This window comes from Vipera ursinii (assembly GCF_947247035.1).
Source record: "Vipera ursinii genome assembly, chromosome: Z".
NCBI lineage: Eukaryota > Metazoa > Chordata > Lepidosauria > Squamata > Viperidae > Vipera > Vipera ursinii.
Window position 1 is genome coordinate 67,042,257 of NC_139517.1, and position 72,089 is coordinate 67,114,345.

Consider the following 72,089-nt stretch of genomic DNA (forward strand, 5'->3'; position numbering starts at 1 on the left):
TTAACAATCCCCCCTCCCCCACCCCCCTAACCCTCCCTATCCCTCTCACCCATTCCCCCCTCCCCCCCGACTTCCCAGAGCTAAATACAGGGTATAAAAACAAAGAACAAACATAGGCATCCATATACTAACAACAATAAAGTATTAATTCTATCACCCTCTAGCTCATATAAAATGATTACAAGCAATATTAATATTACAAATAAAAAGAAAAGAAAACAGAAAAGGAAAATCCTTATTCATATTAATTTCAAAAAAATCCTTCATCTGCTGTTTACATTCTTCCACATTTCTCTAATTTCTAAACACATTCTCAATTACACGCCAAGAGCGCCTATCTCTATTGACCTTATTAATCTCTAACCAAAGTGGACTATAGTCAGAAATAGGTCTTGCACAAATCTTTATCTTCTTCATCCTAGAAAAAAAAGTCATTAGTCAGTAATATAAAGTCAATTCTAGAAAAAAAATTAATGTCTATCAAAAAAAGAGTATAATCCTTTTCATATAAATGTGTATCGTGCCAAATGTCTCGCAGTTCCAAATCATCCTTCAGTTCAAAAAAAAAAGATTTAGGCAATTTAGCATGACTCAGGGCACGCTTAAAAAAACCAGCTTTGTCCATCTGTACCATTCCAATCTCTCATAAAAATAATAGATTTATAATCCAATTGGGTAACCTTTATGTGTAGTAAGTTAAAAAAGTCAGCTTGTTGTTGATTACTTAACGTAGACAACCACTCCATTTTTCTTGTTCATTGCAGAAGCAACAAATTGCGTACCCAATCTTAAGTTCGATAAGTACTTTTGGTCCATAACCCTAATATGCATTTCTTGCAAACAAATAACCTCAGTCTTAAATTGTTTTAAATATTGACGATCTTTTTTTCCCCTCTTCTATGGTAAATTTAATCCATTGACATTCCAAATTAGAAATTTAGTCACCATTCTTGGCATCCCAAAGCTTTTGGAGCACGTCCCACAGCTGCACTATAAGTACGCTTTGGAGGTTCCATACCTTTCTGCTGGTCTTGCTCTTGCTCTTGTCTCGCTCGTCTTAGGGCGGCACGGGTCATCCTCTGCTCGCCAGCAGCAGCCGATGAAACTGTAACTTGATCCCCTCCAGCACCAATCTCCTCTGTCTGTCTACCTTCAACGTCTTGAGGCTTTCCCTCGCCATATCCCTTTGCAGCTTTCAGAAGTAATAGGGGGGTTGCTAATAGTAATAGGGGGGTTGCCTGTTTCTCATCCCAGCTTCTGCCAACCTAGCAGTTCAAAAGCACGTAAAAATGCAAGTAGAAAAATAGGTACCACTACAGTGGGAAGGTAACAGCATTCCGTGCGCCTTTGGCGTCTAGTCATGCCGGCCACATGACCACAGAGACGTCCTCAGACAAGCGCTGGCTCTTCGGCTTTGAAAAGGAGATGAGCACCGGCCCCTAGAGTTGGAAACGACTAGCACACATGTGCGGGGGAACCTTTACCTTTACCTTTTTAACACATTGCTGTAAAAATCATGTGCCTGAGTCACAGTAACCAGACGATGTCTTTTACCTTCGTGCATCACCACCATTCCGACTGGAATCTCCCATCTAAACTTAATATCACATTTCTTAAGTTCCTGTACAAGGAATGCAAAATCTTTCCTTCTCCTTAAAATCTTTGGAGGAATCTTTTTTAAAACCAGGACTTCTTGCTCAGCAACCACAAATTTAGTATCATAAGCAGCTTGAATGACTTCATCTCTAATTGCTCTCTTTGTAAAATAGACCACCACATCTCTGGGTAACTTCCTCTGTCTTGCAATCCATGAATTTACATGAAATATTTTATCCATACTTCCTTCAATTTCAGATGCTGGCTGGCCCAATACCACTTCCAAAGCCTCAGAGATCAGCTGCTTTAAATCTTCTTTAGGATTCTCTTTTAAGCCCCTGATTCTAATAGCATACTGCATCTGATGGTACTGAACAAGGCTCAATTCTCCGTCCATTTTCTCCCTTATATTTTCATTCTCTAATACCTTTACTTCTAATATAGAGTTCTTTTGACTGAGATCCTCCACTTTTTGATCCAATTGTTGCACACATTCAGCCACACTTTCAATTGTAGACAAAATGTCTACCCTCATTGCTCTAAGCTTCTCTTCCATCTTCTCCTCCAATTTCTCCTCCAGCTTTTCCAACTTTTCATCCATCATATCTGACATTAATTGTGAATGCTTTTCAAAGGCATCTTGTAAATCCTTAAGCGTCAATGCCGGAGGAGGTGCAGGAGGAAGCAAAGCTTGCAACAAGGTCTGTTGCACCGGGGAAGCCCCTGCACTCCGAAGAACTTTAGAAGTTTTAGCCGCCATCTTCCACCACTTTCACTTGTTGCGCACTTTCACTTTAAAACTATAAAATCCATTGAGCTAGAGAGTAAAAATAAAAGTCCACTTCACCTTGACCTCCTGTACCCCTCTGCCTGCATCTTAATACTCAAGAGTCTTTCCTTCTGGCAGGGGTGGTTGCTAACGCCTGGCTCTGCTCCAAAAATCACGGAGCAGAGACGCTGCACAGCTCGGAGCAAACCCAGGCTTCAGGGGGGCTCGATCCTTCAGCCGCCCAAACTTTCAGCTCATGCGGCCCCGGAGAGCTCAACCCCTACCTGGGGCCTCACCCCCTCCTCTTCTCCTGAGGAGGGGGCTTCAGATCCATCTAAACAGCTGATCGGCGCTGTTTACGATGAAAAAAACACAGCTGCGGAGCGGACAGCCCAGAGACGGCTGTCTTCGGCGTCGCCTCGCCACCGGAAGTCCTCTACACTCACATAGATTGACAGACAGCTTATGGAAATATGACAAGACTATATATAGTTAAACATTCTGGAAGATTTTTTTGAACTAGATCAGACAATATATAATTTCTTAAAGCTTTTTCAAAATTGATTTGTACAGTTTTCAGATTTGTTATGACAGTCTAGAACTGAAATAATAATAGCATTGACTCAATACTTGGATAAAAATGTCAAATCCAGTCTAAACACTTGGCTATGTGTTGAACTATAAGCATAATTACATCCTGTGATGATACCTTTAACACGATCAAACAACTTCTGCCTATCAATTTTAACCATAGTTGAAAAGAAAAAAAATGTGGATAATTGTGGATTACTAGGGAATAGTAGAATGTGGACAAAGAACTGGAGAAGATAATAAAGTATCAAGATCTAAAAATCAGGATAAAAGTTGTAAGGACCTCGCAGTTCTTCTAGTCTAAGCCCCTGTTCATGCAGTATATATATCAATCCTTTGGTTTTTCTTCCCTAAATGTAAAACCTTATATTGCTCACCACTGAATTTCATTTTGTTAGAAAGGGCTCAGTGTTCAAATCTGTCAAGATCTTTTCTGGAGTGTTGACTATTCCCCCAGCTTGAAGTTGTCTGCAAATTTGATGAGATCCCATTCTATCCCCTCATTCTAAATAATTTATGAATTTATCACTGCCTCCATTTCTTCCCCTTGTATTTGCCTTATATTTGCTAGGAAGTGATGAAATCAGATGCCATAATCTTAGTTTTTTTAATTTTCAGTTTCAAGCCAACTGTTGCACTCTCCTCTTTCCTACTCATTAAGGGGCTCTTTCGTTCCTCTTCACTTCCTGCCATTAGAAAGGTACTGTCTGCATATCTGAGGTTGTTGATATTTCTCCTAGCAATCTTAATTCCGGTTTGTGATTCATCCAGCCTGGTATTTTCCATGATATGATGATTTACAATTATTAAAATATTTTAAAACAATACAACCCTCCATCCTTGCCTCCCCACACAAAAAACCTAATAATAATAATAATAATAAGAATAAGAATAATAAGAATAAGAAGAAGAAGAAGAAGAAGAAGAAGAAGAAGAAGAAGAAGAAGAAGAAGAAGAAGAAGAAGAAGAAGAAGAAGAAGAAGAAGAAGAAGAAGAAGAAGAAGAAGAAGAAGAAGTTGGAAGGGACCTTGGAGGTCATCTAGTCCAACCCCCTGCTCAGGCAGGAAACCTTATACCATGTCAGGCAATGGCTGTCCAGTCTCTTCTTAAAAACCTCCAGTGTTGGAGCATTCACCACCTCTGGAGGCAGGTTGTTCCACTGGTTAATTGTTCTAACTGTCAGGAAGTTTCTCCTTAGTTCTAGGTTGCTTCTCTCCTTGACTAGTTTCCATCCGTTGCTTCTTGTCCTGCTTTCAGGTGCTTTGGAGAATAGCTTGACTCCCTCTTCTTTGTGGTAGCCCCTGAGATATTGGAACACTGCTATCATGTCACCCCTCACTCTTCTCTTCTTTAAACTACACATACCCAATTCCAGCAACCGTTCCCTATATGTTTTGGCCTCCAGCCCCCTAATCATCTTTGTTGCTCTTCTCTGTACCCTTTCTAGAGTCTCGACATCTTTTTTACATCGTGGTGACCAAAACTGGATGCAGTATTCCAGGTGTGGCCTTACCAAGGCATTGTAAAGTGGTATTAGTACTTCACTTGATCTTGATTCTATCCCTCTGTTAATGCAGCCTAGCACTGTGTTGGCTTTTTTGGCAGCTGCAGCACACTGCTGGCTCATATTTAAGTGATTGTGTACTAGGACTCCGAGATCCCTCTCACAGTTACTACTATTGAGCAAAGTACCACCTATACTATACCTGTGCGTTTGATTTTTCCTGCCTAAATGTAGAACCTTACTTTTTTCACCATTGAATTTCATTTTGTTAGATAGTGCCCAGTGTTCGAGTCTGTCCAGATCCTTCTGTATCTTAAGCCTATCTTCTGGAGTATTGGCTATTCCTGCCAGCTTGGTGTTGTCTGCAAATTTGATGAGTTCCCCATCTATCCCCTCATCCAAGTCGTTAATGAAGATATTGAAGAGCACTGGGCCCAGAACAGAGCCCTGGGGCACCCCACTACTCACTTCCTTCCATGTAGATGCAGTTCCATTGAGGACCACACACTGAGTACGGCCTGTCAGCCAGCTACGAATCCATCCGGTGGTGATGCTGTCTAACCCACATTTTTCTATCTTATCAAGTAGTAGGTTGTGATCTACTTTATCAAATGCCTTACTGAAGTCCAAGTAAATTATATCTACATCATTCCTCTGGTCCACTAATTTTGTCACTTGGTCAAAGAATGTAATAAGATTTGTCTGGCATGATCTGTTTTTGACAAACCCATGTTGACTTTTAGTGATGACTTTGTTTGCATCAAGGTGTTCGCTGATTTGTTGTTTGATTATCTTTTCCAGAATCTTCCCAGGTATTGAGGTCAGGCTGATAGTTCTTTAGTTTCCTGGATCTATTTTTTTTCCTTTTTTGAATATGGGAACTATATCAGCTCTCTTCCAGTCCTCTGGTAGTTCCCCAGTGCTCCAGGATCTATGAAAAATATAGTTCAGTGGTTCTGAGATCACGTCTGCCAGTTCCTTGAGAACTTTGGGATGTAATCCATCTGGCCCTGGTGATTTGAACTCGTCTAGGCTTGACAGGTGTTCCCTTACCATTTTTTTGCCTATCTTAACTTGCGTTTCTATTCTGTTTTTTATGGCACTGGTTTTGGTAGGTTGGACTGTTTTTTCCCTTTGTGTAAAGATGGATGCAAAAAACGAGTTAAATAGTTCTGCTTTCTCCCTATTGCTTGTCACCTTCTTGCCACTTTCCCCCACTAATGGACCAATCATTTCCTTAACTTTTTTCTTGTTTTTTATATGTTGAAAGAAGCATTTTTTGTTATTTTTGACTTTGGTGGCAAGCCTTAGTTCATTTTGAGCCTTAGCTTTCCTCACTTCATCTTTGCAGGCACAGGCTGTTTGCTGATATTCTGACTTAGTTATGTGCCCCCTTTTCCACTTCTTATACTTGTCCTTTTTATCTTTCAATTTATCAGAGAGTTCTTTATGCAGCCATGCTGGTTTCTTTTGAGAGCTGTTATTTTTCTTCTTTGTTGGTATTGTACTAGACTGGGCCTTTATTATCTCACTTTTCAAAATTTCCCAAGCTTCTTGAGTTGTTTTCCCCTTTAGGATTCTCATCCATGGAATTCTTCCCATGGTCTCTCTAAGTTTATTGAAATTAGCTCTTTTAAAGTCCAAGACTCTAGTTTGGCTGTGTTCTATTGCTTGTGCCTCCAGAATGTTGAATTCCAATATTGCATGATCACTTCCCCCCCAAGGTTCCTGTGGCTTCGACACCTTCTATCATTTCATCTCTGTTTGTGAGAATTAAATCCAATATGGCTAATCTCCTAGTTCCCTTCTCTACTTTTTGGGAGAGAAAGTTGTCTGCTAGGTTTGACAGGAATCTGTTTGATCTTCCACTTGGTGCAGAGTTTGTTTCCCAGTTGATATCAGGGTAATTAAAGTCCCCCATTACTATCGTGATGTGCTTCTTACATACCTTAGTTAGCTGACTAGCAAAAAGTTTATCTATTTCCTCTGCTTGGTTGGGCGGCCTATAGTATACACCTATGGCAATGTCATTTCCCCCCCCTTTTATATTGACCCAAATGCAATCAAGTTTACAGTTTTCATCATTGTTGTGCTCTATTTCTGTAGAGATAAAGTTATTTCTTATATATAGAGCAACTCCACCTCCTCTTTTGTTTAGTCTGTTTCTTTTAAATAGTTTAAATCCCTCTAGCTGTGTGTTCCATTGGTAGGTTTCATCCCACCATGTTTCTGTAATGGCAACAATATCATATCTGCCCTCATGTACCTGAATTTCTAGTTCACCCTGCTTACTGTTCATACTCTGTGCATTAGTGTATAGACATTTGAGTCCTTTGTGACTGACCCTGTGTTTACTTGCTGCATAACTTGTGTGGTGCCTGGCTTCCCCTATTTTCTTAGATTGCCGGGGACAGTGATGTTCTGTATCAATTAACTCACTATCCCCATTATTTAGTTTAAATGTTCCTCCCAAAAAGCTGTGATTTTATTGCCAAGTAACTCAGTCCCTTTCTTGGATGGATGCAGATGATCTCTTTTATACATTTTTTCATTGGACCAGCTACAGACATCGTGACTAATATAACCAAAGCCTTCTCCTTTACACCACTCCTTTAACCACATATTAAATTCTGCTATACGCTGGCCTTTTCCATTTTGCTCCTTATACACTGGTAAAACCTCTGAAAAAGTAAGCCTACAGCCTATTCTGTTAAGTTCCTGCCCCAAGCTCTGGAAATCATTCTGCACAGAGAGTACATCTTTTTGGGACAGATCGTTAGTGCCAAGATGTACAATAGCCTCCACATCACAGTCTTTGCTGGCATTCTTGATTATTTTAGAAATACACTTCTTGTCCCTACTGGCAGTAGCACCTGGAAGACACCTGACCTCTTTCAAAACCTCTGTGTCCTTTCCTAAATTTACATCCCTTACAAATGAATCACCAACCAGAAGGTGGCTTCTCTTTTTGGATGCCTTTCTGTTCTTGCATGACTAGTGTGTAATACCAGATTCACACTTCTCCCTGTCGAAAACAAGTTTTTCATCTTGGACCACGATCCCCTGCTTATTTGAGTTGTTATCACAGATACCTTTACCTGTCTACTTAATGTCCCTATTAAGGTCAGAAAGGGCACTGTATCTGTTGTGCAGGGACACAGCAAAAGCTTTGTGTTTATGGTTCACAGATCTCACCCTGCCAGATCCCATGGTTGTCCACACTGCCCTTCTCCTGCAGGATCTTTGTGGTAGAGGGGGCTGATAGCACGGAGGCTCAATAGGGTAGAAGGGCTGAACTGGACACCTAATTTCTGCCTGAAGAGCACAGATTACAGACCCTAGATAAATAATCTGTCCTTGTAGATGAGTAAAACACAACTAATCTAATAAAAATAACTCACTAAGAGAAGTTTCAACTTATTTTGGTATTTGGTTAAAAATCCTTGGAGACAATTTTTAATAACATTTTAAGCATTCATTTCCCTACACATACCTGCTATATGCACTCGTGTGTGCGTGCGCATGCACACACACACACATACATTGATGCACACCCCCACATTTCCACACAAATACATCTCTTATTCTAGCAGGATGATCACCCCTTAAATAGCAAAAACAAAGTTAGGATATTTCTGTTTTCTCTATTTGAAGAATTACTTTTTTAAATGTAGCATGTCTGAGCAAAAATGCCATTGACAAAAGTCAAAAAACTAAAAAAAATAATAACACCCCTCAAACCATTAAACATATAAAATATTTATAATAATATTAATATTAATATAACTAATATAATATAACCCAACAAAGCAATAAAATTGCAGATTCCTTAAAAAACTTAAGGTTTTGTGAGTCATGTCAGATGATATATAAAACAGCAACAGTTCTTCTAGTTGTCAGGTCCCCCAAAAAACTCATTGGTTCCCTTTGCCTATTCCTGAATCTGTAACCTTTCTTTGTGCCCTGCCATTCTGTTGGGAGGGGGATGCCTTGGGGATGCTTGCTATTGTGCCCTTCCCCCAGGGGATGGAATGTATCATCCTTACCTGAGAGATGGTTGCACTTGGAGCCAGAAGGAAACAAAAGCAAGAGAGATCTTGAAAGAACACACCAAAGAATCCAGTTACCAAAACACTATGACCACCTGTTGATTGGCTTGAATTCAAAGGAACACTGGGATTCTGAAGGGAGGAGTATTGAATATTGCTTTTATTATAATGCTTTTGTGGGTTTTTCCTCAGATCTTGCCTTGTTTTCCCTGCTATCACTAGCCCCTAATAAAAGTTCCTTTTGAGACAATGCCTGTTTCAAGAGTCCTGCTTTCTTGGGTGGCTTAGCTGAGGTAGGTCCTTACATAAAGCAAGGTCTGCATAGTGTTCAGTCCAGAAAGGCAGCTGCCCTACTGAGGTGGGTTGCAACTGATGTGCCCCTTCCTAATGGCAAAATGGAAGAAGGTGAAATGGAGAGCTGGAGCAGAGATATTGCTCTGGCACACCCCAGGGAAAGCACTTCCAGGGACCTGGGAGTAGCAAAACACCTGGCAGAAGATGATCGAGCTAAGTGGTCACTCAGGGTCAGAAAGAAGGAAGACTGGGAAGAAAAGGCTCAGAAAGTAACTCTCACACAATGCAGAGGAAAGAAGAAAACAAAGAAGAAGAATCCAGAGCCTATCCCTCCCGAAAAGGAACTAGTGGATCCAAATTCAGAAATGATGAAAGCAGTCTTAAAGCATGTGATGGAATATGTGCAAGAGTCCTTCAAGAAACTAAAAGCCTAATTGAAAGAGCAATCGGAATCAGAGGAATAAGCAGAGAAGAAAGCTGGCGAACAAGAGCTAACAGTGCTTGAGGCGGCAGCAATGGCTCCCCCCCCCTGCAGCAGTGGCAGGATAGGCATAACCACCCCAAAGATCCAGAGGGGCTATACCCCAACCAGCAGAGGTGAAGTCAATTCCATTGGGATGAAATTTGACGGGAATCCCAAGAGATTGGAGTTCTTCGTAGCCCAGATATTCACCTACATGTAGATATATGGGAGAATGAGAAAGTCTGAGTGGTCACCCTAGTGCCGGAAGACACTGCTGCTGACTGGATGATGACCCTTTACAACTGCAACACCCCAGAACTAAGAAATTTTAACTAGTTTATGGCAGATGTTGCTTCAAAGATCACCTGGCAGACTGGAAAGACCATGACCACATAAAAATGGTAAAGCAAGGGCGATGACCAATAGTTGAGTACATGGAGGAATTCCGAGAGTTGGCCAGCTGCTTAAACTGTCTAGAAGACATCCTGGTAAGCTGTTTCCAGGATGGCCTGAACAAAGACATGTACTATGCCTGTGGAGCCCACAAAGCTCCAGAGTGACTGTAGGATTGGTGTCTCCTGGCAGAGGAGGTGGAAATAGATCAGTGCAAACATCAACACCACCTGGTGAGAACCAGCTTCAAGCCAACACCTGAGAGAAAAGCTAAGACCGTATGAGCGATGCTGACCCCACCCCGCTCCACAGTGTGCTTTAAATGTGGAAAGTAGGAGTACCGAGCAGTCCACTGCAGAGGGTCAGCAAAGAAAAGTGACTGTCAACTGGCAGGGAGACCCATGAGAACCACACTGCATCCACTGTGATGGTGTTCAAGGAGTTCATATAGCTCCCCTGGGCTTGCAAAGCAGAGGGTGGAGCTCCAACTCCACCAAATGACAACTGGGGACAGAAGAGAGTGACTACGAAAATGACCCCTTGGTAAGTGGGCCAATCAATCCCATAACCATACCCTTAGAACTGCTCATATTGTGCATCGTTAAGAGAGTAAAGTTAGCAGATTTACTGGACTCGGGATGCACCCGCTGCTTAATCAGCCCAAAGCTGGTAAGGAAGTTGGGAATAGCCCTCAGGAGACTCAAGACCCTGATTACCTTTTGCCAAACCAATGGATCAGTCATGGGGTGGGGCTGCCAGTTTTGCCACCAGATCCTTGCAAATCTCCATGGGAGACTCAGACACTTTAGCATTTGTGGTGGCCTCCTGGCATGGAGTGGCCATTAATACTGGGTCTAACGTGGCTAAAGAAATGAAAACCCATGGTAAATTGGAGGGAGGGGTGCCTAAAATTCCTGAAGAAGAGGGCCCCTCCCCCATTCAGAGAAAAGATCAGGAGGTGTAGACTACAATATGAGTTAGCCTCCACCCTCAGTGAGCAGGAACTGCAGAGCCTTCCTCTGGAATACAGCGACTTAGCTGAAGTGTTCAGCAAGCAAAAATCTGCTGAGTGACCGTCCCACTGACCCATAAACTGTGCCAAGGAAATTGTCCCAGGGATAAAACTCCTAAAGCCAAAAATGTAATCCATGACCTGTAGGGAACTGAACGAACTTTGCAAATTCATTGACAAAAATTTGTCACAGAGGTTTATCTAATCTGTCAGACCCCAGGTGGCTGCCCCTGTGCTATTCAGAGAAAAGAAGGATGGGTTGCTTCATCTCTGCATTGATTATAGGGTCTGAACAGAGTGTGCATAGAAAATATGTACCCCCTCCCCTAATGCAGACGTGTCAAACTTGTGACATCACATGATGTCGCACAACATATCAGGACAGTTTTGCCATTGCCTTCAATGGGAGTGGGCATGGCTTCCACATGATGTGTCTGGCCCATGAGCCAGCAGTTTGACACCCTTGCCCTAATGAGAGACATGCTAGCGCACCTGTTGAAAGAGAAAATTTTCTCTAAACTAGATTTGCAGGAAGCATACTATCGAATAAGGATAAATGGGATGATTGGAAGTCCCAAAGGGCTATTTCCAATTCAAGATGCTACCTTTTGGACTACAGGAGGCACCTGCTATGTTTAAGCAACTAATCAACAAGGTTCTTAATGAGCAGCTCTATAAGGATGTTTTGATTTATCTTGATGACATCTTAATCTATACTGAGACTAAGGCAGAGCACATTAAACTAGTCAGAGCAGTTTTAAATAAATTGGGCTTTGCTAAATTATATGCCATGCTCTCAAAGTGTGAATTTCACAATGACCACATTGATTATTTGGGTTATCACAACTCAAACGAAGGGGTGGACATGGACCCAGAGAAAGTGCAAGCTGTGGTGGAGTGGGGTCCCTCTTGCACTAGGAAGTGATTACAGAGCTTCTTAGACTTTGCAATTTTTTACTGGCAGTTTATTCATTCATTCACACAAATTGCACTCCCCATCACAAACCTCCTAAAAACCAGAGGTGGGGATAAACCCAAACCCAGCCAGCTGCTGAAATGGATGGGGGAGTGTCAAGCGGTGTTTGAAAAACTAAAAAGGCTTTTCTCAGTAGAGCTGATACTGAAGCACCTGGACCCATAGAAAGTTTTGTTATTTAGGCTGATGCTAGCGATGTGGCCATGGGAGTGGTTTTCTTCCAGAGAAATGAAGAGGGCCAACTGCAGCCCTTTGTTTACACCTCTAGAAAATTGTCTGAGACTGAGCAGCGGTGGACAGCCTGGGAGAAGAAAGTTTGTGCTGTGCGATGGGCCCTCCTGAACTGGAGGCATTTTCTAGAGGGGAGTAAAATACCATTTCAGGTGTGGACTGATCACAACAATCTCAAAGCTATGAAAACCCCTAGGAAGCTGTCCCCTAAGCAAGCATAAAACAGACCCAGGAAACTACAGACCAATCAGTATAACATCAATATCTGGGAAAATCCTAGAAAAGATTATCAAAAAAACAGATCTTCAAATAACTAGAAGCCAACAAAGTCATAACTCGTAGCCAGCATGGGCTTGTCAAAAATAGATCATGCCAAACCAATCTCATCTCATTCTTCGATAAAGTGACTAAACTAGTAGACCAGCGAAACTCAGTGAACATAGTATACTTGGACTTCAGCAAAGCTCAGGCCATTAAAAAGAGGGTAGAGCAGAAACCTTTTGTGATTGGAGATAAGATGTATCTCTCTACTAGATACTTGCAATCTTTACAACCTTCTAAAAAAATGGGTCCTAGGTTTGTTGGACCTTTCCCTATCAAATGCATTATTAATCCAATGACTGTTGAATTACAGCTCCCTAAGAGCCTAAGACAAATTCATCCTGTCTTTCTTTGTAGCCTACTCAAACCCGAGATCATCTCCAATCTTAGGGCCCCTACTCCTCCAGTTCCTATGCCCATATTGGCCGAGGGCAAACAGCAGTTCCAAGTGCGAGATATTCTAGACTCCCATAAACATTATGGGTCAGTAGCTTGGAAAAATCTCCCATCCTCTCAAAATGAGTGGGTATACAAAAACATATTAATGCTTCTAGGTTACTTAAATGTTTTCACTCTAAGTATCCTGATAAGCCTTATTAATGCTATTGTTTTGCTTGTTTTCTTCCCCTTCCCTAACCCTAACCCTAACCCTTGCAATTGTCTCCTTCCCCAAGGGGATGGAATGTATTATCCATATCTGAGAAACGGTTGTGCTTGGAGCCAGAAGGAAAAAAAAGCAAGAGACATCTTGAAAGAGTACACAAAAGAACCCAGTTACCAAAACACTAAGCCACCTGTGGATTGGCTGGAATTCAAATGAACACTGGGACTCTGTATTGAATATTGCTTTTATTATAATGCTTTTGTGGGTTTTTCCTCAGACCTCGCCTTGTTTTCCCTGCTATCACTAGTCCCTAATAAAAGTTCCTTTTGAGAGAATGCCTATTTCAAGAGTTCTGCTTTCTTGGGTGGCTTAGCTGAGGTAGGTCCTTACACTAGTGAAGTTATTCCAATACACCACTCTGAAGCAGAAGAAAAAGGAGAATCACATCTGGCCAATTTGCAGATAGTCCTCAGCATACCACCATTCATTTAGCAGCTGTTTAAAATAGCACTCAAAAATGTGACTTGTGATTATTTTTCACACTTATGACTGCTGCAGTATCTGCATGATGTGATCAAAATACTGCCATAGCAACTGGCATATATTTATAATGATTGCAGTGTCCTGGGGTCATGTGATTTTGATTTTGCAACCTTCTGAAAAGCAAAGTCAAGGGGAGAGCCGGATTAACTTAACAACCTTGTTACTAGCTTAACAACTGCAGTGATTCATTTTTATTTTTTAATTTTATATGGTATAACAGAATACTGCATTAAGCATTATTTTTTTTTATTTTTGATATTCATGCTGCTGCTTCTTGCTGGGAGATCCTTGTGAGGTCCAGCAATTAGAATGTGTAAACTATTTAGCTGTGATAAAGTCACATAGTTTGGGATGTACCAGAAAGCCTAGTCTACACCACACCCTAGTGATCAGTGTGCAGGAAAGGATGTAAAATAGGGCAAAACTCACTTAACAACTGTCTTGCTAAGCAATGGAAAATGGGCTCAGTTGTGTTTATAAGTCAAGGGCTACTTATATTCTACAACCATATTTTCTTCATAATGAAATAATCAACAGTTTTTCCTTGCATCTTTCAGAATGCTAATGTTACTATTGTCTTTTTTTCCTATTTCTTGGTATGTTTGTAATACTACTACAGGAAAATAGTTGTTAACAGTTCCTGTAGGCACAACCATTATTTAAAATATTCTTTTCATAATAATCCATTGTAAGTGAGATATGGAAGCTTGTTTTTCTTATGAACAAACCAGAAACTTTACTTAAATATATTTTACTGCTCAACCAAGCCACTGAGTTTGAGAGTTCCAATCTCAGTCATTAGAAGAAGTTTGCCTTTTAGTTTTAGCAAAGGCTTAGTTATTAGATGTTGGGTATTTAGGAGTGACTACTTGTAATTTTATTTTGCATTATTTAAAGCCAGATTTAATTCTCTTCTGTTGTCCCAAATGGAATTGTAGATGCAAATGACACTATACCTATAGAGAAGTTGCCAGTGAATATCCATTGATTTGTTCCTCCTTGGCCAAGTATCCTTGAAGAATGTTTGATAGGGGGATTTTTGTTGTTGTTTGTAGAGTTTAGCAAATATTGTGATTGTTGATTACCAATACTTTGGTAACAACTTCCTTCCTTCCTTCCTTCCTTCCTTCCTTCCTTCCTTCCTTCCTTCCTTCCTTCCTTCCTTCCTTCCTTCCTCCCTCCCTCCCTCCCTCCCTCCCATATATGCTTTTAATGGAAATTTAGTCCATGATCCCCATATTCTTTTGCTACTTGGGAAATTTAGCATCTTTTAGTGTGAATATATCCACCAATCTTTTGCCATTGTAAATTGTAATTGTAAATCTGTATGAATTTATGCATTATAAATTTCCAGATTCTTACAGTATATGTTATAATTTTTTAAACGCTTGAAAGCATTGCATGAGTTGCAGTAAAATAAACAGTAGTCCTTGCTCTAGCAGCTGAAAGAATATTATCTCTGCAAGGAAGATGGAGTCAACTGATAGTTGTTTGCTAGTACAATCCTTAACCCAAGTAATTACAGACAGACAGCAGGCAGAATGGCAGATAGCAGACAGAATGGCAATCCTCAAATGAAAGCCTGCTGTGGCCCAATTTTCCCCATATTTGCTGTTTCTTGTCATTATAAACAACTATCCTTGCCAAGGAAAATGAGAAATGAAACCATACTAATGATACTTGATACTGCTAGGCCTGTAAAGACATGCATTTTGTTATCATTACTTTCCTTTGTCTCGCATATGAGTTCCTCGCACAGATTTGACTATTGAATCTGAACCTTCTATCTGTCTGAGTCTGTCTTCTTAAATGACCAAATTTATCAACCAGGATTAGGCTGCCCCTGACAGTGATCAAAGTGAAGCAGCTGGCATAAAAAAGCAGCAAGTTGTTTGTCATTTTAATTTACTGTTGCATTTTTACACCCAGGAATGGAAATGGGTATAAAATAACATGGCTGGATTTAGATACTTTGCTCTTTTATTTTGTGGCTGTGTAGATTGGCTGTGTGCATCTGGCAGAAGAATGGCTTGAGCTGGTATAGGCCAAACCAAAATAATAAGGAGTCCAGTTTTTATATGTAAAAAGCTCATTATTTTACATAATTGATTAAATATCCATTCAACTGTAGTTGAACTGTAGAGTTCATATTGGATTCAGGCAGTTTAGGATTAGCCTAAACTGAGGGCACTGGAAAAATATTGCAAAAGTAATTCCTTACTATTAGTTGCAAGTACACTCTTCTCTTCTAAAGAAGAACTGCATTCATTTCCTAAATTGGTCATTTCATTTACTCCAACCACATTAATTTATGTAATAATTATTGAGGGTTCTTTTTTGTGATGTGTTGCCTGTGTGGTTGGTCATCCTTGACATATTGCCTACTTAACAGCCTCTCAGCTTTTACTCTTATCATTGCAGATGAATCATTTCCTTAATATCTCATGTTTTTAGAGCTTCTGTTCCCAAAACAATGATTTTCCCAGTAAATGTATGCAGAGATCTGTGTTTGTTTCTGTGTATCTAAAAGGCATAATTAAAGTATTCAAACTATTAGTATTTGGAAATATTACAGCTAGCTGTAGTGTCCTGAAAAGTTTAAATGTAGTTAATTCTTATTTCTAGAACTTAGACTAAAAATATTGCCAATATATTATGGTTTCATTGCTATAAAAATTAGGCTTCTGAGAATTCACTGAAATCAGTGAGATTTAAATGAGTAAAATATGTGATGGATTGCAGTCACATATATTTTAACTTTAGGAAAAGCCTATTTGATTAGAATCATGATAGGAACTTCTGGGATTAAATTTATGTTGCTAAAAAGTCCCTGTTTGCAGACTAATATTAGAATTACAAGATTTGAAGACCACTGAAAAAAGGTACAGATAAAGATGTCCTCTTTCTCTTCTATTTTCTCAAGGCTATAGAATTTTTAGTGGTAGGATGTGTATATTGAATGCTTAGCAAAATACACTGCTCATGTTGAAAAGTCTCAGTTTGTGCTGTGCCCAAATTTTATAGCATTGTTTTAGTACTTTAACCACATAATTCATGTAACACAACTCTGTTGGTTCCTAGAATCCTCTAATTCCATCCTTTATCTTGGAGACAGAAGTCTCACTTTATAGAATGGAAAGTCATGTTAGTTTTGATTCCTATCCTGCTGGCTTCCAAAGCTATTTTTCCAATCTCTTTAAAGAATTACTCTAGAGGAAACTTTTAGCATAAAATAGAAGTATAGACACAGTGAAAAAGAATGGGAATACATATATGACAGTAGAATGGCTTGTATTCAGAAGTTGTGAGTGCTCCATCACTGGAGGTTTTTAAGAAGAGATAGAACAACCATTTGTTCAGAATAATATAGAGTCTTCTGCTTGAGCAGAGGGTTGGACTAGAAGACCTCCAAGGTCCCTTCAATACTGCTATTCTGTTATATTAGAGTTGGGAATGTTACAAATGGATGAATAGGAACACTTATAAAAGCAAGCTTAGTTAAGAATACAGAGGATGAGCAAGACTGTCCTGATATCCTTCAGTGATCTGGTTATGAGCAGAATGTACTCAAAGTGTATATTAATTGTTCACTATGGACCATTACCTCCTTGCCCTTCTTGCATCTCCTAATAGCTACAGAGAAAAGAATCACAGTGAATGGTATGAAAGTGGTATGCCTCTTAATATTATTTTCATTCATTTATCTTGATGACATTTTTTGCTTTTCATTTGCTCCCTTTCCCCTAGAAAGTTTGGCATTCTGAATACCCCTTGGACTGTACTTAAAGGAATTGAGGATACTTTCATAATAAGTAGTTTAGCTATAATCTACTGTAGAATATGATTCCCAATGTTTCATGGGAAATAAATTATATATATATATATATATATATATATATATATATATATATATATATATATCCTGACTTGACAGAGAAGCATTAAATTGAATGTCTATGTTTGGTCAGAAAGGCCATCCGAGAAGTAGTAAACAAGTTTATGTGTCATAAAAGAAATACTTTCACAAAACTGACTAAAGCCAGTTTCCCAACCCCTTAAGAATGATTTCACCCATTCTGCTTCCTTTTAATCATTAATAAAATAGGGGATTATTTCAGGAACTTATATTGAGTAGGCAGAGTGACATCAACAACAGCTGAGCAAACTGACTGAGTCTGAATGTAAATGCGTACATTTTTCCCCTAACAAGACAGTAACAATAGTTGATAAAGCAAAGGCTCTTGGAATTAGAATTAGAAAAGAAAATGAGAGATCACAATTCTAATTCTTATGCTTTATTTTCTAATCAAGTGATGTTTTGTTTAACAAAAGGATCTTCCACATTGCCATCATCTTATTCTGATATATTACCAGATGGGATATGAATTCCTTTTCATTTGTTTATATTTTCCTTTCCTTCTTGCTAATTTCCATTTGTCTTTACTAAAAAAACTAAATGAATGTTTGGAGCATGGGGAATTATAATAAGCCTAAATAAAAGTTAAACCCAAGAACGCGGAATGACTCCAAATTAATCTGCAAAAGAAAGCTGGTTTTAAAACCTTTTCCAGATTGATAGGGTCATAAAAATCCTGGTTGCTATTTAACTTTTGGAAACTTAACTTACTCAAAAAGGGATCTGGCCAATAAGAAATATTTATCATTGAATTAAAATGCACTTATGGAAATACTGCCAGCACGAATGAATAAAGGGTGGTTTTTGTCCTGTTGAGAAACAAGACTTCCATTGTAGTGGTGACCATAGCATAGAGGTGTCTGACATGACTGTAAGTAGTTGTTGTCAGGTTAATCTTCTATAGGCTATTGATATGCAGCAACCATGATTGCAATGAAAACACAGATAATTGCTTCTACTGAAAATATTATTTCCATGTTTCTATAAAGCAGTCAGGTAGATTTGAGAATGTGACAATAAATTAAAAAGTCACTTCCATAACAAATTCACTTTTACAATAGTTTCTTTTCAGTAGCATAAGGAACTAAATAAGGTCCTTCTTATTTTGGTTTTTCAGATTACTGATAATTTCTATAAATATGTTAGTTATATTCTGTGCAGACTCCAAAACAAAATCAGTTATTACCCAGCATGGTGCAAATTCTGACAATAGGAAAATTTCAAGTATTTCTGAAAAAAATAGTAATAATCAATAGTATTTCATGCCAGACTTAATCAATATGTCAGCCAGCATTAACCAATAAACCATGTATGGATTAATAGATACCCACTAGTACTGTGGCTGTGGCTTACCACTGCTCACAATATCTGTATTATAAGCCTCTCACCTACTATAATATGTGTTTCTACATTCTGGGTTAATTGCAGCCTCAAAGTAATCTCTATTTATGTAGAACATATTACTATAGTATAGTATAAGGGCTTGAACTTCTGTTGACTGGCCTTCAACTTGGAATGGGATAACCAGAGGGGCTTCTTTCTTTCTTTCTTTCTTTCTTTCTTTCTTTCTTTCTTTCTTTCTTTCTTTCTTTCTTTCTTTCTTTCTTTCTTTCTTTCTTTCTTTCTTTCCATACATAGGTTATTCCAGGCAGCTTACAACATTTTAAAAATCCATCATAAAAAACCTGTTAGAAAAACCACACTCTACAACCCATAGCAGAAACAAGAAAATTTAATTAGGCCTTTCACAAAAGCACAGGATGGGAGGCAATCATACCTTGGGAAGAATGATACTTCATAAACAAGGGACCACCATCAAAAAGGCCCTTTTTCCTGGTACCATCAGATGTACATCCCTAATTGATGGGACCCGTAACATGCTTGCCTTTTCATTCTTGTGAGCTGGGAGGATATAATAGGGAGAAATTGTCTGGCCCAAAATTTTATAGAGGTTTACAGATAATAACCACCTTGAATTGTACCTGAAAATATATTGGCAACCAGTGCAGCTACAAACTTTTTACGAAATTGGAAGAAAAATGTGGTTTAATTTTTCAATTTCATTTTTATTAACTTTAAATATCAAAAGCATTAAGAACATGAAAAAAGCCTGGATCTTCAATAATTATAGTGAGGTTCTCATGAAGATGACATGAGCACTGTGGCACTATCAGACCACATGGGAGTGTCCTATTGCCCTTGAATAGTTGAAATTATACTGGTTAACATGTCTAGCATCATTGTTAACTAATCTCATCTCCTTTTTAATGGCCAAATGGATACTATTACACATCCAGTGGGAATCTATAAACATTATTTCAATGCCAAAAGCATCAGCATTCTAGTGCCAAGACATACACTACCCTGATGTAGTGCCAGAAGGCACTTATGTATATATATAAAAAATCCATAGTTATGGAATATATAGTTCAGTTAAATTTCTATTTATTTGCTATTATATTTTTGGCTGGACTGTTAAAAAATGACTTTCAAGTTATAATATTGAAATGATTCCTTAATGCAATAGGGAACAAACATTATAATATTTGTTTGAAGTCTGATTTTTTTGTGTCAGTATAGATAACTTTGCAATTGCTATATAGATTTGCATTTGCCATTTTGAGGTGCATTCTTCCAGTTAGAGCTCTTTTACACTCTTTACAATCCTTATACATTTCCTGCTCTGAACAGCATTATGTTAGTAAGTGTAGTTATCTCACTCCTCAATCTAAATCCAGATTTTTTTATAAATAAATTCAAAAGTACTTTTTCCTCAAGAGACTATAGTCAAAATATCTTTCCAACTTCAAATACTCCCTTGGGTGTAGAACTTTTTTAAAGATCATTTAAAAGTTCAAATAAATAGGTTCTGAAGCAATTCAGAAATAACTCAGAAACTACCTAGACAAAACATGTTCACTAGTTTGTAGATATGAGTTTATTTCTGATTTAGCAGTAGTTCATTTGAAATTAACGCAAACATATTTTCCCCTTTGCAAGGCTGCAGCCCAATGGTGCCTTTGGTCATTTTCACATTGACAATTTTTCTTGCCTGATCTAGGTCCTGGACTTGTGCTATTGTGCTTGAAATTCACTCCAGACAAAATAAAGTCTGGTTTGTAATCCCAGATTTCACTGATTATTCTAGCTGAATAGATTTCTTCTCCTAAAGATGGATTATACTCTCTCGTGCTTCAGAATCTTTGTCATTGGAAATATAGATTGCCATACTTCAGAACACTGTTTAGAAAGTATCACAGCTGTGAGGCTGTTAACCAAGATAAAAAATTCTGATTGTGTAATTCTTGTGCACGAGCAACTCTACCTGTTTATTTCCAAGACCACTCAATTCCCATTGCCAATTTTGATTTTAAAATTTTTAAATATTCTTCAGAGGTTAAGAACAGTAAACAGAAGGACTACTTATTTTTTGTTGGAAGGCCTTCATCAAAGGCTATATAAAGTTGGGTGGTTGAAAAAGATCTTTCCATGATGAGAAAGCTCTCTTTAAAGATGATAACTTAGTGCTTACTTTGACATCATTTAAGTGCAAGGGAAAAACACCATATATTTTTCTGTATTTCTAAATGTGACCTGTTTTATATCTAGCCCAGACTGTTTTTCTGATGTTTTCAAGCCACATTTTGTATTCATGAAACTAGTAAGATGACAAATTCATTATGTTTACATTAATGAACATCCTGAATTAGTCCTGCACTTTTCTTGGCAAGATTTTATTTCCTTCCTAGGGCTGTGAGACAAGGACTAGCTCACGGTCATCCAGCTGGGTTTCTGCCTAAGGCAGTACTAGAACTCACAGTTTCCTGGTTTCTAACCTGATGCCTTAACCATTACACCAAATTGGCAATGGATAGAGGAAAAGAAGTATTTTCATGCTGTAAAATGGAGGTGTAGCATAGAGTTAATAATATGCATATAATAATTTTATTTTATAATATAGTGTGTAGCCTGTATAAGACATTAAACAAGATTTTTTTGGCTTCTGAACTATATTATTAATAACTGCTCTAGACTACAGCTACCCTTTTTTGCTTATTTCTTTAAACTCCAGTTATAGGTATATATGTTTGCCAAGTTTTCATTTAGCTAACCACGAATCTGGTTATGAATTTGGCTGAAAAAACAAATAAATGTTGCATATTTCTGTGAATAAATAGATTTCTGAATATAATTTGAGAGCATAAACATTTTATATGACATTTTATATTTCATATGACATTTTGTTTCCTATAGTACTGTATTTCTATTTGCATTTTCCTATGATTTATCTATTCATTTGTATTCCACATCACTTCACTGATAATTTAGGGTAGCTTACAATTTATACCATAAAGTGGTTGGTTTGTTTGTTTTTAAAAAAATGTTTGAACTAAGAACTGGTATATATTAATTTTTATCTACAAATGCATTTCAGGTTCTCCTATGCACTGAGTCCAAATTCATTTTATTTTTATAAGCATTTTTGTGCAATGCATTTCTAATCTGCCTGTATCACGAACAAACAGTAATGAAGGGAAAATGAGGATATGGATGCAGTGACATTAAATAAATGCTTCAAAATTATACTTTCATTCACCATCTCATACAAGTGTGTGTGTCGCAACATTTATGCATAATGCATTTCAGTGTTATACCTTTTGCCTTCCCCAGTGGAGGCCCATGAGAACAAATAGTTCCATTTTTAAGTTTAATTTCACACACACACACACACACACACACACACACAATTGTTGATGAGGGGTCCTTATACAAATGACCACATTAAGTGTTGTCTGGTTCTCATGCTTAGAGGATATGTTCTAGATTTGGAAATGTAGTATATTTCCAGAAATAAAAGCAATCTAATATCAAAAATCTTATTAATTGCTCAGAATTTATTCAAAGTTAAGATTCAAGATTCAAAAAAAGGCTCAATTTATTTTTAATTTGTGAATTTTAATTTTAATTTTATTGAATTTATATACCGCCCTTTCCCGTAGGACTCAGGGCGGTTTACAGGGCATAAAAAACGTCAATACAAAAATTAAGAACAATTAAAAAGATTAAACTAAATCCCTGAAAAAATATAAAACATATTAAACCCCAGTTAAAACCCCAATTAAAACTCAGCCTGGGCCGGAAAGCTTGAAGAGCCAGGTCTTCAGGTCTCGGCGAAATGATTGAAGGTCCGGGGCAGTCCTAAGCTCCACAGGCAGCTTGTTAATTAATTGAGAATTAATTTGAGTTTTTGGCAATTGGATTCAGTTTCAGCTATTGTAAGAGTCCGGATTTGATTTGGGGGAGAAAATGATCCACCAGTTATAATGGGGAAACTTAAAACATCTAAGCTGCTTCATCCTGCTTTCAGAATGAAAAATGAAAGAGACAAAATTATGAAGAATTTTAATCTTGCAGATTTCAGTTGTACTTTCAAGGATATAAAGAGAACTAAACAGCTTTAGTTTAGTCCATGCATAAAATGTTTATTCCAATATGAAAAATATAAATTTAGAAGGATACTATGGTCAGTGGTATCAAAAGTTGTTGGGAGAATTTAAGGATTAAAGGGGTCTCTATCCAAGTCCTGACCAATGGTATTAACACAAGCAACCAATGCATATTTGTTCCATGTTTATACCTGAAACCTCATTGAGAAACAGTCCCTATGAATTGTTTCCCCTTATGTATTTCTCAGTTAGCCAGTAATCATAGTCTTGATAAAGTTTTCCAAAATTCTAGGACAGAGATGGAGAATTGATTATTAGGGATCACTGGATCCACAGAGAGCCTTTTAGGAGAGAGCTACCACAGTTTCTTTCAGGGATGCCAATATCTGCTCTCTCAATATTTGAACTTCAGAAGTTTAAAACTACTTTACAGAATGACCCAGTTCCTTCTATAAATAATTACAACCATATCATATAAATGAAAAATACTTTCTGAATGTTTCATCTTAACCAGGATTGGATATATCATTCTAAGAAAAAAAGCAGTAGAGGAATAGTATAGGAAATGACTTCAATTGTCTGTGATCAAAGCTAACCAATAATAACAATATTAATACTCAGCACTTACAAAGCCCTTTAATCTTCAAAGCACCTCGAATGACTGATTGTCTGCAAAGATTAGTAATGAACTGCTGTCTTATGAATCTTTGCCACATCTACATCAGCAGTTCAGATCCAAGTCAGGTCAAAAGAAACTAAAATGATGAATCTTTGATAATTGATGACTATTTAGCTAACTGATTCACTGTTCATCTAGCTATGAGCACATTTCCAGGTTAAGAAGCCACATTGCATTCAGTGTAATTGTTAAGAAAACAATTGTTAAAAAAACAGTGTGGGAAAAAGAATCACTTCGTGAAAAGAAAAAGAAAAGGATAAATATATTAATATCACATTCATTTTAATTTTACATCTTATTTGGTATTTAGAGTTTGATTAAGGCATTTTTGCTGAAAAGAAAATGTTGGTAAATGGAGCAATGACATTAAAGTGATCTGATGGTATCACACTATATTATGAGCCTAACCCCCTGGAGATCCAAGGAAAATAGAAAACAATTAAAATTAATCAAGGTAAAATTTGCTTTAGGAGGATTCTCATTCTCAGACATTCATTTATTTCTGAAAATAATGAGCCTATAATGTTCTCAGTTACATGAAGGTAATTTTTTCAGGTTCTCAACCTATAAGAATAATATACTATAATAAATGTATATTGTAAGCAGTTTGATTGTGCACATAATCAGACCATCAACTAAATGTAAATCTGATTATGATCAAGTGAAAAAATGCTCCTTTGTTATCATATAACGCTATTAATATCTCAAGAAAAAGTTACATCACTATTTATTTGCTGATAGTCTAAAGCAGGCGTGTCAAACTCCTGGCCCACAGGCTGGATGTGTCATGCCAAAACCGCACCCACCCCATTGCCAGCAATGGGGAAAAAGTCGCGATACATACATCACGACAGGTCGCAGGTTTGACATGCCTGGTCTAAAGCTAATGATGTTTCAAATTCATCCATGATCAAGTCTTTCATAGGCTCTAAAACTGAAGTGAAACATACTGTGGGCTCTAATTTGGTACCTATTTATCTATTTGCATTTGCATGCTTTCAGACTTCTAAGTGGGCAGGAGCCAGGCAAAGATGAGCATTCAGCCCATCATGAAACAGAAATAGGCAATATTTCCCCAAGAAATAAGCAAATGATTAATTTCATTGCTCCAGTTCAATAATAGTTCCTGGAGTTTTCTGTTTTCAAAAGAAAAGAAGAAAAATAATATATATATTAAATACGAGAACAAATAGTTGATTTAAGTTTTTTAAGTATCCATTATGATGGATTTATGTTTATAGACTTATAGTATATCTATGAATATAAGATATATACATTGAAGATCTACAGTACTAATAAAAAGGCAAATAAAAAAGGCACAACAAAATTGTCATTGTATTCATATAATCTTTCACGGGTTATTGAAGAGTTCTAATTCCTTCTACTTCTTGAATATGTTTGTGTATTTTTTTATCTTGCTTTGGGTTTTACTACACTAGTAATATTAATTTTATTTACTCATTTGTTCATTGGATTTATAGACTTCCTCACTGCTACATGACACCAGATAAGTTACATCTAAAAGATGTTTCATTTAACAACTGTGTAAGGAAAATTCCATCACTGCAGAAAAAAAGCCCAAAAAACATTTGTCCTAACGTCAAGCCTAGGAGCCAAGTTGGGTTTTCAAAAATTTATGAAATTAATGCAGAGTGGGAATGTTGTTCCAGAGGACAGGTGCTGTAACAACAACAACAAAAAGCATGCTTTGCAGCTCCCTATAAATAACATTGTTTGATTAAAGAGAAGAGAGGCTTGCTGACTCTGATGAATTTAATGGGTAGGCAGAAAAGATTGGAGACAGATAACCCTAAAGGGTTTTTTATAGGTGAGAACAAATAACTTGAATTGCCTCTGGAAGGCCTTGGCAACTACTTCAACTTGCAAAGTTATGGGTGACAAATCCACCACCGTCATGTCACCAAGCCCATTGTAGGCCAATTGCAGTTCTGAGTGGTCTTCAAGGATAGCCAGTGTAGAGTGCATTATAGTTCTACATTTGCCCTATGACTATATATGCATTTGCATATCTTACTCTGATTTGATATTAGTTTAATAGAAAAAAAATGATGTCCTTTGACTCAAGGAATATCAAACTTTAATCCTGTGTTAAGTTTCTATGTGTTTTACAAATCAAAGGTGAAAATGAGAATTCTAACTCACCTCTGAAATGCATTTTCCCAAAATTAGTGCTATAGTTTAATAATTTGCTATTTATGGCTGAAAAAACATTCCCTTATGTAAGTTTTATTTGCCACAGGATCAAAAAGTAAATGCAGACTTTTCAATCAGCATAGTTTACAGTGGCATGACATTCCAAGAATTTTACACAATGTTCTTTGTGAGTATATTTTTTGATGCTTGCTTTCAAAGCAGAAACAAAGAGACTCACATGTTGTCCTTTTTGAGCCAAAGTTTTTTAAAACATCAGAAAAATTGAGCAACCCCTACTGGTTCATAAGTGCAATGACAGGTCATCCTTCTATAATTAACATAGATTAAATGCAAAATGTACAAAAGGAAGTTATCTGTTGATATATTAACATTTTTGTTTAGCAAGCATATCTAGTAAAATAAAACCAGGAATATATTTCAGAGGTTTTGCCCTAGCGGTATTCTGGAAGGAAGTGTCCACCCAGCTATATTTACAGATATATTTATAATTTCACTTTTATATTTAGATTTACAATATTTTAATTATGAGATGTTAAGTGAATTTAATTAGCAATGATTCTCTGGATTTTGAAAGAAATAAGCATCCATCATCAATCAGATCACTTTTGTCTGGCAGGGAGAAATAAAATTTGAGGCAGCTCATCAATACAGCTTGGCAGACCTTAATGCCAACTGATGTGGAGGACGGTTTAAATGGGTCCTTCCGGCTCACTGCCAGCAGGTGCTGCTGTAGGTACAGGAGAAGAAAACAATGAAAAATATGAGAGAAAAAACAATGAAGGATGGACGTGGGTGGAAGAACTAGAGAGAGGGGGGGAAGGGAGAGGGAGAGGGAGGGAGGGAGAGAGAAGTGAATGTGGATGTGGATGTGAAAAGAATTAGTCATCATTTGGAAAAGCTGTAACCCATCTCCCTGAGGGAAGAAGGAACATGTTCTAAAAAAGAACAACAGTGCTTTTTACAATTTATCCAAACCCAATGCATTTCTTGCTCCTGTAGCTGCAGTGGAATTATCAAATTATAACACTATATATTATAAACCTAAGAATCTAACGCTGTGTCATTAGACAGGCTTGTACAACCATTCCATTTACCATACTGACTGAGGTAGTTCAAGTCACAAAATGCCATTAGTTGTGAGAAAATATATAGAGGAGTTTGCAGCAAAATGAGGTCTTTAGTTTAATTCAGTTCTGCTGGTGTCTATTTGTCTATTGGATCATCACTTTGAACATGGGTTTTGCAAAATGAAATTTGAAAGATGTTTTGAAACTGTGATACTGTTTTTCAGGTTACAATACTACACTGAACCCCCAAAGAAAGAATAAGGAGGTAGCAAAAAGGCTAAGCATCTTAAAAATAAAAAATATGAGACTGAATTCTCTTTTGACACTTCATCCTTTTTCACAGAAGTAAAAACATACATCTGAAAATGCAGTATCTATATTTTCAAAATATAGATTGCTGGAAATATAATGTACTATTTTTGCAATAGAATTATTAGTTTAAATATGAACTTCACAGTCCCAAACTAATTTTCTAAGGGAGTTTAAATAACTTTCTAATTAAATATATGATTTTAATACAATATCCTGGAAGTTCATATGTCAGTATGGAAATGTATGGTACTGATGAGTAAGACACAGTGAAACTCATCCAGCATTGCCTTTAAATAATTTTTCCAGGCACATTCATAGTAAAGAAAGTTCAATTATTCAAATGGAACTTATTTTCATTGTTATTCCAATCCTTACAATGTCACTGAAAAATGAAATAGTACAAATTATAAATGACGAAGGAATAGCCATAGGTTTCTAAGGCTCAAGTGCTTGATGTTATGTGCTCAGCACTAGGAAACAAACAACCTGAATCATAACTAATGTTTGCATTTTTACTAGCTGTGACATAAGGGTGACAAGATTCTTATGTGACAACCAGTATGGCATGTTGGTTAAAGAACTGAATTGGAATCCAGATTACATTCACACTCACCCTCAGCTTAAAAAATCAAGGCTCTGGTAGCTTTTCAGATTATCAAATGTTATCAAAAATCATCTTTCCTCTCATAAAAATGTATGCCTTAAATAAAATCCATTAGTTTCAAAAATGTTACTAGACTAAATTTTTTGCCACAATAGGCTCCTTTCCTCATATGGTATTTATCAACCTGATATGGTTTGAAGGTTATCATGAGAAGAAAATGGAAAGGCATATATATATCTTTGAGGATATAAATAAATATATATTAATTAATACTTGTAAGTAGCTAAGAAATGAAATCACATATTTTGAATTCTTTTAATATGAACAGATACAATGCCAATCAACATAACAAGGCTACAGGCTAGACTTATTCAGTTATTATGCTCAAAATGCAATAAAGTTTGATAATAATGCTTTTAGTTAACTTTTTCAAGGCTGTATTTCAGAGAATTGTTGCATTTCTTCAAAATGTTTTGCATATTTCTCATTGAAAACCTTGACACAGAAAAAAAACTTTCTAGAGGAACTATTTTGGAAACAAATTTTCCATTTGTTTCCCTCCATGTCACAATGTGGTTAAATAACTTAAGGTTGAGGTGGACAGTCTATAACTCATAAATCCCAGGTAATCCCTAGCCCATTTTTGCAGAATGCATCAATCCACAGATTGTTCAGATCATGAAATCAGCAGTAAACCACCCATTTTTGGCTGTACAAGCTTGCGCGCACACACACACACACAAAACACACACACACACACACACACACACACACACAATTCCATAAATCAAGTGCACTTATTTTGAATAACATTCCTGTTTTTTTTAAAAAAGGTTGAAAATGTGTATTGAGCCCTAAAAACATTGTCTTTTTATTTAGATATAATCTTAGTTTATGCACAACAATTGTAAAGTTCATGTTATGTGTGAATTTGTTATGATCTAGAATATTTTCTCACAATCTTCTGAAGTGGCTGTCAGACAACTTGATTTAAAAAGAGATATCTAAGAGTAACAAGATCATTGCTTTAAGAAGTAACTCATAACTTGAAAATCCGTGTATTCATCTGAAGGATTAAAAAAGAATCAGCAAGAAGATGGAATTTTTAAAAATAGAATTTATTTTGAATTTATTTTGAGGTTAAGATCTTTTCTTTAAATATTTTTCTTCTTCTAAACTATTGATTTAAATGATACAAAGACTTCTTTGAATCTTATTTTAATACATTTTACTTCCTTAAGTGTGTTTTTTGAAGAAATTGTGTGCATACTTGACCTGGAATAAGGCAACTTCCCTGTTTGTTTCTAAATTGGAAACAGTGTTCCAAATGTGTCTCCAGAATCTGGTTTGTTATTCAACTCCACTTTACTCCATATCCCTCACAAACCTCCCTGCTAGCGCTCTTTTCTTCCGACAAGAATCATGATGCTCTGAAGAGTTTTATTTGCATTAAAACAATACTGATTTCAAAAAGGTTAGGCATATTCATTTTTTGCCCTTCAGAAAATCCCAGAGCTACATGCTAAACCAAAAAGTTTAAATAAATTCCAGAACAGATCACTTTCTGCAACACTGCATGGCCATGTACTCACCAGCAGTTAAGGATCCCTTTACATTTTTAGACTTGAAGTCTGAGAATTACAGTTTCTCTTCTTCTGGAAGTCAGTGAATATTGCATATTAAAATGGAATGCTACACAGGTTTTTTATTTTTTTATTATTATTTTTTTAAAAAATACAGCTATCCCAAACTCCCAGTTCAAATAATAATTCATTTTACTTTAAGGGCTTCCTCTGGCTATATCAATTCTTGTTACATCTCTCATGTTTCTTCAGATACCTTGTAATGCTAACAGCAATTGAAGGTGGTAATAAAGTGTTTAAAACAAGTTAAATAAATGTTATTTCTAAGTAAAAGTGCACAAAACTGCAAAGTTAGTGATATCCTTAAGTAAGCATGTTGTATGTGCTTACATTTACACATATGAAGGCTAGCTGTTAAGTTGCAATACATCATATCATTCTTCTAGATTTAATCTTAAGTATTCTTTTCAGCACTAGTGTATCTAATCTTTTTTAAAGCTATTTTAAGTAGGAGAGAAAAGACAAGTGGCAATAAGTCCAGAATGTTTTAAAGGAAGATCAGAAACTATCATTCTTTTTTTTAAAAAAAATGACTAAGTGAAAGAGGAAATGCTCTTTTACAAAATAATATAACAAAATAACATCTAATGGTATATTATTTCTGAATAGGTGGGTTTTGTTTTTGTTTTTTTAAAAAAATGCAGATGCAGATTATAGGCAGTTTTCTGTCATGCCAAGCAAATAGGAATTTCCATTAGGTAATTGTCATAAAGTATGTCTCATACAGGAAAACCACTGAAATGCTGATGTAACGTGGCATTGGCCAATCCAGTTTCAACTCCATCCCAAAACATTAAGTATAACTTTTAAGTAAATGTACAGAATAGTACAAATCTCTATGATCTATCAGTACAGAGAGTTTTGAGATCGTGTCAAGTTTCTATGGCAGAGATCACTAGGAGACTGGGGGGTCAGAAAGGCAAAATATGACTGTTATATTCCCTCACTGACAGTCCTAATGTTTTATCCAGAAAAATCATGCATAAAAGATAACATTCAAATGTAAGTTTTTAGGCAATTAACAAAAGGCAAGCTGTCCAGAATGAAGGTAATATTGCAAATATAATTACTGAAGTGACACAATAGAATTTTAAAAAGAAATATAGCTTTTCAAATGACAGTATTTATATACAGAGTAATCAAACTTGATGGTATCGAAGGACATCTAAGCATCTAAAATGAAATGAATGTTACTTTTACTGTTAAAAATTTGTATAGAAATATACAAAAGTACAACCTTTAGTCAGTGGTGGGATTCAAATATGTGAACAACCGGTTCTTTGTGTGGATGCCATTTCCAGAAGTCTATTCTGGACCTGGGCAACAAAAAATTAGCTACTGGTTCTGAAATGGTGCAAACTGGCTGAATCCCACCTCTGCCTTTAGTATATTTATTTCATTAACAATGTATTTGTGCTATTATTGTCCCTCAGATTCTTTACTTGTCTTGGAGATCATAGAGCCTATTCTGTTATTCATTCCAAAAGACTAAAACTTAAGTTACAATGTAAGAAAAATATGAAAAGTGGTAAATTCATAGGTAGAGCTATATGATTTATGATTAAAGTAATTAAAAACTTGCATTAAGATAAATTAAATGGAAGGAGAAAAAAACAAGTGAGGTCTCAAACATGGTTTATTATCTGACCAAAATAAAACAAAGATTTTGAAATATCATCCTTGCCTCAATACAACCTTACAGCCACAGAAATTAATGGCAATCCATTTACAGTAAGCAAATATTTGTCACTTAATAAAGCAATATCTTTTTAAAAAAATCACAGGATTCCAATATGTGGTATCAGAAAAAAAGAGAATTTTCCATTAAGTCAAGTGAAAAGGATACACTTTTAATAATATGACTTTGTCAACTTGTTAAAGTTTCCAACTTTAGTCATTTTTAGGTCAGTTCTCTCCAAGCCATAAGCATGGATTAATCTTAAAAGTGTTGCAATGGATGAGAAAGGACTTCAAGATTTAGCAGCAGTCCACAGATTATTGTGGACAGAACCTGAAGTAGGAAGCAGTTGGACTTTTCTGAACATCTCCTTTGTGTGCTGTTCAGATGTATTCCAAGGCTATCAATAAATAACCTTCTCATTTCAGTTTTACCCTATTAAATTAGCCTGAGGGACTCTGTGAAAAAGATTTCGAAAAGGAAAAACTTAGAGATGTCTAATTGGGGGGGGGTGTAAAGGGGGGAGAGTCAGGAAAGCACCAGGCAACTATGGGGAAAAAAAGTTATTTCAAAGGCAAAAGTGGCAGATCATAAGCCAGAGTGCCAATATAAATGAGAAATATTGCTAGAGTGCAATGAGCATAAGGAAGGCTTAAGCTGTTCCTCCGCCTTCTCAATCAGAGCTTTACTCATAGACAAAACTCCCTCCCTCTCTCATTCAACTCACTTAGGCTGTCCTCCTCCCTCATTTCTCTCTGCCTATTTCTCAGCGTGTGCTTTGCCTACAGCGCGACAGAGTCAGACTCCTCTCACTGACAGTCAAAGACATCATTTGCACTTAGTGAATTCAGAGAGGGATCTTCCAAACCAAACTTCACAGAAAACTTTTTGTTCTTCCTGAAGAGAAAAGAGGAAGCAGAAGGGGGAAAAAATCCAACTGGGTGAAGAAGTAACTGTGGCGGAAGAAAAGCCTTGCCTTTTTAAAAAAGGAATCACAACAACTTTTGCTGCAAGGATGCCTTTGCTTCTGACTAGAGGATTGGTACTGTTATTTTGCTGGATTATACTGCAAAGTTCCCCAACTTCAGGATCGGATGGGCACAATGTAGTTTCTGATTGTCCATCCTGTGCCCTTGGCACCCTTTCCAAGAATGTGCCCAGCTCCCAGCCTGAGATGGTGGAAGCTGTAAAGAAGCATATCCTGAACATGTTGCACTTGAGAGACAGACCTAACATCACTCAGTCAGTGCCCAAAGCTGCACTTTTAAATGCTATCAAGAAACTCCATGTCGGAAAAGTGAGAGAGGATGGCAATGTAGAAATAGAGAATGACATTGGAAGAAGAACAGAAAAGAATGAACTGATGGAGCAAACTTCTGAGATCATAACGTTTGCAGAATCAGGTGGGTGCTATTGGAAGTGGGGTGGAGAGGGAAGCACAATGTTGTTAGAATTGCAATTAACTTTTCTTTGTAATTGTTATATTCTAGATGAGGTGGTCGGAAAGTAGAGGGCAAAAGTGTGAAGGAATGTGAATCCCTAGTATTCAGATTTGATTGCAGATATTTTATTTATACTCACCAAACTAGCCAATAAGTGAAGTACAAACATCTAACCTCTTGGATTTGATATTAAGAAGTAGGAACTTCCTTCCCTACTTGAGAAAAGAACCGATCAGTTCTAACCAGAATGGGGTAGTAAATAAGCAAATGATGTAAGTGAAGAAAAACAGCTACAATCAGCTTCTGAATCAACTCACTGTAAAATCTGTCAAGATGAGGACAAATATTTGTTGCACAGTTCCTAGCAAATGTTCAGGGCAGTAAAAGTGTTAACAGCTACTGTCAGAAAACCTAGTACTAAGTGGCACAAATAGCTGTAGGCAATCCAAATTGTAATGCTGACTTTTGCACAGTGGGGGAAAAAACAAAGCAAAGAAAATGGTACTCCTAAGAGTTCTCTGCCAAAGAGTGCAACTTTGATGGGGTGCCTTTCCAACTACTTATTTTTTTAAAAAATGTATAACACTGTCCTACAGTGTTCAACTCATTTTCCACTCCTGCAAACAGGTAATTATTTGAGTGGCTATTAAATGATAAATACAGACTTTATCATTCAATGTATGAATTATCTTCAGTGTTTAGCTTTTGTACACACACACACACAAACACACACACACACAGAGAGAGAGAGAGGGAGGGAGGGAGAGAGAGGGAGAGAGAGAGAGAGGGAGGGAGAGAGAGGGAGAGAGAGAGAGAGAGAGCCTGTGCCCAAACTGCTATACATTCAGACTTACCAATAATAAGAGATTAAAGAATCACAACTTAAAACTTTCTGGAAATTAATGCTGTTCTCTAGTGAAAGCATTTTTCAGTGATGCCAAAGCAGCTTGCAAGGAATCTCATTGTTTTGCTTAGCTCAACATATGGTGGTAAAAATACGCATAGGCACACTGAGCATTTTTGTTTAAAAGTTTGCTGGAGCAATATAAACAATTAAGACAACTCTCTCAGAGTTTCCAGTTCTGAAAACCTGTTGACTCAGATGCTCTGTTTGCAGAAAAAGATATGCAGAAAAGTGTGTATGGTTTAACAGCAGACATTCCTGCTGCTAAATGGCATGAATTCCCACTGTATGGTTATCCTTGGAATATATGTCAGAGTAGCACTTACCAAACTGCAACTCCCCCCCACTCCACCCTGGCTTGCTCGAGAAGGGTTTGCTATGAAGCAAAGAAAAATGACTCATTCTCTCCTTTTAAAAGATAGTTGGAAGTGATTTAATTCCAGTGGCTTTACTCTATGAAGCAGTAAACAGTCAGAAGCAGGGAAATTGATAGACCATCTGATGGGCAGACACTGCATCCAGTTTACCACAGAACTCTTTCTAAGACAGATGGAATGAACTGTGGTTTCTCAACATTGTGTGAGTTCTAGAGGTTTGTACTGTTTCTGCTTAAAACAGGCTCCAAAGGCAACTGTGACACGCTTCAACTGTGGTGTGCAGCCCAATTGGCTTAGAGAATCACATGATTAATATTTGCTATGCCATTGCCCAAAAAGTAGCCAATAGGCCAGCAACTCATTATTTCTTTCAACGAGAACTTATAAATATTCAAACTACTGTGATTATAATTATGACAATATTATATTTGTCATGTTATCAGTACTGACTAGAGTTCAGTATAGCAAAAGCAGGAAAACAAACAAAAAATCCTGAACTCTCCTGAAATATATGTTCTTCTATTCAGACTATAGAACATAACTTACTTCAGGCATAAAGACCTTCCTCAAGATCATTTCTCTTTCTTCACTAGTTTATTCCATGCTGAAATGTGAAGGTCAAGAAAAGTTTGATTGCACAAAACAATATTGCATAATATTCAATTTATATGCTGATTATAGACCTCTTGTGGTTATCAGGTATCTTTTTAGATCTTATTCTGAAAAAGACAAGAAACAACGCTTTGCATGTTATCATAAAGGACATTTATAGAATAGGATGTTATCTGCCTTAGGTTATATTTCAAAACTAATTGAACAAAATATGAGAAATATTCTTTACCAGTATTTTGCTTATTGTTCTTGAAAGCAATTATCTTTTCAATGGAACAGTAGAGAATAAATGAAAATAAACAGAAACATATCTTCAGTTTTGTCAAGCTTAAACTATGAAAAAATTGTAGTTTGTTTTCTTTTTTAATTTTTGAAAGCAACTTAATTTAATAAAATTAACTCATTGGTTTCAAAAGTTATGAAATTAACCTGCTCGGTATTCTGAGAAAGTTTCTAGGTTATAGTTTATAGAGCTCTCATAAGGACACACGCATTCTTTCTGAATTGAGACTAAGATAATTTGAAAGGGGAAAAACAATAAAAGCCTCAGTGGCAGCTTTCTAGATGAAATAAGAAATGGACAATTCCAAAGACTGATGTACTAAACACATATCAAACTACAGTTGTTCTCAGACTCAAGAGATCAGGCAAATTCTTGGCAGGTGCTGCTGACAATCCAGATTACCTTTTGTTAAACTAACAGTAACAAATAAATAGCAGGAAAAATGGTAATTTAACATGGCATTACAATTACTACATTTATTCTAACACAATTAACAAAAGGTATTTGAAAAATACATAAAGCTTTTTCACTAGTAAGACTAGATTTACAGTTGGCTAAAATGCTTGTACTTTTAAATTACCTTTGGGAAACAAGAATGAATATTACTGTACTTATCAAGAATGTCACAAAAATGAATATTGCTGCAATAAGCTGTGGTAATCTAGTTAACACCCTAAATTTTACAGTCAGATGACTAATAGCTACTGGACTGTGTTATATACTGTTTGATTTATAAGAAGCTGTTGGTAATTATAAAGTAAGGAATCAAGCTACAATTCAGGAGACTGAGTTTTAGTCCTGCCTTGGGCACAAATCCAGTTAGATGACTTTGGGCTGGTCACTTTCTGTCAGCTCTAGAAATGGCAAATCACTTCTGAAAAGAAAAAAAAGAAAAACACCTGTGGGGGAGATATGACTGAACAGGAAAAAAAAATGGTAATTCAGCAAACAATTTTTAAAAAATTGTAAATAATGTTGATATTCTAGTGATAATGATCATCAAGTAATCAGGAATAAATGGAAACTGTAACCAAATTTATATCAAGTTTTGCCTGAACCTGAGCAGGTTTACTAAAAATAAATGTCTTAATGTTGTCTTATGTATATTTTCCACTTCCTTGACATCTGACAGCAAATCTCCACAAAAGAAAATTTAATGATCTTTAAAATAAATTTGCAATAAAGTATTGAAAGGAGACAATTTACTAGGTTTTCAGATTCATTCATTAAAAAAAAGGATTGCCAGTAGTTCAATTTTTGTACTGAAGACATAAAAGCAATTAACCACAAGAGGGCGAACTTTAAGGTTACTCCCCCCCCCTTTTTTTTCCCATTTCATTCAAATTAACCTAGCTTCAAGTTTCTTTTTTTAAATCTTACAGGCTCTAGAAGAGAAATTTTGCAGGGCTTTTTGCTCTCTGCTGCTTCTTTTTCTTGTATTTTTCATCTAGAAAAATTGGAGAATTTCTTCAGTGATGAACTACTGAAGAATATGATCTTCAGAAACAAAGCAAAGACAAATGGGGAAAGGAAAAGGGATGGGGGAGGAGGGGCAGAAGAGAGAAAGAGAATACTCAGAAGCTAAAAGCTAGCTATTATTAAAGAAAAAAAATTGGTGGTGTCATTCTTTTTTTTGAAGGCCATCTGATGAGTTTAAATTAGCCAACATGGCCTGAAGTGGATACTTGGTAAGGAAGGCTGGATTATAAATCTTGACTATTTTGCTTCTTTTTGCAAGTTGGATGTTTGCTTTTGGCCCATTCTCTTTTGGAAAAAACAATATGCCTTGTTTATGATAGTTAAATTTCAGGTGGAGTGATAAGCTAAATAAAGTTGGAAATATTCTTTCAATCTGAAATTCTTTCAGTCTGGGAAAGAATGACAGAAGCAAAGAAAGGTATTGATGAAGGAGACTAAGAGACAGTAATCGTAAGTACTTTAAAGGAATACCCATGGCAGCTGAAATTATATGTGAACAAGATGCTGTGTTCCTATACGAATACGTTGTTGTAGATTAATGGTAACTGCATCAGTACATTTTGCCTCTGGGAGACTTTCCTGTTTCCTTCAGTTTTTACATGTTTTTTTACTGCTTGACAGTGGGAAAGGATTTATCTTGAGGTGAATTTGCTTTGCAGTGCAGAAGGAACTTTCTCCTTTTTTTAAAAAAAAAAAAGTGAGTTTTGAGTTAAGTCTTTGATTATTCTGGATTTCTTGTTTTGAGGCAAGTTGCAGCAGTGATTCCCTGACCCTCATTCAGTTAACATTAATTACCAGTTTGTGATATGTACAAACATACGTCCTGAAGAAGCATTAGGGCCTGAGACTGGGTCTCTCACTACTTCTCTGACCATTCTCAGTTTAGCTTTTCCAATGAATTGGGAAGGATATTAAATAAATTAAATAAAATGAATCAGTTCATCACTACTGCAACTTGCCTCAATACGAGAAATCCAGGCTGATTGAAGGTTTGACCAAATGATTTTTTTGGTCCAAGGCATTTTGAGAATTTTGTCAATTTCAGTTTTAGTCATTTAAAGCTCCAAATGAATCTGGATGTGATTCAGATGGATTTTGGATATTCAGTGAATCAAATTAATGGGTGGACTTGACTCATTTCACACCCATGCAACTAAAATTAATTGGAAAGCTAATTACAACTAAGTTAAGACTATAGTTACAAACAGGCTTGCTAGAGAATCATCTTGAACTCAGTGGGATTTCTTCCCCAAAATGCATTCAATTATTTTCTTTATTAATTCAATATTTTGGACCCAATGTCTTATGCATGGAATTATACTATTATGAAATATTTTCCATTGATTCCCTTGCTAGTTGAAGTATCCTTGTACACAATCTACTGAAGAGGTTGGGTGTCTTTCAAGAGAAAACAAAAATTTGCCAAAAATCAAGCTCCTCCTTGAATTTACCAGTTCTTTGCAAATGGAAGGAACATTTCCATGTATTAGTAGGAATATTTTGCACTCAAGTCAATGGGATTTAAATATGGTTCCTTACCAAATAAGTGTTTTTAGATGTAATTGATCTCTTTGGTAAATACTCAAAGACTAGCACAATAATTAGTTTTGTTGTAACCTAATGATATTATGCAGTGTTCTCAATATGAACAACCTACATATTTAATTTCTGTGATTTGTTTTTTAAAAAAAACTGCAAAGGGACTTTAGGAAATACTTCTCTATCACAAGACAAGAAGACATGAGGACAATTCTTAGAATTTTAGGTAGCCTATCTAGATTTTTTTTAAAAAAAACTGTTCAGGATTTGGAAAAAAAATGTGAAAGGTAATGAAGAAGGGTATTATGCAATCACTTTTCAAAAATAGCAACTGTGAACAATAAACAGGTTTCAGGCTGAGTATCTGTGTCTGCTGATAGTATTGTGCTTCTTATTTACTTTCTTATTTGTGAGTTGAACTTTTAAAGCCACAGCAGGGAGAAGTAAGATTTTTAAGTGCCAGTTGGACATCTCATGCTTCTGGCTATACTATATTTCCCCCAAGACTGTATGAAATGACAAATGGTATGTTAATATTCTGTAAATTGTCTGAATCCACATGTTTATTTCCTTTACTGACTGTTTTGTTAGAAAAATTCATAGCGATAGAGCTTCGGATGATATTGACTGAATTAATTTTCTTCTTGCATAGAGATTCAAGACTATTGGCACTCAAAAATATAGCAAAATGTTAGCAATTCACATTGCAGCACGGGTGTCAAATTTGTTCATGTCACATGATGTATCGTGATGCTTTTTGCCATTGCAGAGCCATGGTGGGCGTGGCCTGCATGTCATATACCTGGCCCATGGGCCATCAGTTTGTTACTCCTGCATTACAGCAATATTCAAAACAATATCGGGTGGAAGATATAACATTAGTTGTGCACCATATGAACTGGGCATAATAACAAATGGTACTTCATAAGAATGTAAGGATGGTCTTGGAATGCAGGAACAATTATGTTAATAAAAGAGTTTCTATTAAACTAAGTGCATGGAAACACACTTGCCTTTTCCTACATGAGTGAATGATTAATTTATCTCTCAGGCCTCAAGATTTAGGAAAAATATTTAGATGTACATTTGGGGACATAAGCAAGATAAGATCAAAACCTGTTCCTGATACTGGATAGGGTATATTTTTCCATTGAGAGAAGTATGAGTATACCTGGAATCTCTGCCTTAGTGAAAGCTTATAGAATAAATTATACAGTACAGCTCCTAAAGGCCACTACCAGAGATGGGGATATCCTAACTGATAAATATCTACTTTTATTCTGCAAGAAATTAATCACACATTTTTCATTTTTTATAGAAAGTGAAAGGGGGCTTAATCACACTTGCATTTATTACATAGTTATGCACATATCCAAACATGCCCAAATATATGTTAGTATAAATCAAAAGTTTGTTGTACAAAAAATAAAATCATTCACTTACACTACTAAACAGAACAGCTTAAAATTAAGTAGCAGTGAATAATGGAAAAATTAAATAACAGATCTCTTATACTAAATGGCCACTCATTTAAAAGATTTAATATATGTGTAGTAGAAAATTGAGTATTTACAACTAAATTCTAATGGATTCAAGAGTTAGGAACATAGCCATACATCAGGGAAGTATGCTAGCAGGAAGTATAGGTTTCCTAGAAAATAAATTTGATAATTTCTTAACTCTTGGAATATTTTGAAATGTATTAAATAGCCTTCATTTTTAAATAATTTGCATGGTACAGAAATTTCAATTTTTTATTAAGCAAAATAATTAAAATTCATGCTGGAAAACATGAATGATTTCTTTCTCCTTTTTATAAATGATTATTGAGAATTTTAATTACAGTTGTAAAAATAAACAGAGAAAGAGAAAGGAATGGAAAGAAAGATTAAAAAGTACACGAAAAATGAAAAGAAAAAATATCTCTTTATCCCATGTCCCATCCCTTATCTATTAGCAAATCCATAAAACATCAATTTGCTAATCCTGGTACTAGCAAAAAAACAAACCCATAAACAATTGTCAGAACCTTACACATGATTAATGATTTCCATAGAAGGTTTTAACACAAAGAAGATATTTCTAAAATAACTTTTTTTCTACTCAGGGCCTTCAAAATCCTCACTTCAGAACTTTCTATAAGTTTTCTGTGGCAAATAACTTTTTCTATCACCTTCCCACTTGACATACATATATACATGCCTTACCCTTGAATATATTTTTCTATATATTGTGGACAATGGAAAATAATGGTCAGAGTTTCAGTGTAATTTCTGACATTATGATAGCCAAAAAAAGTGTAAAAAGAACTATTTCTGTTTCTATTATTGTATACACTTTGAAGAAACTCTTTTCTCATTGGAAAACTGCCTCTGCATCTGCTCTTCCAATTTAGCTGTGATTCTGAAAAATTATTTATATATCCAGATCCATAATGATAAAGCTTAGCTCTTAGTGTTGTTGTGTTTTATTGTACTTGTTTTACGTGATTTCAGTATGAGCTTGTTTTGGCACAATGTTCACTTAGTTCTTACAGTAAACCTATCACAAGCTGTTTTTTATTAGCTGATTTGTTGCAAAGCCTGATGCTAATTTAAGGCCAAGAGGAAGTGGCTGATCCAAGATCACCCATCTGGCTTCATGCTTGAGGGTAAACTAGAATCTTGCTCTCCTCACTTTTAATCCATCACCTTAACTTAGCTCCTGGATAATAATTTCTACACGTTTCAGTGTGCTATCAAGTTGGTGTTGATGCTTAGCAATCATATTGATGGATTTTCTTGATAATAATCTCTCCTCTATCCTGGTCCTTCAGTCTTCTGCCTATTCAGAAGAGAATTCAATTTTTCTTCAGAATTTCATTCATGTCAAAAGTGCACTTGCCACCATGAATACGGAACATAAAGTCTCACGATTGTGTCTTTTTCATAGCCACATAGAATTGATATGTAATAAACAGGTTTAACATGACAGTTCAGTAGTTGTACTCTATTAGGATTAGGAAGATAGTAATGCAAATAAGACAAAATTAGATGCTAATTCAATTCTTAGTGTATACTTCATTTTGCTTTCTTTATATAGCTGCTGTGTTAACTCAAGATGTTAAATCTATCTTCCTCTTTTAGCCAATCAGATAAAGACTGAAATGGGAAAGATACCTCCCTATTTGATTGTTTAGGTCATTCCAAAGGAAAATGTTGACATTCCAGCAAGTTCATGTCATAATCTAACTGTATTTATATATTTATTCTCATTGTATTTTTAAAAATATTATATTAATTTCTATTACAAGATATTTTATAGTTCTGTCAGATTAAGTGTTAAATATATCTTTTTTGACTGAAATTTATAAACTTAGGTTAAAAAAAAAGCCCCTCTTGTTTAAAAATACCATTTTTCATAGCAAAGCTACTTTTGGAGAATTATTGTCCTGAATTAAGGGAAGATTTTATTTTTGCTTCAAATGAGGCAGTATTGTCCAGAGATATCTGTTAAATCTGACTGTTTTGTCAAAGTAATGAAGAAAGTATTGCAGTGTTGCACTGAAAGTTCTGCCTGTTATACACATGAAAAAACAATGCGAAAAGGGAAGAGTTAGTGTCACAATGACATGGCATTCATTTCTTCATTTGCCTTTGTCTTCTATGCAATCTGGTTTTGATTTGCAAAACATACTGTGAAATTTCAGTCCAGTTTTATTTATGTGTTGATGTGGTAAGTAGTGCCATTCAGCCATATAATTATAGATGCCCAGTTATGTGAATATATATTAGCAGCTTCTGTCCTCTTTTATAATACAAGGTGGACATCAAAGCTGATCATTTGCATATACATTTCTTTCACTGAAATGGTGGAAATAAATTCCACTTTGCATTCGATCACTTGTGTGTTCTTAAATAATCTGTTGAATCACAGTTTAGATTTACAGGTACTGTACTCCTTAAAAGTCATACAAATATTTTGCAAGGAATACATCTGATGATAGCTTGACTTTCAGACGATGAGAGGATATACTTGCATTGCTATAGAAAGCAATGCAAATCATTACATATTTTTTAAAAAGGGATCTTATCCTGCTTTTTGGTAGGAGATGTTCTCTGAGATATTTAAGTGTAATCAGTAGAAGAAGTAGGCATTGTCCACAGGTTTACAACAGAAATAATGGAACAAAGAAAGCACTTCCACAGAACAATTCTTCAAGTTAAATACATTTTGATACATATGTTTTTAATTGGTTAAATAAAAATAACCATAATTGCAAGTTAATAAGGTAGTGGCAAAGAAAAGTGTACTGGAATAATGGACTCTTGAGGGATCAGATAAATGTGCTATATTTCCTCAAAAGTTCAAGAACGTTTTCTGCCACATTTCCATTTTAAGGATGTCAGTGGTGTACCTGTGTTATAACACTAGAAAAAGTACCTTAGGTCTAAATGAGAAAACCTGAGATTATGAGATCAAGACAGTGTTGTATTGAATTTTGTATTAAATATTTCATTCTGGAAACAATTATAACCATCCAAGCACCAATTTTTACTAGCATTTCTGGAGAACATTGGTTTTCAAGAAAAATTAGATGGTTGAATACAGGTCTGAACTAAGGAAGATAAAAGACTTATGTATTAAATTACTAACTACCTATATGTTGGATGTGAACAAACTATCATATCTCAAATCTTAGTAATTCATATAGAAGTGCAAAGATATCTACTACAGAGATATATATATAGATAGATGTATGTATGTATGTATGTGTGTTGTATGTTGTGTGTGTGTTTGTGTGTGTGTGTAAGAGAGAGAGAGACAGAGAGAGAGAGAGAGAGAGAGAGAGAGATCCCCTTGGATTCGTGGCAGAATCCACATAGACTTCCTTCCTTCCTTCCTTCCTTCCTTCCTTCCTTCCTTCCTTCCTTCCTTCCTTCCTTCCTTCCTTCCTTCTCCCATCCTAATCTGCAGATTGAACCATTTTACAACATGTGAAGAAAAACATAATAATACTGTAATTACTCTCCTTAAATGGCCAATATTATAAATATTCAATTCTGGTTTAAAGCATGTGGTATAGAGTTGTTTTAGCAACTTTGAGAGAAATGCTCAAATTGGGTGCAGGTGGGTAAGGGATGCTACATAAACTTTTAGGGCAAGGAATTTTATTCTAGGCCACAACAGTTCTACTATTTATTGCCAATAATAGGGTCAAAGAAAATAAAATCCATAGTTTAAAAGCCAATGCTTTGCTACAGTATTACTTTTTCTCTATTTTTTTTTAAAAACTGTTCTGCTGTTATTAAGTGATTTTCTTTCTTCCTTCCTTCCTTCCTTTATTGATATTGTAGGTCCTGCCAGAAAAATGCTGCATTTTGAAATCTCTAAAGAAGGCAGTGAATTGTCAGTGGTAGCTCAAGCTGATGTGTGGCTTTTCCTCAAAGTATCTAAAGGTAATTGTACCAGAACAAAAGTGACCATTAGACTCTATCAGCAGCAGAAACTGCCAAAGCGCAGCTCTCTACTTGTGGAAGAGGAAAGTGGACGGAAGGGAGGAAAAAGTGAAATTCTCATATCTGAAAAGGTAGTTGACACTCGTAAAAGTACTTGGCACATTTTCCCAGTCTCCAAAAGTGTTCAGGGTCTCTTGGATCAGGGAAAGAATTCCCTGGATGTGCGGGTTACTTGTGACCAGTGTCAAGAAACAGGAGCCAGCCTGGTGTTGATGGGAAAGAGGAAAAAAAGGGGAGAAGCTATGGAAGGTAATGAAAGCACAGGAGAAGAGGAGAAAGAACAATCACATAGGCCCTTCCTAATGATGCTGGCCACGAATTCAGAGGATCGCCACCACAGGCGGCGAAGGCGAGGCCTTGAATGTGATGGAAAAGTCAACATTTGCTGCAAGAAGCACTTCTTTGTTAGCTTCAAAGACATTGGTTGGAATGACTGGATCATTGCCCCACAAGGCTACCATGCCAATTACTGTGAAGGTGATTGTCCCAGTCATATTGCAGGCACATCTAGTTCCACTCTCTCTTTCCATTCCACTGTTATCAATCATTACCGCATGAGAGGCCACAGTCCTTTCTCCAGCCTCAAGTCATGCTGTGTTCCTACCAAACTACGACCAATGTCTATGCTCTATTATGATGATGGGCAAAATATAATAAAAAAAGACATCCAGAATATGATTGTAGAAGAATGTGGGTGCTCATAGGTTATGTGCATTTTGCATATCAACACTTTGGGACAATCTTTTTAACAATTTCAAGAAGACAATTTGAAATAAAAACAGGAAAGACCAAATATTCAACAAAACAGTTACATTTTCAACATAATAGCATCTAGTATTCAAATTAGAGATAAGCAGAAGAAAGAAGAATGACATTGTTTCTAGGGTATGGATGAGGAATGCTCATCAAGGCAATGAAATCTTTATATGCTCTATATTTTATTGCATGGTATTCCACACTTAGCAACAAGGGGAGATATCTTTCTCTACTCAATGTTACCTTTACATTCAAGCCTTGATAATAGCATACCTAAAATACAGCAGTTTGGCTGTTAAATCCAAAATATTATTAAAATTATATCAAAGCCATGTGTATGAACACTACATTCATTCACTGGCACTTTTATTCCCAAGTAGCTACCAAGGACACATTGAGTATGCACGTATGTGATTGTGCAGCTTCCTTATGGCAAGTACAAAAAGCACACATGTGTGTGTGTGTGTGTGTGTATGTGTGTGTGTGTGTGTGTGTGTGTGTATATATATATATATATATATATATATATATATATATATATATATATGACAATTAATATTCTGCACTATTTTTGCAAAAACATTTTTAAAAAGTAGGAAAGAAAAGAAAGAAAGAAAGAAAGAAAGAAAGAAAGAAAGAAAGAAAGAAAGAAAATACAAAGTTACATTTCGTAAAGGTGCTTATGACATTAGAACTATGCAACCAAGTTGATTTGAAATTTTATCTGAAAGAGAGAGAAAGAAAGAAAAAAAACCCCCAGACTTAAAAAAACAATGGAAGTACCATTAATTTTGTTCTTCAATGAAAGATACTTGAATGGAACATGTTTGTCCAGTTAATGGGCCAACATTTCTATATTTTGTAAAAATGAGAAAAAAGTTTTTTTTAAAAAAGATTGTTTACTATTTGCACTACAAACCATGTTCAACCTGTCTTCTAACCTTTATTTAACTAGTAATTTGGGGAGGGATTTGGTTGGGTTGGAAGGGAATTGAAAGCTGCACTTATTGTGAGCTATATAAGAACTGCTACAGCACACAAAATAGTTATTTTTATTGTAATATTTTATACCTTAAAAATGTACACCAAAGACATTTGTGTGAGCCTCTAAACAATCTGTTTTAAACTAATACTATCTATAGGTTAGGATCTGATTTAAGGGTCATTAGTGAGGCTGGTTGAATTCAAACAATTGTAGATGATTTTTGGATGAATCTGACCATCAGAATTGAAGGGTAGATTTGGCTATTCATTTATAAAGCCCTTAAATTATCCTGGGAACTTTAAATTAAAAACTGAATTTTAGAATACTGCAGTTGTGAATTCTTCATATGTACAACAGCTGTACATTATTGAAAAACAACACAATAGAAGGTTGTAATCATATTTGTATATGTATGTGTATATACAGCTTAAGCACTTCAGGCAAGTCTTTTAATGTTCTTAAAAATAATGTTTGTGTGCCAAGCACAGTGTCTTATTTTTGCCCCTATTTAAAATTATATCACTCTATATAAAACCTCCAATGTAATGATAGACCAATCTGATCTTGCATCTTTCTTCAGTTGTAAATTTCAACTTCAAGATAGCAGGATCCACTACTCTTGAATAGTTTAAATCTATGTAGCAATTAATGGACAATGGTTATGAATACTAGTGATTACATGTGTTCATTTGAAAGTGTGAAAAACAAGAAGAGAGTGGCAAATGAATAAGAATATTTGTGTACTGCTTGGTCATCTTGCATAATTTCTGAGTTATACTGGAGAAAATGTCTCGGCAGACAATGCCAGACAAGTAATCTGCTCATTGTCTTGCCAATGTATTATTCTCCACATAGGAACTATTTCATAACCTGACAATATAGAAGATTTATTTGTCAGCAAATTATAAAATGCCTCTGAACAATCTGCCATCATGGGCATGCTTTGTAGATTACCTATTTTGGTCAATGCAGAGTATTTGTCCAGATATCTAGCAAGTGTAAATCCCAAAATTCCAGGCAGCATGATTAAAAGCATCTAAGTAGGTGAAGTTTGAGTACAGAAATGGTAAAAATTCCAGAATACAGTGGAGTTGCACATTTTTATATGATTGCAAAGAATAACTGATGCTGATGCATATTCATCAGGAAACTTGCATTAAACCTGGTATGTGAGAAAGTAAAAGAGTTCTGTTAAGAGTAATGTTTTCTATTACCAGTTTGGGATGGAATATGCTCAGAAATTTGAACTCATATTTCCCCTCTATCTGGCACTACTTAAATGCATTCCTTTTATAGCACAGATAGAATCCATTTGTGCTAACAGACCTAGTAATACAGTACTTTGAAGGCAAGAAGGATAAGACAGCAGTACTGCCTTTCATTTTTTGGTTAGCCAAATCTTAGCAGCTGTAATCCAATGTATTGAACTTTATATCTGCAGATAAGCTGGCTACACTACCACTTTAAAAACCTAATAGCAATTAGAAAAAGATGATGTTCGAAATCTTTATTCCTTAGGTGAAAAATCACAAATAGTAATAATAGCTGTGCCACTGATTGAGAATTGATTGTTGTAGTCAGGAAGGGATATGGTTGGGAATCACACATATGAAGTCAAGATATAGTCTAGCTTGACTTCATGAAGTCTCTCAGATAGTGGGATATGGGACAGAGAAATGAATCCTTTCTGTCATACATTTTAGTAAAGCATAAAAATTATCATCCTGGCTGATAAGGAGAGGTCCATGGATGAAACATTAAGTAATAAGTTTTATGTTGCATTGGTGGTTGCTTCAAGAAGTGTGACAATGTTATGAGTTTGTCTGAGCAGCTGAATTTACATATATGTGTTAACAAGATAGAAAATAAAGGGGGGCAGTGTTTTACATCTTTCAGTAAAAATCAAAGTATTTGCTTGGAGATAAATCAAATTTAATTCACAATACATAGCCTCCATAATGTAACTAGTCTAGTATACATTTATGTAGGTTTTAAAACTTCTATTTTATAGAAATAAAATACATTTCCTATTTAAAATGTGCATAGGTGTTTTTCCAAATAATACAAAAAGAAAATGTAAGTAAATTATTTGTTTATGCAGAAAAAAGAATATTCACTAGTGATTTTGGGAGGCAACAAAATCTTTAAGGGGAAGTGTTTAAAGTGATGTAATTGGAAACACTCAATTGACTGTTGTGTAGAAGATATTTTTTATGGCCTATTAGTTACATGTGGAGTATCCAAGGTTATTGGAAATTTCAGCTATATAAAGGTGAAATTAAGCAGAGGTTATTTGTACCTTAAAGCTTTGACATTTGAAGCAGCTACATTTAATCAAACATCTCCTTTTTTTCTGAAGTAACTCCACCTTCTCTCACAGACTAAACCAAGCCATTCATAATAAATTCTAGGACATTTAACTTGTATAAGCAGCTAGAAAGACCTCAGCTCTCTAGGAATGAGGCACAATCTTATAAATGCCCACTCTAAAGTAAGTTCTAATTAAAGACAAAAATGTTAACAGAATAATAGAAGAGTTCACACCTGAAGAAAAATTGGAAAGGGAAAATAGGGAGGTTAGCAAATATAAAAGTATAATTGTTTTGTACCCTGAGCAAATGACTTTCAGACAAACCTGTAGCACAGGATGATTGTGAAATAAATAAAATTAGATATGAAATTGTTTTTAAAGCAGTAATTATAGTAACAACCATAGGAGCACATCCAGTAGTAATAAACAGATCTTTTATTAGTTAATCATATGCTTATCATTATTGGCATGGACAACAGCACTGACCATTTCATGCTAGCAGAAAATAAGTGTATATTAATCTTTTTTACAAGATATTTTTAGAAATCCAATTCTATTTTTACTGAATGCAACTGCTCCATCCGTCCTTTCTAAAATGCTAGCTGGCTTTCATATTCAGAAATATGCCTCTGTGATCTTTCAATCAATTCTAATCTATTTATTTACACTTTTCAAGTGGATGGGGAAAAACAAGTTAACAAAAGTGGCTTATAAAAACACACACTGGAAAGAGTGGGAGGTATATAAATTAATGAACAAATATGTCTTATCTCATTCCAATTGTGTCCATATATATGTATACTTTGTTTTGAAGTTGCTTATTCTTTAATTTCTACAGTCATTGTTTTTTAACTTATGTTATTTAAAGCATAAAGAGTAAAGTGAACTGCTTCATCCTCAGAATAGAGATTGAAATTGCTATCCTTTTTGATTACCGTAGTTTTTCAAGACTCAGCTACCTTGGCAAAGAAAAAAGAAAGATAAAAATACGAATTAAGAATTTTTTAAAAAGATGCTCCTTTTCTTTCGCTAGCTTTATTAGGAAAAAACAATACCAGATGCTAACAATATCTTAGGGGTTATGAAGGGATAAAGCATTGGCCTTTGACTTTTGTAAGGTGTGGTGTCTACTGCATATTCCTTTTCTCATCTTGCCTGGGAATTCTCTTGCTCTCATTTTAGGAGCTAAATATGAAAATTAGGGTTTTTGCCAGTTATAGTTTAATATTAAGCATTAAAAGAAAATAATTTTTTGTATCATTTTTCAGATGAAAAAGGGAGAGTGCCTGAGCCTTGACTATGCTAGAGCGACTCATTCATTCAGTTACATTGAAACTGAAATAACTTTAATTATTTAAATTGCATCTGGGTGTCAGTCACAGACCTCATTCTAATGTGCCATTTCAAAATCAATAAAAATTTACTAGTTACCTATTTTTGCTGGTAATACTCTCAAAAATCTATCAATCAGGAATTGTTAACCCCAGTAGCCATAATTTTATATTGGTTTTTGTTCTATTTAAAAATAACTTCTGTTTTACTTTTAAATCTCTAGTCTGTAAGTCATAAAGTCAGTTTCTGATATTCTAAACACTGAACTTCTGTAATTTATAACAGATCAATGTAAAACAGTCAAATTAAAACACTTGTGAATGACATATTTCCCTGAGCAAATGTAATCTACATTTCTATATATCTCACTATTTATTTTTTTAATGAAGTGGTTTTTTGTTGTTAATTTGCAGCTGTTTAATTTTGATTTAAACATGTTAAAGGTAGGTTTTTTAAAATGATAAATATACACACATATCCCAACCCAACAGAAGTCATCAGTGTGTGGAATCTAATATCTGTGTGAAAATTGTCTCTTTGGAATTGGTTCTGCATGTACAGAATGCTGATAAGAAGCAATGCACCTAACCTCAAAATATATCTATCTTAACAGTTTGGTAGCCTGGTCAGCTCTCATAACCTGTATGAGACTGATTCTTAAATATTTTCCTCTTAATCTCTTTCTCCAAGCAGTAGACTTAAAGCACTTAATGTTTTCTCTTTGATACTGGAGAGAAAGTTCCTTTCATAATCAGGTAACATGGGATTCTACAGAGTTCTGAATTGAGGATGTTATGTCTGAGTGTGTATCTATGTGCATGCTTGTGTGTATGTCAGTGTAAAATAAACACATTCACATACACACACATCAACATGTACATGTATACACACAAGGTTATGACATTTTGTTGAATTTGTTAATGTTTTATTGTTATTATTGGGTTACCGTTTTGGCATACTACATGCAGTGCTTTAACCAATGTCCAGTCGGCTAGTGTAATTAAAATTGTTAATTTATATGAGTACATTTCAGCCATGTCATTGTTTTCTTAATATTTATTATGTAGATGAATTGGTATTTTTGCAGTATGTTTTAAGAAGTAACAGTTTGATATGTTCTTATTTGTGTTAGGATTTATTTATTTCATAGCATTCTGTCCAATATTTTATACCTGGAGGCATGCAATTTATATTTTGTACAGTTAGCAAGAAATTTTCATCAACTCCCAATAGTTTCCTAAAATAAAGATATCTTTTGAAAACAAATAAGAATTGCTTTTTATTGGTTTGACTGGAATAATCCATGCACTTTGTCAGACCAATAAATTTCCATTTTATTGTATGAAAAAAGAGGGGGGGGGAAACTTGTTGATCAAAATCTGATATCCTTCAAGCAAAACTAGATCAAGACTGAGTTTGCTTCACTGAAAATTTTTGTGGCACAATAAAAAAGATTAAAAATGAGTAAAAATGAAATCTACCCTTGTAATGTAAATGATTAAACTATGGTAATGCTGGCATATTTAAGATGTTTAGGACAACAAAATTTATCTTTCTGTTTTAATTTCTTTTTCTTTTTTATATTGTTAGCAAGTCAACAAGTAGAATAAATAAAGGGAATTTCATTTGGTATGAATTGTCCAACTAATGTATAATCTAACACAAAAATTAAGTAAATAATTGAATAGTCAAAAGGAAAGGAAATATTTGAAACATCTCACTGGGTTCCTTTTCATTTATCCACTAATTTAGATGTTCATTTGAAAATATGCATTCATTTCCATCTCACTGTAGTTTTACAGTTTGCAGAATCTTAAGTTTACTTTCCTCCAAGTTTTGAACATCTGTAATGGCAAAGTTCTATAGGTATGACTATATCAAATATAGATATGTCTGGGTTCTGCTTATATGACTAATTTATTCTACAAACATCACTGAATACAAATGGATTCAGTTTCAGGTTTTTGAGAAATTCTGTAATCGCTTGTGGACTTTTCAATACAGATCCATTTTTCTGTTTCACCTTGTCCCACATTCATTTTTTAAACATTTCAGCTTGAGCTCATCCCATTTATTACGAAATCTGTGAATTGTTATTTAAATGGGGTGCATGTAACTCCTATATATATTATTTCTAATGTCCAGTGGGTTTATATGAAAACTCTTAAAGAGAGTGGAATCTCAGATATTGCTAAAGTCCCTTTTTTCCAGAAATCCTTTAAGCCTGGATTGTCATGAAATATAGTTGAGCATCATAAAACATTCAAGATTACAAATTGAATTGTAAATATAGTTTATAATTTATATAATTTGAAATATGTTGTTGGGCCAGATAAGAAACAAACCTTGAACATTTTTCCTGGGTGGTTATTAGGAAAGGAGCAAAAAAAGTTCAACTGCACTTGTTAGATTTCCCCATCTGTAATGTCCCTCTTGCCCAAATTACTATATGTATATGTGAGATAGGAGGGTAGAGTATTGAAATCCTGACATGAACAGCCCTTCTACATATGCCAGGCTCTCAATGTGATTGAAATCCCTTCCAAACTCAACTATAAGTACACATTTTCACAATAGTCACCAATTCCTCTATACCCCATGGTACGATTGAAAACGGATTTCCAACTTTTCACTGAATTTCCCAGTTCTATTTTCTAATATTCCTAATGTTGTAAAGATTCCTAATAAACTCAACAGCCACACAAATCAGTTTATTTCCTAACCCTGCACCATTTCACACCTATTCATTCATATGCTTCTTATCTCAGTTCCATAACTCTTTATATTTTAATCAAAGAAAACACCATATCCAATAATGTGTTTATATAGGGGCTTTAATCTAAAGTCCAAATATTATATACATTAGCTACATTTTAGAAGTCAAAAGTTAAATGCAAAATGCAAAAAATATTTATATTCTGGAATCCTAAATTAGTTGGTATGTTGAAAAATGATGATGGGAAAACTCTTGAGGTCTCTGGGATTGAATGCAAACCTTATTCTTCCACTTCCAAGTCTTCCTTTGAACCTTCTGCTTGCTTATCCTCTCAAATCAGCTTGCAATATTAATAAAAGCAAAAGCTCACAATCGTAACAAATTAATATATAGTGCAATGTAATACATGAAACACAGCTTACAAGCAGGTTTAGCATTGCAAAGGTTTTGCCTTTTTCCCAAATCATGATCATTTGAGTAAAAGTATAATCAGCTTTGTCTTGAGTCAGAATTAGTTCCTAGATCTCTAGGAAGAGATCTCAGAAGTGCCTGGCAATCTGAAAGCATAGCCAACATTTTTCCTGCTAATTTTCTCATATTATATCCCCACTCCTACCCCCATACCTAATTAATTAACCTGATCCTTGACTCACTGAAGCTGAGTTGTTGGATATATGTCAATACAAGCACTCATGAGATTTCAAAGTGTGTCAGATTTTGTTTCTCAGACACTTGTATGTAAGAATTTGATCCTACTGTTTTCCTGCCCATTGATGGTTGAATAGTTTATCCAGAAGTCTTCAGTTCAACACATTCACTAGTTACAAACATATGGTTATGAATGGATACAATTTATTCTGCCTTACTCTGAAATGGCAAAGTCATTTGGCAAAGGAATGGAAAATCTCACAACTACTTTGGAAATCTTGTCAAAAGGTGGGCTATTTGCAGACAAAAAGGAAATTCAGATAGAGAAGTGCTGCCTTTATTAGCTCACAAGAAATCTGTCTGGTGCTTTGTAACAGTAGCAGTGATGAAAGGATGGATTAGTTTATCTATTTTGTCTCTTTCCAAGTGTTGCTTTCTCTTTCATTCTTCCTACTCAAGTGCCATAATGTGGAGTTCTGAAGAAGCTGGCAGACATGATCTCAGAATCACTAAACCATATCTTTCAAAGATCCTGGAGCATGGGGCAATTACTAGCAGACTAGAAAAGTGCTGATGTGGTTACCATCTTCAAAAAAGAAGAAAAAAAATAGATCCTGGATTAATCAGCCTGGCATCAATGTCTGGGAAGATTCTGGAAAAGATAAGCAATGGAAACAACAATGCTATTATTAGAAGCTAGCATGTCAAAAACAGATCAGCCAGACAAATCTTACTTCATTCTTTGATAAAGTGACCAAATTAGTGGATCAGCAAAATGCTATGGACATAGTATACTTGGATTTCAGTAAGGCATTTGCAAAGTATACCACAACCTACTTTTTGGTAAGATTAAAAAAATGTGGGATAAAAAGCATCATCACCCGATGTAACTGGCTGACCAACTACACTCAATGTATTGTCCTCAATGGAACTATATCTATATAGAGCAGGGGTCCCCAACCCCCCGGGTCTGTGGACCAGTACTGGACCATGCATGCCAGCAACTGGTCTGCACAATCAAGGATATCCCCATCCACAGATGCAGGCAGCACACAAAACCATGCCCACTCCTGTCCACAGAAAAACCTCTCTTCCTGTAACCAGTCCCTGGTGCCCAAAAGTTTGAGGACCTCTGATATAGAGGAAAGCATGTAGTGGAGTACTACAAGGTCCTATTTTAAGGCCAGAACTCTTCAATATCTCCATCAATGATTTAAATAAGGGGATAGAAGGGGAACTCATCAAATTTGCAGATGACATCAAGCTGGAGAAAATGGCCAACTATTTAGAATATAGGCTCTAGTTTTGGACAGACTTGACAGGTCTTATGCAATAAAATGCAATTCAGTGGTAAGAATAATACTTTATACTTAGGTAAGAAAAACCAAATGTACAGGTATAAAATAGGTGGTACGTGGCTCATCAGCAGCAAATGTGAATGTGAGAGAATCCTAGTGATTATGAGGCAGCTGCCAAAAAAGCCAATGTAAACAAAGACTGCATCTACAGAAGGATGAAGGTCATGTGAAGTATTAGTAAGACCACCCTAGGAATACTGCATCCAGTTTTGGTCACCACAATTCAAGACAGATGTTGAGACTTTAGAAGAATGCAAAGAAGAGCAACAAAGATGATTAGGGGTTGCAGGCTAAACATATGATGAACCATTGCAGCAATTGGGCATGCCTAGTCTAAAGAAGAGAAGGACTATAGATGACATGATAACAATCTTTCAATATTTGCAGGGCTATCACACAGAAGAGGAGGTCAACCTATTTTCCAAAGTCCCTTAAGGCAGGAGAAGAAATAATGGATTGAAAACTCTCAAGGAGAGATCCAATCTAAAATTAAGGAGAAATTTCTGATTTCTGTTGATATAAGAAACTTGACTGCTCATAATACTTTCCTACTGCTACACTGATTTCATTTTTGGGGGAATCACCATTTTGTAAAATTTTACTCAAACAACTATAAATAAGTAATTTGACTCTATGTCGTAGTGGGATTCAAATATGTGAACAACTGGTTCTGTGTTGATGCCACTTCCGCAAGTCCATTCTGGGCCTGGGCAACAAAAAATTAGATACTGGTTTGCCAAACCAGCTGAATCCCACCACTTACTGTATGCCATGAATTTAACAAAAGCAGACATAAGTTCCTTTAGCTTGTTATTTTTGGCATATTCAGAGAAGTAAACTGCAGAATAGAGGAAGAATCTAAAATGATGTGCAAGTCATTTCGATAAAAATAAAAGTGCTAGATTCAAATATATTTCCTAAGTGAGCTACCCTAGGGATGAGATTTTATCTATGATGCTTCTACTTGTTGTCTATTTAATTCAAGTCTAGTTTCATGGTTACAAATCTAAAGATTGATCAGGGCCTCAATCAGGATAGCAAAGACTTAATCACATACACATTACCTAGTGTCAGTATTCTTAACTAAACTGAGGCATATTTTATCTGCTTAAAACCCTTATCTTCAACTGGGCATTTAATATAACAGATCTGCACATTTTACACAATCTCTGTCAACTTTTAACTTCCATTTTGTTGAATTTTTAAAATATATTTGGTGGTGCAAAATAATAGTTATGCTTTCAGAGAAGAAATGGTTCCCAAAAAGGAATTTATTAACAGACATTTAGTAATGAATATTGGTAGTTGACTCGCCCACTCATATTTCTTTTACAAGAAATGTAGGATTATATTTAAAGCTATTAGCATTTCTCAGAAATGCTTTTTCCATATTATTTAAAATCAAAACAAAACTCTGAATGGAGAGGCAAGATGTTATGATCAGAATCAGGTGGATTTTTTTGTTATATATATTATTCTCAGAATGAAAAATATATGAATTTATTGCATGCAAACTATTCTATATTTGTTTTTTTTAAAGTATTGATTAATTAACTGAATGAATTCCCTGACATATTATAGCCTTGATCGGTAGATAATCAAGTTATTTGAGAAAAACATGTAAGATTGTAACTATGAGACTGCATGACTGTACATTTTATGAGGTAACCAACTTTTTTTTTAGAAAAATAAAATAAAAAATAGCAGTTTTAGATCAAATTAAGCATCTTGAAATCTATATATGATTAATCCAATTCAAAATTGTAATTAGCCATGCTCTCATTCAGCGTTCAAGAGTTTAAAAGTCATCCCAATATTACTAAGTGTGCTGTATATATATCACAATATAGGCAAACTCATCAGTTGAGCATTTTTCAGATAAATACAACTTATATTACAGTAATTTACTCTAAACTTACACAGTGTGAATTTCTATGCCAACACTATATGACAAAACTAACTATAAAAACATTGTATCTAAAATTTTCAAGCATTTTGACTTCTTTATGTTTCAGCTGTGGCTAAGGTCTTTAATTTATTTTAGTTATTTGTGGAACGCGCTCAATTATATTTTGTAAATTGTTCATACAGTGCCAAGAAGTATGCAATGATCTTGTAAATCCAAAGGCGGAATATGTAATAAACTGAAAAAATATAAAATTATGAGGACAGCACAAAAGGCTTAACAGGATGCTGCCTATGCATGGTATCAAAATATGATAAATAAAGCAGATTGATTAACTGATGACTTTTGTTTCACTTCCCATGCTAAATGTGTCTGCTTTATCTGATTTTTTTCCCATTGGCATAAAGGATGGAAATGCCAAGTTGATCCCAAAGAAGCTGCACTTCATCAGCTTCTATGTCTGCTACAAAGGGAGATTTCTGCTGCTCAGTGGAAGAGCAGGCATCTAGAAACCAGGACATTTTCAGAGTCTCAGCAGATGTGCATGACTCTCAGGACACTTTGATCAAAACAGAAACTGCCCTAACAGAAACAGGACCTCTAGTCACCTAAGTGTGAGAAGAAGCAGGAAGCAAGAGTTAGGTTGTCCATAGCTTTCAATTTACTTGATTTAGAAGTTATTGTCCCCCTACTCAGTAGCTGTCCATGTTTTAGGGACTTGATAATCCTGGAAGAATCTGAAGTTTTCTGGCTGCCTGGAAGGCCTGATAAATTCAAATTGTTTCAGGGATTTGGGGCTAGGACTGAGAATTGCAACTGAGTCCTTCTGGATTTAGCATTTATTTTGTACCAGTGTCTTCACTATATAATGTGTAAGATATAATGCCTCCTAAAATTTGGTGATATTATACAAGAAATGTAGAAAGGACTTAACTATCTGTTAAATGAATGTCCAAGCAAAAATGTGCTGTTAATATAAGACAGTGAATGGATTAAGTGGTGTGTGTGTGTGTGTGTGTGTGTGTGTGTGTTTGCTATTGTAACTGTGGCAATAATATAGCAGACTTCATTTTCCTTTTGAATAAAGATAAAAGGAGAAAATTAAGTGGAAAACTGACCACTCTTCATAATCCTAGGGTTGCCTTCCATTTTGCATGGTATTTTGTTTTACAAAACTTGGAGCATTCTAAAAAGTATGTAGATTTGGGAATGTGCAGCTGTCTGCTTTGTCTTCTTTGATCTCTGCCTGATGAATAGCCATTCCAAACAGAGAACAAGGAAAGGAACAGCAAGAAAGGTTTGCTCCTTCAGTATCCACAGATAGCCCAAAAACTGAAGAAATATATAATGAAATAAAATCTACAATGCAACATTTATAAGCATCTTCCAGTCATATGCTGATTATAATAAGGGACAGTCATACATGATAGTCACTGCATATATAATCAATACACACATTCATGCTGGGATGTCTGGATTGCTAATCTCTTTTCCCCTCACCTGGAGAATTATATGACAGAATAGTGTTTTCTTCTGCTATAGTTAAATTCTGAATTAACAAAGAGCTGAAATAAAGAAATTTGAATCATAAATATAAAATTATATTTAAAAAGGTAAGCAATTGTTTACAAAAATAGTGTTGTTATTGCAGAATGGAAAACTGGAAAAATCACTTATACTGCTAATATGTAACTCTGTATCAAAACTGAAGTAAGATCATAAGTCAATCCTGGTTTAACTTAGTGACTGCTTCATTTAATGCCAAATTGCTGGTCCCAAATATGGTCACTAAATGAAGACTACTTCCTGTTAATTATGAAAAACTGAATATAGATCTTAATGAATATATATATATATATATATATATATATATATATATATATATATATATATATATATATATATATATGTTTCAAATGTTAACTCTTTAGATTACCTTGCTAGGCCCCAAACATGGGGCAAATCTTTATTTCCTGTCTTCAGCCTATCTTGAAGGCTATCGAACAGGCAGTAGTCACACCGGACAATTCCTATATTTGTGTAAATTACTAACAAAGAATTAAAGGGAAACTGAGATGCATTTCTGACTTATTAGTCGTCATCAGTCAGCCATACCCTTCTGAGATTCGAACCATGGGCTGATTGCATATGAGGCAGTGTTATTTGCCTCTAAGCCACAAGGTCTCTCTCGCTCTGTTAGCTTTTTTTTTTTTTTTCTACAAGGGAAGATATGTTTCAAATGTTAACTCTTTAGATTACCTTGCTAGGCCCCAAACATGGGGCAAATCTTTATTTCCTGTCTTCAGCCTATCTTGAAGGCTATCGAACAGGCAGTAGTCACACCGGACAATTCCTATATTTGTGTAAATTACTAACAAAGAATTAAAGGGAAACTGAGATGCATTTCTGACTTATTAGTCGTCATCAGTCAGCCATACCCTTCTGAGATTCGAACCATGGGCTGATTGCATATGAGGCAGTGTTATTTGCCTCTAAGCCACAAGGTCTCTCTCGCTCTGTTAGCTTTTTTTTTTTTTTTTTCTACAAGGGAAGATATGTTTCAAATGTTAACTCTTTAGATTACCTTGCTAGGCCCCAAACATGGGGGAAATCTTTATTTCCTGTCTTCAGCCTATCTTGAAGGCTATCGAACAGGCAGTAGTCACACCGGACAATTCCTATATTTGTGTAAATTACTAACAAAGAATTAAAGGGAAACTGAGATGCATTTCTGACTTATTAGTCGTCATCAGTCAGCCATACCCTTCTGAGATTCGAACCATGGGCTGATTGCATATGAGGCAGTGTTATTTGCCTCTAAGCCACAAGGTCTCTCTCGCTCTGTTAGCTTTTTTTTTTTTTTTCTACAAGGGAAGATATGTTTCAAATGTTAACTCTTTAGATTACCTTGCTAGGCCCCAAACATGGGGCAAATCTTTATTTCCTGTCTTCAGCCTATCTTGAAGGCTATCGAACAGGCAGTAGTCACACCGGACAATTCCTATATTTGTGTAAATTACTAACAAAGAATTAAAGGGAAACTGAGATGCATTTCTGACTTATTAGTCGTCATCAGTCAGCCATACCCTTCTGAGATTCGAACCATGGGCTGATTGCATATGAGGCAGTGTTATTTGCCTCTAAGCCACAAGGTCTCTCTCGCTCTGTTAGCTTTTTTTTTTTTTTCTACAAGGGAAGATATGTTTCAAATGTTAACTCTTTAGATTACCTTGCTAGGCCCCAAACATGGGGCAAATCTTTATTTCCTGTCTTCAGCCTATCTTGAAGGCTATCGAACAGGCAGTAGTCACACCGGACAATTCCTATATTTGTGTAAATTACTAACAAAGAATTAAAGGGAAACTGAGATGCATTTCTGACTTATTAGTCGTCATCAGTCAGCCATACCCTTCTGAGATTCGAACCATGGGCTGATTGCATATGAGGCAGTGTTATTTGCCTCTAAGCCACAAGGTCTCTCTCGCTCTGTTAGCTTTTTTTTTTTTTTCTACAAGGGAAGATATGTTTCAAATGTTAACTCTTTAGATTACCTTGCTAGGCCCCAAACATGGGGCAAATCTTTATTTCCTGTCTTCAGCCTATCTTGAAGGCTATCGAACAGGCAGTAGTCACACCGGACAATTCCTATATTTGTGTAAATTACTAACAAAGAATTAAAGGGAAACTGAGATGCATTTCTGACTTATTAGTCGTCATCAGTCAGCCATACCCTTCTGAGATTCGAACCATGGGCTGATTGCATATGAGGCAGTGTTATTTGCCTCTAAGCCACAAGGTCTCTCTCGCTCTGTTAGCTTTTTTTTTTTTTTTTCTACAAGGGAAGATATGTTTCAAATGTTAACTCTTTAGATTACCTTGCTAGGCCCCAAACATGGGGCAAATCTTTATTTCCTGTCTTCAGCCTATCTTGAAGGCTATCGAACAGGCAGTAGTCACACCGGACAATTCCTATATTTGTGTAAATTACTAACAAAGAATTAAAGGGAAACTGAGATGCATTTCTGACTTATTAGTCGTCATCAGTCAGCCATACCCTTCTGAGATTCGAACCATGGGCTGATTGCATATGAGGCAGTGTTATTTGCCTCTAAGCCACAAGGTCTCTCTCGCTCTGTTAGCTTTTTTTTTTTTTTTCTACAAGGGAAGATATGTTTCAAATGTTAACTCTTTAGATTACCTTGCTAGGCCCCAAACATGGGGCAAATCTTTATTTCCTGTCTTCAGCCTATCTTGAAGGCTATCGAACAGGCAGTAGTCACACCGGACAATTCCTATATTTGTGTAAATTACTAACAAAGAATTAAAGGGAAACTGAGATGCATTTCTGACTTATTAGTCGTCATCAGTCAGCCATACCCTTCTGAGATTCGAACCATGGGCTGATTGCATATGAGGCAGTGTTATTTGCCTCTAAGCCACAAGGTCTCTCTCGCTCTGTTAGCTTTTTTTTTTTTTTTTTCTACAAGGGAAGATATGTTTCAAATGTTAACTCTTTAGATTACCTGTTTGGGGCCTAGCAAGGTAATCTAAAGAGTTAACATTTGAAACATATCTTCCCTTGTAGAAAAAAAAAAAAAAAGCTAACAGAGCGAGAGAGACCTTGTGGCTTAGAGGCAAATAACACTGCCTCATATGCAATCAGCCCATGGTTCGAATCTCAGAAGGGTATGGCTGACTGATGACGACTAATAAGTCAGAAATGCATCTCAGTTTCCCTTTAATTCTTTGTTAGTAATTTACACAAATATAGGAATTGTCCGGTGTGACTACTGCCTGTTCGATAGCCTTCAAGATAGGCTGAAGACAGGAAATAAAGATTTGCCCCATGTTTGGGGCCTAGCAAGGTAATCTAAAGAGTTAACATTTGAAACATATCTTCCCTTGTAGAAAAAAAAAAAAAAAAAGCTAACAGAGCGAGAGAGACCTTGTGGCTTAGAGGCAAATAACACTGCCTCATATGCAATCAGCCCATGGTTCGAATCTCAGAAGGGTATGGCTGACTGATGACGACTAATAAGTCAGAAATGCATCTCAGTTTCCCTTTAATTCTTTGTTAGTAATTTACACAAATATAGGAATTGTCCGGTGTGACTACTGCCTGTTCGATAGCCTTCAAGATAGGCTGAAGACAGGAAATAAAGATTTGCCCCATGTTTGGGGCCTAGCAAGGTAATCTAAAGAGTTAACATTTGAAACATATCTTCCCTTGTAGAAAAAAAAAAAAAAAAGCTAACAGAGCGAGAGAGACCTTGTGGCTTAGAGGCAAATAACACTGCCTCATATGCAATCAGCCCATGGTTCGAATCTCAGAAGGGTATGGCTGACTGATGACGACTAATAAGTCAGAAATGCATCTCAGTTTCCCTTTAATTCTTTGTTAGTAATTTACACAAATATAGGAATTGTCCGGTGTGACTACTGCCTGTTCGATAGCCTTCAAGATAGGCTGAAGACAGGAAATAAAGATTTGCCCCATGTTTGGGGCCTAGCAAGGTAATCTAAAGAGTTAACATTTGAAACATATCTTCCCTTGTAGAAAAAAAAAAAAAGCTAACAGAGCGAGAGAGACCTTGTGGCTTAGAGGCAAATAACACTGCCTCATATGCAATCAGCCCATGGTTCGAATCTCAGAAGGGTATGGCTGACTGATGACGACTAATAAGTCAGAAATGCATCTCAGTTTCCCTTTAATTCTTTGTTAGTAATTTACACAAATATAGGAATTGTCCGGTGTGACTACTGCCTGTTCGATAGCCTTCAAGATAGGCTGAAGACAGGAAATAAAGATTTGCCCCATGTTTGGGGCCTAGCAAGGTAATCTAAAGAGTTAACATTTGAAACATATCTTCCCTTGTAGAAAAAAAAAAAAAAAAGCTAACAGAGCGAGAGAGACCTTGTGGCTTAGAGGCAAATAACACTGCCTCATATGCAATCAGCCCATGGTTCGAATCTCAGAAGGGTATGGCTGACTGATGACGACTAATAAGTCAGAAATGCATCTCAGTTTCCCTTTAATTCTTTGTTAGTAATTTACACAAATATAGGAATTGTCCGGTGTGACTACTGCCTGTTCGATAGCCTTCAAGATAGGCTGAAGACAGGAAATAAAGATTTGCCCCATGTTTGGGGCCTAGCAAGGTAATCTAAAGAGTTAACATTTGAAACATATCTTCCCTTGTGGAAAAAAAAAAAAAAAAGCTAACAGAGCGAGAGAGACCTTGTGGCTTAGAGGCAAATAACACTGCCTCATATGCAATCAGCCCATGGTTCGAATCTCAGAAGGGTATGGCTGACTGATGACGACTAATAAGTCAGAAATGCATCTCAGTTTCCCTTTAATTCTTTGTTAGTAATTTACACAAATATAGGAATTGTCCGGTGTGACTACTGCCTGTTCGATAGCCTTCAAGATAGGCTGAAGACAGGAAATAAAGATTTGCCCCATGTTTGGGGCCTAGCAAGGTAATCTAAAGTGTTAACATTTGAAACATATCTTCCCTTGTAGAAAAAAAAAAAAAAAGCTAACAGAGCGAGAGAGACCTTGTGGCTTAGAGGCAAATAACACTGCCTCATATGCAATCAGCCCATGGTTCGAATCTCAGAAGGGTATGGCTGACTGATGACGACTAATAAGTCAGAAATGCATCTCAGTTTCCCTTTAATTCTTTGTTAGTAATTTACACACACACACATATATATATATATATATATATATATATATATATATATATATATATATATATATATATATATATATATATATATATATATATATACATATGCACATGTATCCCTTCATGGATTACTGCCTTGTCATGGAGAAGGGGCTTGCGTAATTCAATGAAGCTATGAGCTATGCCATGTAGGGCCACCCAAGATGGACAGGTCATAGCAGAGAGTTCTGACAAAATGTGATCCACTGGAGAAGGAAATGGCAACCCACTCCAGTATCTTTGCCATGAAAACCCCATGGACAGTACCAAAAGGCAAAAAGATATGACGCTGGAAGATGAGCCACTCAGGTCGGAAGGTGTCCAATATGCTACTGGGGAAGAACAGAGGGCTAGTATTAGTAGCGCCAGAAAGTATGAAGCGACTGGGCCAAAGCCAAAAGGACGCTCAGCTGTGGATGTGTCTGGTGGTGAAAGGAAAGTCCGATACTGTAAAGATTTTTTCTCCATAGGAACCTGGAATGTAAGATCCATGAATCAAGGAAGGCAAGCTGGATGTGGTCAAATAAGAGATGACAAGATTGAATATCGACATCTTAGGAATCAACGAACTAAAATGGACAGGAATGGGTGAATTTAATTCAGATGACCATCAGGTATACTACTGCAGGCAAGAATCCCTCAGAAGAAATGGAGTAGCCTTCATAGTCAATAAAAGAGTAGGAAAAGCAATACTGGGATACAATCCCCAAAATAACAGAATGATCTCAGTTCGAATCCAAGGGAAACCATTCAATATCACAATAGTCCAAGTCTATGCTCCAACCACTGGCGCTGAAGAGGATGAAATTGACCAGTTCTATGAAGCCCTTATAGAACGAACACCCAAAAATAATGTCCTTATCATCATGGGGGATTGGAATGCAAAAGTAGGAAGCCAAAAGATAACCAGAATAAAAGGCAAGTTTGGCCTTGGAGTACAAAATGAAGCAGGGCACAGGCTGATAGAATTTTGTAAAGAGAATACGATGGTCATAGCAAACACTCTTTTCCAACAACCCAAGAGATGGCTCTACACATGGACATCACCAGACGGTCAACACAGAAATCAGATTGACTATGTGCTCTGCAGCCAAAGATAGAGAAGTTCTATACAGTCAGTAAAAACAAGACGAGGAACTGACTGTGGCTCAGATCATGAGCCTCTTATTGTAAAATTTAGGCTTAAACTGAAGAAAGTAGGAAAAAGCACTAGGACACTCAGGTATGAACTAAATCATATCCCTGATGAATATGCAGTAGAGGTGACAAATAGATTTAAGGAATTAGATCTGATAGACAGAGTGCCTGAAGAACTATGGATGGAGGTTCGCAACATTGTACAAGAGGTAGCAACTAAAACCATCCCAAAGAAAAAGAAATGCAAGAAAGCCAAATGGTTGTGTGAGGAAGCTTTGCAAATAGCTGAGGAAAGAAGGGAAGCGAAAGGCAAGGGAGAAAAAGAAAGATACACCCAATTAATAAAATTAAAATTAAAATTGAATGCAGAATTCCAAAGAATAGCTAGGAGAGATAAGAATGCCTTCTTAAATGAACAGTGCAAAGAAATAGAAGAAAACAATAGAATAGGGAGGACCAGAGATCTCTTCAAGAAAATAGGAGAGATGAAGGGAACATTTAATGCAAAAATGGGCATGATAAAGGACCAAAATGGCAGGGACCTAACAGAGGCAGGATAGATTAAGAAGAGGTGGCAAAATTACACAGAAGAACTACTGTATACAAGAATGAGCTTAATGTCCCTGATAACCATAATGAGGTGGTCACTGACCTCAAGCCAGAGATCCTAGAATGTGAAGTGAAGTGGGCCTTAGGAAAGCTGAGCAACAACAAAGCTAGTGGAGGTGACAGTATTCCAGCTGAGCTATTAAAAATCTTAAAAGACAATGCAGTAAAAGTGCTACACTCAGTTTGCCAGCAAATTTGGAAAACTCATCAGTGGCCACAGGATTGGAAAAGATCAGCTTACATTCCAATTCCAAAGAAAGGCAGTGCCAAAGAATGTTCAAACTATCACACCATTGCATTCATTTCACATGCTAGTAAAATTATGCTTAAAATCCTCTAAGCTAGACTCCAGCAGTATGTGGATCGAGAAATACCTGAAGTATAGGCAGGATTTCGAAGAGGCAGAGGAACTAGAGATCAAATTGCCAACATATGCTGGATCATGGAGAAAGCTCGGGAGTTCTAGAAAAACATCTACTTCTGCTTCATTGACTATGCTAAAGCCTTTGATTGTGTGGATTACAACAAACTATGGCAAGTTCTTAAAGAGATGGGAGTACCAGAGCATCTTATCTGTCTTTTGAGAAACCTATATGTGGCTCAAGAAGCAACAGTGAGAACTGGACTTGGAATCCCTAATTGGTTCAAAATTGGGAAAGGAGTCTGGCAAGGCTGTATACTGTTGCCCTGCCTATTTTATTTATATGCAGAGCACCTCATGAGAAAGTCAGGGATAGATGAATCAAAAGTTGGGGTTAAGATTGCCGGGAGAAATATCAACAACCTAAGATATGGAGATGATACCACTCTAATGGTAGAAAGTGAAGAGGAACTAAAGAGCCTCTTGTGGGTGAAGAAGGAGAGTGCAAAACCTGGGCTGAAACTTAACATCAAGAAAACCAAGATCATGACATCTGGCCCTCTCAATTCCTGGCAAATAGATGGGGAAGAAATGGAGGTAGTGACAGATTTTGTTTTCCTGGGCTCCAAGATCACCGCAGATGGTGACTGCAGTCAAGAAATTAAAAGAAGCTTGCTCCTGGGGAGGAAAGCCATGGCAAATCTAGACAGCACACTAAAAAGCAGAGACATCACCCTGCCAACAAAAGTGTGTATAGTTAAGGCCATGGTTTTCCCAGTTGCAATGTATGGCTGTGAAAGTTGGACCATAAGAAAGGCTGAGCATCAAAGAATTAAGGCCTTTGAACTATGGTGCTGGAGAAGACTCCTACAAGTCCCTTGGACTGCAAGGCGATCAAATCGGTCAGTCCTAGAGGAGATCAAGCCTGACTGCTCTTTAGAAGGCCAGATCCTGAAGGCCAGATTCTGAAACTCAAATACTTTGGCCACCTAATGAGAAGGAAGGACTCACTGGAGGAGAGCCTAATGCTGGGAAATACTGAGGGCAAGAGAAGAAGGGGATGACAGAGAATGAGGTGGCTGGATGGAGTCACTGAAGCAGTAGGTGTGATCTTAAATGGACTCCAGAAGATGGTAGAGGACAGGAAGGCCTGGAGGAATGTTGTCCATGGGGTCGCGATGGGTCGGACATGACTTGGCAGCTAACAACAACAATATGTATATATGTATATGTATATGCATATCTATGTATATTTTATACATTCTTTGAGTACTTTTTCTTTAGTTAGTAGTCAGAACCCTGAAAAAAGTCTGGTATTTCAATGAGTAGCAAAGAGATATTGTGTCTACACAAAGCCCACAGCACCTCTTCTAAATCATTTTTTAAATGTCACAGTCATAACATATTTAATGAGATGAAAGAGGGAACAAAATGTAGATGCAATCCAGGTAATACATTTGCTTTGGGCTATTTGCTGTAAAAATGCAAGATTATGGCATCAATTCAGAAGGAAACGAGGAGATGTGTATTTGCAAGGCCTGCACAACAAAGATAAAGGAAAAGGGTGTGTGGGCAGGTGGGGCTCCTTTCAATGTAGAAAACAAGAGCTGACTGTCAGGAACATCATACAAAACATATTGCTAAGATATGGTCTAAGAGAGAGCAAATAGAAGACTTGCTAAAAGTCTTTTAGGATGCCTATTAGTTAACTTTTAGGAATAGGGTTGAAATAAAGCCAATTGAATACTTATTAGATAACTCTTGAAATGTTTATTAGTTAAGATTTAGAAATAGCGATGGCATGGAGCCAATAGAGGACCCTTTAGATAACTTTCAGAATGCCTATTAGAGAATGTTTCTTTATCCCGCCTTGAAAAATTGTACAAAAGCTTGTTGAATCCTTTGTTCTGGGTTCTGACATTTTGCTGGCTGGGACCCCTTTTGCTGAAGTGCTTCAATAAAAGGAAACAAAACCTGCTCCTCATGTCTGGTGTTCTTCATTGGCCTTGGCACCAGGCTCAGACCTGAATTAGGGACAACAATCTGAGGGCTCGTCTGGGATTTCATGCCTCTATTCAATTGGAACACACTAACAATCACTGGAGGTGGGCCCCCAGATGGTACGACTAGTGGCTAAAAAGTGTGTGAATGTCTGAAATAAAACTCTTGGTCAGTGACCAGGACTGTGTGTTTCTGCAAATGTCATCTGCACTGACAGCCCATGAGCTTTTGGCAATGACTGGGTTCCGTGGAATGCAAGAGACGTTGCAAGAATCCGTGCGTCCCACTTATGCATAGAGTGGATTGATTGAATGCAATGTTACACTGTTTAAATGAACATCTGCCCCTGGTGAAATCCTTGGTGATGTCTTAATTGAACCCAAAGGCTTAGTATGGCCATACTTAAAATTAGATAAACTAGAATTTGGGTTGTCACAAGGATCAATTGATCTCCAACTAATTGAAGAAGTTAGGACCACCCTCTTGGAACAGAAATGACATGTTAAAATTCAGTTCTTGTAATTCTTTGTAAAATTGGCAAACAGTCTATTTCTGTTGCAAGAGTGCAGTTGTGAAGGAACTTTTGCAGGATCCTAAGTTAGAAAAAACCAGTGCTCCTGTGGTTTTGCTGAAGGAATCTGAGAATGAGCTGCCATCCCCTATTTATCTAAGGGATGAACTATCCAAGATGGACCAAATGGCAGGAGAATTCTGGAGAGGTGTGGCAGCTAGAAAACAAAGAGATCATATAACACTTGGTCCCAAACTGAATTAAAATCTGAGATAAAATCTCTGCTGAAAGAAACCATAGTGGCAGGAGCAGGGAACAGACCATGCTGAATGTTAGTTTACACCCCATTTTCTACTTCAGATGTCTACAGTTGGAAACAGCAAGATCCCAGTTATAGGGAAAACCCAGAGAAAATGCATTGTCTCTTTCTGTCTATCTTTAGAACACTTAACCCCACTTGGGCAGATATTCAGACATTGATGAAGTTCTTCTCACACCAGAAGAATGGAGGTTGATGAGAGAGGCAATTAATGGAAATTAGAGAAAAAACATGAAAATGATCCCAGTTGGGAATGTTTCATCACAGAATGGAATGCGGATAACATCAAACATGCTGAAAGACTTTGAAATTATCAGTCCTCGGTCCAATATGGAATCCAAAATGGAGTTCCCAAGATCAAGAAATGTATGAAATTAGGCAAAAGAAGGATGATAGTCTTGGGGACTTTCTTGAGAGAGTATATCAGGTTTTCAGGCAATATACTGATCTAAATCTGGAGGCACCCCAAAACCAGAGAATGGTGAATATGATCTTTATAGAACAATCAGCAGAAGATATTAGGAGAAAGTTACAGGAAGGAGGTCCAGGGAAAGGTATTTCGGAATTAGTTGAGATAGCTTACAAAGTCTTCACTAGCAGAGGACAAGAAGAAGATAAGAAAGAAGTGTAAAAAGCCTGCCAAAATGCCATCTTCCTAGCCCAGGGGTAGGCAACCTTGGCTCTTTTATGACTCGTGGACTTCAACTCCCAGAATTCCTGAGCCAGCCTACCCCTGTCCTAGCCAATGCCCTTAAGCAGGAAAGGAGGGAAGGAAGGGGACAACAATGCTAAAGAGGCAAACAAGGAGGGGAAATTCAGGGAAACCCAAGAGCTGCACACAACCACATGTATGGTAAAGGGAGTGGAAGAGGGAGGGTCCCCTTGGGACCCAACCAGTGTGCTATTTGCAAAAAGGAAGGATATTGGAAGAATGAATGCTTGGTGGCTACAGCCATGTAGGTAGAAGAGGAAGAATGAAGGGGCCAGGCACAGGGAGATATTGCTACCCCCTACCCCCAAACCCCTGGTGGAAGTCCAAATCAGGGGAACCATACACCAAATACTAATAGACATAGGAGCAAATGGATCAGTCCTTAATAAACCTATTGCTCCCCAAACTACTGATGAAACTACCCATTGTTGAGGTATTAGGAAAGGCCTTGTCATCCCCATTTTTGCAACCTTTGGAATATAAAATAGAGTGCACTATGCTAACTCACCAGTTCTTGTATTTGCCACAATGTCCAGTTCCATTCTTGGGATGGCAATCCTTAGTTTGCAAGCAACCATAACATGCAAAGGGGGAAAGATAAAGATGAAAATACCCAAGAAGAAATATGGAGAGCAATCATTTTAATAATAAAGGAAGAACCCCTTCCAATTCCACTAGAAATAGAACATGCTATGAAACCTTGATTTTGGTCAGTGGGGCAGCCAGGAAAGGAAGTTTTTGCGGAGCCAGTCACAGCCACATTAGCCCCAGGAGGACAACTGGCCAATATAAAGCAATATAATATTAAATGGGCAAAGTAAGGTATTAAGCCCATAATAGAAAACCTCCTAGAATGGGGATTTATAATGTGAACATCTTCACCTTGGAACACCCCAGTGTTACCTGTTACAAAACCACATGGGTCCTTCCATTTTGTCCAGGACCTGAAAAGGATGAACAAAAATACCCTCAGCATCTATGAATACCTTATTGGCACAAATTAACCCAAAAGACAAATGATTTACAGTATTGGATTGAAAGGATGTTTTTTTCTGCATCCCATTGACAAAAGAGAGCCAACTAATCTTTGTCTTTGAATGGCAAGACACAATATCAGGCACCACCCATAAAATATATGTGGATTAGGTGACCACAATGATTTAAGAGCAGCCATCTTTGGCCAATACCTGGCTAAAGACCTGTATAAACCATCATGGGTCAAGGAATATTCAATTTTACAGTATGTGGATGATTTTCTTTTGTGTGCCAATATGAGAGACAAATGAACTTAGAATAATAACTTTATTGTCACTTTGAATGTACACTAATTGGCATACATTAACATGAAATTTCATTGCATACAGCTCTCAAAGGATCACCACCTCCAATATATACTACATAAATATGACATACATAAATAAATAAATGCATATACCCATATATATTATATGACACAGAGAAAGAACACAGTCTATTTTGGATTATGTATATATGTAAATGGTGAGAAAAACGAACCTTGCGAGTTTACCAAATGGATGGCATAAGAAACAAAGCTATTACAGAATCAGGCAGTCCTGCATATGTATTGGCTGATGACTTGAATTGGCTGATGACTTGTGGCTATAAGGTGTCTAAAACAAAAGCCCAAATGGTGCAAGACAAGGTTAAATATTTGTGATATCACATCTCTGAGGGATAATGAAGTCTGTTAGTCCCAATGAGAGAAGCTGCCTGTAAATTAAAGTCCCTACTTAACAGAAAAGGGCTAAAGGGGTTTCTGGGAATGGCTGGCTTTTATAGAATTTGGATTCCCAATGTTGGGCTAATTGTTAAGTCCCTTTATGATGCAGTCAAGGGAGGGGGCAGGGAAATATTTGAATGGACCAGAGAATGCCAATAGGCATTTACACAGTTTAAAAAGGAACTTATGAGAGCATCAGCTTTGGAATTTCCAGATGTCACTAGATCTTTTACACTTTTCATACCTGAATGGAATGGCATTGCAGCAGGAGTTCTCACTTCAAAATTGGGCTCATGGCAGAGACCTTTGGCATATTTCAGCAAGCAAACAAATGGAGTGATTTTGGGATGGCCTGGCTGTTTGTGAGCGGTGACAGCGATAGCCCTATTAGTCTAAGAAGTTCAGAAGCTAACATTGGGACAACTCATAGTTAAGGTTTCACATGGAGTTCAAGAAAAATATGGAGGTAAAAGGAGTATTTTGGATGACCAGGGGCTGTCAAGCAAAATACCAACTCTCCTGCTTGACTCCCCTGCTGTACATTTGGAAATGTGCAATAGACTTAATCCAGCCACACTTTTACCTCAGATAAACACTGATCTCCACCATGATTGTGTACAGGTTGTAGATTCAATCTAAGCCAGTAGAATTTATTCCCAGGCTCAGGCTACCTAATAGTCTGTCATCTAATTCTAGTCCACACTTCACAGCTAAAGTTGTGCAACAGTTGTGTTAACAGTTAAATATCACCTGAAAGCTTCATACAGTCTATCATCCTGAGAGTAGTGGTATAGTGGAAAAATGCAATGATTTATTGAAATGACACTTGGCTAAACTACGTCAGGAGGCTCATCTTTCCTGGCCACAGGCTTTACCAATTGCACTATTAAGGCTTTGAATTGCACCACAGAAGTGAACAGGTTTGAACCCCTTTGAGGTTCTTTTTGGGTGATTGTACCCCTTCCTAAAGGCAAAATAAAAGTCCATTTTGCAAGTGGGCAAACTAACCCCACACTGATATGTAAAACAACTCATGGGTTCATGAATTCTGTTTCTCATTATCTACAGGAGAACTAATATCCCAGCTTAGATAATCCAGCACATTCATTTCAACCTGGAGACTGGGTGCTTATAAAGACATGAAGAACAACAGCTTTCTTGGATGAGAAGTGGAAAGAACTAATTCAAGTGCTCCTGACACATACAGCATTGAAAGTGCAGGGCTTGACATTTGGATACATTATTCCAGAGTAAAGAAGTGTCCACAGACTGTGTTCCCTGATTTCTGGACTATGCAACCAGCAACTTCTTCTGAAGAGGACTTGGAAACAGAAGCCTTAAGAAATGCAGATGCATGGGAGGAGAAAGCCATTGACCATAGCTGTTCTCTCTATTAACAGTGGTGATTACTCACATTAGAATTAAGAGCAGTGCCACTAACAGATGGGAAGGTGAAGGCCAAGATGTAGGAGGAGATAAGTCTAGCAACAGGCTAAGACCATAAATGGGAGGAAATCAATACGGACAGCCAGTCATGACCACCTCTAACCAACAGCCTTGGAGAAATTTACCAGTTGGGTCACAACCACCAAGTTCTGCCTGTGACTTAGAGGATCCATACCAACCCTTATGCTTGATTAACACTGTGGGGATTAATATAAAAGATGTTTCCACTTTTATTCAGCTACATTGTGGTCCTGAGGATCCATATGAACTAGGGATTCCAAAATGGGGTCTGGATTCTATCATTCTCCCAACTTGTTTGGTCCAAACCTCTGGACATTGGGGCTGGTGACACTCCTAACTGTGGTGAGCATCAAGAGCAATTAGTTTTTGGCTCACATTCATCCTACGTTTAAAATATGTACACCTCCTATATTTTTTTATTTATTTTTATTTTAATTCCATTTATATCCCGCCCTTCTCCGAAGACTCAGGGCGGCTTACAAGCTTAGCAGTAGCCTTCATTCTATGTATATGCCTGCTTATTAGGGCTTTCACACACACCCCAAGCGGAATTATTACAAAGTCAGCTTAATTGCCCCCAACAATCTGGGTCCTCATTTTACCTACCTCGGAAGGATGGAAGGCTGAGTCAACCTTGAGCCTGGTGGGACTCGAACCTGCACTAATTGCAGGCAGCTGGTGTTACTTAAGGAGGCATTAGCCCACTGCTCCACCAAGGCTCTCTTATGAACATCCTATGACATTGGTAGAGATATCCCTAATATGTATCCTCATCAGTGAATCTTATTTGTTCTGCAAGAATTATACAAATGAGTGCATGAGAATTCTGCTGTGTTCTAAGGTACCTACCCACATGTACTAGATTGATTTTTGTAAGTTTATGTATTCCAAAACCACTCCTGGTGTCTGTTTTTGTGTTATAGCAAGGGACAATGGAACAACAAATGGAAAGACTGGTCCATGTTTCAGAAACTGGATAGTAAACTCAGAAACTGTACTCAAAAGATCTGGCTATGGGGAAGTTACAACTCCTCATACCAATCTAATAGAACCAAGCCATGGAATGAGACCACCCTATGGTCTACTATAAATACATCCTACACAATCCCATATGGGATTATTACTTTGGCATTGATGGAATATGTTCAGGATGGATGATCAAAGATCCTAACTTATGGTTCTTCTATGATAAATGGGCCACCAACTTTCATTCAGGTGTAGGAGGACATTGTATTGTCTTAGGTTATTTAACTATGACCATCCAAGTCATCACCCTTTTAACCACTTCTTGCCAGAGGTATCGGGTTGCTGACACTATCACTACAACTGTTGCCCCACAATACCTTGGGCCAGGGTGTAATGATACTATTGTGCTCTATAAATGCTTCCAGAGGGGACTGATGGCCTTCTCAATGGGGGTGTACTTGGTCTGCTGTCTTTAGGAATTTAAACAGGGGGGAGCTACTACCACCATCAAGGGGCAA

General features: G+C 36.5%; 1 protein-coding gene across 1 annotated transcript; it reads left to right on the plus strand.

Moving 5' to 3' along the window:
• Positions 1 to 31,867: 31,867 nt before the first annotated feature.
• INHBA (inhibin subunit beta A) lies at positions 31,868 to 43,705 on the plus strand (the record flags this gene model as incomplete). Its single annotated transcript, XM_083379122.1, has 2 exons — positions 31,868 to 32,270; positions 42,840 to 43,705. The coding sequence occupies exons 1-2, from the start codon at positions 31,883 to 31,885 to the stop codon at positions 43,703 to 43,705; spliced, it is 1,254 nt and encodes a 417-aa protein (XP_083235248.1). The 5' UTR covers positions 31,868 to 31,882.
• Between the last annotated feature and the right edge of the window lie 28,384 nt (positions 43,706 to 72,089).